Raw genomic sequence first — 72,089 nt, forward strand, 5'->3', positions numbered from 1 at the left:
CTGGAAGATCAAATGGAAAGTGCACATCTTTCATGATCACATTTTTCGCTGCCTCATCATAATGAGGACAATAAATATTGATCAAGGGATTGGGTGATTGAGGAGGGTGAACTGGCATGTTAAAGCGATGCGAAAAGTCGTTCCATTCACCTCAAGCAGCAGTTGTCTTTGCAGGGGATTCAAACTGCTGGTTGGCACCTGACTTGTGACGCCAAAAAACACTATTCATTGGCCTTGTTGGCTTTATATATAAGATAGTCCAAAAAAATTATGATCACTCACCGTTCGATGTTAATCTATCGGTAGGTGGTTGTAGAGATATAAATTAACCACATTCAATGGGAGAAAGACATGTGAGCTATATGCTTTTTATGACGTTTTTACCCTGGATGTCATGAGTAGACCACAAACCACTCCAGGTAAAGTGATGCCTGTATGTCCTCCATGAGGGACCGTGGCTAGTGTTTTCCCGATGAGTATTAGGCCTTTGGACCTCAACGTATCATGGGTGCTTCAAGCCTATGATCTGTCTTGCCACCAAGTCATACCCAGCCCAATGGTAGCAAGAAAACGACTCTTTGGAGTCTCTTTTTAGGTATCTAAAGCGCCTGCGTTCCTATCAACAGGGACCTTCAAGACTATTAGCTGGTAGGACTGCGAAGACTCTTCTATGCAATCACTAATTTTGATTGAGTTGTTCACAATTACAGGCTCAACACTAATCTAACAGTACAAATATTTCCCTGATTAACAAAATGAGCACCACAATGCCACATTTTAAGCATGTCCTTACAGTACTGAGTAATCTTTCATATGACAACGTAATATCATTTCATTGTACAAACCATCATAATCCAAATTGTTCATTCTCTTTATCATTTAAAGACCAACTTTTGGAAATTAGTTTGATTTGGAGACCGTTTCCATTAGCGATGACGTGTAAATGAATTATTTTAAGGGAACTTTAACGAAAAGCTCACAATACTGTTCACTTTAACAAAAAATCACATTTTTACACTAAAAAATCAATCATGATACTAAACACTTTACCCTTTATTTTGTCTTTATTGTTAAAACTCAAAATTTTCAAGTTTTTTTCATTAATTTTTCTTTATTTTAAAGATGATTGTTAAATGATGATAAAAATAATAAACGGCGCAGATTACAACGTTGGTACGAAAGAATGACATTATGTGGTCGTGCAGGGAGAATTGCTTCTTAAAACAGAGTCATATGTACCGAAATAAACCGTTGAAACAAGAAAAACAAAACCTCAAACTCATCCCATTTTCTTGAGTAATGGCGGCAGCTACAGGGGTCATCGTGGAGCTTCAGAGAAACTCTCCCAACTGGGCGACGATAGTGGAAGAAATAGTGAAGCTAGAGCGGAAGATCTTCCCGAAACACGAATCCCTTGCCCGAAGCTTTGACGAAGAACTGAGAAAGAAAAACAGCGGGCTTCTATATTACAGGGAACAACATATGGATGGTGAAGAAGTTGCAGGCTATGTCATGTACTCTTGGCCTTCTTCCCTGTACGCTTCCATCACAAAGCTCGCAGGTTTCAAATCCCTTCTTTTTTCTTCAACTTTTCATCCATATCAGTTCGCTTTTTTGGGAGAAACCATGAAACCAATTAGTCAAGTATCAAATTGCAAATTTGGGCCAGTTTTTTAGATCACTAGATTCAACTCCCAAGTTAGAAATGCATGGTAAGGGGATTTCAGATACTCGATATGGTTTTGGTTTGCCGGAATTGTAGACATGCTCATTAGGTGTTTGATCAAAGTACCCATTGAGACTTTAAAAATAAGCTGAATGCACAAATGCTACTATTTGGAATTTTATCTTTTTGGTTCTGGTTTTTAACGAATTTCTGGGAAATTTCGTATATGCGCCATTGTTTAAAGCATTAGAGTGCTAATTTTTTCTTTGATCTCATATTCGCCAAATAGTGATTTCTTGTATGCATGTGGATGTTTTGTTTTCATAGTGAAGGATACTTGTCGGAAGCAAGGCTACGGAGAAGCACTACTGACAGCAGCCATTCAGAAATGTAGAACAAGAAATGTCCAGCGCATAACACTTCACGTTGATCCCTCAAGAACTCCTGCTGTGAATCTTTACAAGAAATTCGGTTTCAAAGTTGACAACCTCATACAAGGTTACTACTCTTCGGATCGAAATGCCTATAGAATGTACCTAGACTTTGATGCCAGCTAGTGAAATACAGATGATAAATTAATCCCAATATTTTGTTGTGATGTGATGTAATGGCTAAAAACACTTTTGAGTTGTGTACGGGATTGAGGCCAATTCATGACCAACATGTAGTCTGTCAATCTGTTATGATATGAAAAACTGCACAATTGAAAGCATTTTCTCAATCTGTTTTCTCTTAAATTATGTTATGTTGCTTAAGTTGCCACTTGTTTGAGGAAATGAATACCACTCTTGATGAAGCAATCTAGCCTTTAGATACGCTAATCTTGCCTCACTTTGCTGAAGTAATCTTGCCTGTAGTGTCAAGGTAGTTAAGCGAATGAATTCCTTGGTTTCAAAGTTTTAAAACTTCACTATTTCTTTCTTTCGTTCTTTCTTTCTTTCTTGGAGTGTTGTGTGACTATTTGATGTGGTACAAACTAACACACAAATTAAACCCTATAATTTAGATGATTGTAGTATGAGTAAGTAGGGATCGTTCTAGGCCGGAGATTATGAGGGATGCTAATCAACTCAAATTAAACTTAAAAACTGAAAACTAAGCTAGACTAACACAAAATAAGAATTGAGGGGGGTTTTTGACGAATTTTAAGAAACAAAAGTAAATAGCAGCAATTTAATTGAGTTGTAAAGGGAATATGGGTGAAAAGCTAGCTAGATGATTCTTCTCCACACATGAAACATATGCACATAAATCGATTTCCAGTTATTCTTCTTATAAACCATGAATGACAATGCCCCAAATTAACTGTGAACAACACTAATTAATTCTCAAATTTTCCTAAGTTCATTGAATTGGACTAAGCGATACAACCAAATTATCATTCTCAAGTTCCCTACCTATGAAAAGCATGATAGAGACACATATCAAATGTCATTAAGTTTTGTGAAAATCATAAGTATTGACAAGACATTCGTAATTATGAAAAGCATGATACTCTTGCCATGGATTTAATTAACTCAACCATGACTAGTGACTTTTACTACTTATAAATATAAGTTCATAACGATTAGGTGAAATTCCCTTATATTCTAGCATCAAATTCCTGCATGCAAACTAAGTATGCATCCTTAATAAAATACAAGAATAAGTTCTCTATAAAACATATAAGTAAATCGCATTCATGTTTTACAAAACAATAACTGGCTGTAATCAATTTATATAAAACATATGATCATGGCTTCAAATTCACCCCTAGCTAAAAAGAAACTTAGTTACACATGTCCATCATAATTGAAAAAGAATCTAAAATAAGCATTGAAACTTAAAATAAAGATAAAAAGAACCTAGAAAACTCCAACGACTTCAATGGATGATTGCAGGTTACAGCACATTCCTCTCTAGATGCAGGTCGTAGCACAATATTTCTTCTTTGATCCTTGCAGGTTGCGGCACAAGCTTTGAATAAGGCATGGGGCACAAGTCTTCTCTCTCTAATTGCTGCAACAGAAATACATATATATAGGGTAGGGTTCGACAGAAACCAAGGAGAAAAAGGATTAGGGTGTTTGAACGGATTAGGACTCCTAGAATCAGATGGGAAATATTTAGAATAGGATAAGGACTCCTTTTGCATCTGGAGATAATGTGAGATAATGTTGCATAAAATGGGAAAATGTTTGGATAAGGTAAGATAAGATAAGATAAACTGGATAAGATAAGATAAGTCTGGATAAGGTTGGATAAGATTATATCTTTCCTTGTCTTCCAAACTTCCAAATTTGATTCCTCCAGATTTTAGCACATATTTAGCACATGTAAAACACCAAAAACATCCAGCCTCACTGCTCCACATGCATGCTATCTAATCCAAGTCCAAAACTGCCCCAAATTGCTCCATTTAGCCATTTATTGTCATCTTTACCAATTGGACCTACAACAATACGAAAATAACTTAAATTATGATAATAAATGGAAATTAATTAAGCAAATGCAAAGAAATAAGATAACAAAGTCGCATAAATATGCTCCTATCACTATTTCATTATTTCATTATTTCTTTGTTTCTTGGTTTATGATTAGGATTAATTAATAAGTTAATTAATCATATGAGTAAGTTCGTAACAGATCTTGAGTTAGTTTTGGACTTCAAGGTCCAATGGGCTTCGAACTGTCAAGCCCATTAAATTAAGTTGTGTGACAACTTAAATCACAAAGGACACAAAGGCCCACTAACTTAGAGGCCGGCCATAGAGACTAGAGAGAGAGCTTAGGGTTTTTATTTTTGTTGGTTCAATACAAGGGACTATAAAGGGGAGTTATAAAAGCAATTCCAGTGTAGTAAGGCCCCCTGGGCATAGGTAACTGAATCCCCTTAAATGAATAATAATTGCCTGCAACTCAATCCCCTTAAATATTAGTATTTTTTATTTTATAAAATAATAAAAAATATTTTTATTTTTAATTTTAGATTAGGATTTTTAACCGATCTCATCACGCCATGTGTAAGGTGGAACTCCATTTTTATAATCAGAACTGTTCATATTATAAATCACTCTATAAAGATCCTAAAAATCAATTAAAACTAAGGTTGTTTAGTCATCGAATTGTATAAAAACAAATGAACGGAATTGGTAAAAGCATTACAAACCGTCTATGTATTTGCTAAAATAGATTAACTAAACGACCTTAGTTTTTCTTCATTTTTTACAGAAATGATCGTTACAATGTGATTTATAATATGAACAGTTCTGATCATAAGTACAAAGCTCTGTTATTCGAATACGAAGAATTTTGAGTAGGAGTTCCTACTCATTTTTGAGTGGCCAAGCATTGTTTGGAAGACAATGGTAAGGTATTTATAGAAAAAAAAAATTGATTTTTTTTAAGATTTTTAATTAATGTTTAATATATTTTTTAAATTTTTTATTAACTTAATTAATCTGGAGCATTGGATTATAAAAAAAAAATTGAAATCCAATAGTTCAGATTGTGACACATGGCAACGTGGCCCAACGGTAACATTTATGATTTTTCTTTTAATTTTTAAAGCCGAAAACGTGGACTGTTGATATGACAATCAAACGGTCCAGATTGTGCCACATCATCTGGCCGTTGAGGGAGATTTGGAATTTTTTTTTACTTTTGGAAATCTAATGGCTCACAAAATATAGCCGTTGGAAATCCAACGACCTAAAAGCAGCTACGTCGCTCCAACGCAACGATAACTGAGTGGGCTGCTACGCGGGCCCTACCTTCTGAAACATTGTCGGAGACGTGCCCTTACGTGTGAGTTTTGTCCACGTGCATGAAGAAACAAATATTTTTTTTTATATAACGTGGCTGATGTCAGCCTTTTGTCACATTCACTTAAGCGCTCGAGCCTTGGACTTTTGCTTGACTTCTTCCTCAGGCTCGCCTTGAGCCCAATTGCCCAACTGGGCTAGAGTGTTTTTTTGGGGGAGGGAGGGAGGCAATGGATATTGCCCACAGTGGAGTTGCTCTAACTTTTCTCATTTCTGGTTTTGTAAGGGAAACTGAAACACAACTCTCTCCTCTCTAAGAGGTCGACCACCAAGGCAGAAGAACACTAGCACTTTCCCCTCCCTTGCTCACTCGTCTTCTCTTTACATCTCTTTATATGTGGAGAAATTAGAGGTACCCTCTTTTGGGAACTTTGGAGATTCTATTCCTCATCCAAGTCTAGGGTGTCAAGGGCCAAATGAATGAAGGCTCTCTCTTGGGTGATTAGCCTTCGTCTATGCAAAGATGAATAGACAAAGATATAATGAATTCTCAACGCTTTTTGTGAATATGAGTTGAGTCATGGTTCACCACACAACTAGGCTTTGAACTTATGGTTAAGATTTGTTTTGAGTGCATATGAATATGCTTCTGCCTTTCAATTGTTAATAGCTCTATGTATGTTGCTCAAATAATCTTAGTTTTGCCAAAATATTCTTTCAATTCCTCCTATGGTTCTAATAAAATTCTATCATTTCTCTTTAGAATTAAAATAGATTGTCCAAGGCCCAACACACTGAAATCACTATGAAAGCTTGATGGGTATTTAATTATAGAACAAATGAAAAGTGCAAGATCCATAATTTAAAAGTACTTTATGACGTGGAAATTGTGGGTGGCAAAAACTCTCTTTCACACATAAGGAAGATTGCTTAGTTGAATTTTAGAGGAAAAGTACTTTCTAGTGGTAAGTTCATAGTTTCAAGGGAATAAAAGCTCAATATCCAAGTAAAAACTCATCCCTTGAAGTAATCACATCAACCACTTGGATTGGGGAATGAATTGAAAGAGAAAGGTACTCTAGAAGAAAGAAGCGATTCTATAAAAGGCAGCAGAAAGGGAAACTCAACCCAACATACAAAAAGACTTCAAAGCTCTGGAAGCCTACTTTTCATATATTCATTTTGTAGTTCAAACACTCTTTATATTTATAGCTTTGCTACCTTCCTTGTAGTATCGATTTCTTGTATTGAATTTCCTTTCTCAAACACATCATGTACTTGCAAGAACTTCCCTGACTGGGGATCAGTCTTCCCTGAATAGGTTTAAATCTTACCTGATTGCTTGTATTTATCATTTATCTTCAAGTTATTAACTTTTATGCAAGTTTTTATTCTATTGATTAAATAGTTAACTTGCCTTTACATTTCATTGCTTGTAAGACTTTACTTTCCAAGCTAATTTGTCTCACTTTTTGTCTTTACATTTACATGAGAATTGCAAACTGACTTGAATACAATTTGATCAATTTGTGGTTTTCCCTTGGCATCAACATAAAGAAAATATAAACCAAGCATAAAAAGGAACTTAACATATCCTTTCGATAATGAAGTTGAATTACCAAGGTTCCAAAAGACACTAGGCGCTAGTTAGGCGGCGGATTAGGGCCTAACTCCTAGGCGGGCTAGACGGATTTAAGTAAATTATTATAAATTAATTATATATTAGAAAAATTAACATGAAAAATATGTTATTTGAAAAAAAAAAAAAGTACTTGTGATATTAGAGTTTTAAGTAGATAGTTTGGTGTAGTGACCAGGGGTGGGCGCTCGGAATCGAAAACTAAAACTGAAACAAGAATCGAACCAAACCGCACCGAACAGTTTGGTTTTGTGGTATTGAAACAGTTGCGGTTTCAAAACCAAACCGTGGCAAAGAAAACGGTTTGGTTTCAGTTTTGGGTTTTCAAAACCGCACCGAAACCGAAATCGAAACCGCACCATATATTTTGAATGTTATGTTTTAACTTTTAATTAGTTTAACTACACTATTTGAGTCACCATATTCATCTGTCTGTCTCTCTCTTTCAAAACTCATCTTCATCTTTTCCACAGTTGACATCAGTGCCCTTGGTGCTTGCATCTTTGCGACCTGGCTGCTTGCATGTCTTCGACCTTACTGCTTGCATCCCCATATCCCCTTCATCCACAAGCCAATCACCTGCTCTTCGTTCTAGCTAATATGGTAAGAACTTAGAACTTGTATTAGTTTAGTTAAGAATTTTTAATTAAATTAATTTTAGAGTTAGGGTTCATTTGAATCAAAGATTCAAAAGGGGAACTGGGTTAAGGTTTATGATTAATTTTAGGGATGAGGTTTGTGAATCAAAAGGGGACCTAGATTAGGAAACACCCAAGTATCAATTTAAGTTCTAAATTATTAATTTCTTTAGGAACCACCCTCCATTGTTTTCAATTTCACCTGCTTCTCTTTGGATGTAGAGAAATAGGAGTGTTTTTAATGGCAATTTGTAACTACTAGTTGTCATGTTGCGTTGGCTTGTATGCATGTATCCTTGCTAGTGTTCGACATTTTCAATGTGGATCCTTACTACCATTCTTTCTATCGTTTGTGTTGCTATGTGTGTGGTATACATTGTGCTATTTGAAACCCACTTTATTAGAAGTTTCTTCTTGTGGAAACTGAGGATTTAAGAACATTGAACGAAAAGGGTTTCATGATCATTTTAGGTTGGTGTTTGATGAGTGATTGAAACTTACTCGGCATGCCATTGTCACAATCTTGTTTTCCTGCGAGTGTGATTTGAGTCATGTTATTGCAGTAGCTATGAATAGTCAATGATTATAATTGATAAGTGTGTTGTAAGTGCTGACACTTGTAGGGTTCATCCTCAAGGTGGCCCGGTCGTTTGCACTGTACGGGGTCTTTAGGCCTCTTGATTGAATATGCAGTCCACATTGTCAGTCGGCTAGATGAGTTTCATATAGTAGGTTGTTTCTTCATAATATTGATGGCCATGTGGTATTGAATTATCTAGTGAAATGTTTCTCCGTGCTCATTACCAAACATGATTCATGTGCAGAAGGATTAAGTCAACTCTAATGTTCAATAGTAATCTGGAAATCCATCCTTTATTTGTTGGTATTTATCCTCGAACCAATTGTTTCAGACTAACTATGCGTGAGTAGCAAGCCCATATGTTGTTTATAAGTTCATTTTGTTAGAGCTTTTTCTGTATATTTTGTAAGGTTTAGCTGGTAATGATTTGAATCTCTTTCGTTCTCACCTGCTTCTCTCATTTTGTATGGTTTAGCTTGTAATGGTGCTAAGGTATTTCTATCTATCTCTGACATCCATTGCATATGGTCAGAGAGGCTTAATTTGGTTTTTTTGTTCAGAGGGGCTCATTTTTTAATTTGTTTTCTTCAGCAATATTTGAGATTCTGTGTATTCCATTCATTTAAGATAATGAACATTTCGTATTTTATTTCAGTCAAGATATGAAGAAACCAGCAAGCATAGTTGGATTGGTCACTCTTCTATGGGGGACTCCCCTGAGAAGCCAGAGGAAGAGGCAATAGAATTTGACTCGGAAAATGAAATAGACGTTGAGGTAACCCTGAAAATGACGGCGAAGAATATGAGGGCGAAGATGAAAAAGTAACTCTAATTCAAGAAAACGTAGCTGGGTTTGGGATCATTTTACAACATATTATGTGACGAAAAAAAAAGCTGAAAATCAATGAAAAGGGGGAGAAATATTTGGCTGAAGTAAAACTTAGGAGAGCTAAATATAATTATTGCCCAAAACAGAGCGGTGTGGGTGATTATGCAGCTGAACCAAGAGTTAATGGCACCATAAGCATGAGACACCACATTCAAAGATATTGTAAATTTTACCAAGGGAATAGAAGTAAAAAGCAAAAAGTTTTGGTTGGGGATAAAAGTAAAGGTAACGATCTGGTTGTTGTTGGATTTTCACAAGAGAGTGTTTTAGAAGCATGTGTCAAGATGGTAGTCATAGATGAGATGCCATTTAGTACCGTTGATAAGATGGGGTTTCAGCTTTGTGATGTTGGTATTCCATTGTTTAAAGTGTCTTCTAGAAGAATTCTTGCGAGAACGTTTCTCAACATGTGTAATGAATCGAAGGCTTATTTGAAGAAAACCTTAAGTGTTGATAGAATTTGTCTCACTACTGATACTTGGACAAGCACACAAAACACCAATTATATGGTTCTTACTGCACATTTTATTGATCATGAATGGAATATGCACAAGAGGATCATAAACTTTTGTGTTATTCCTAACCACTACGGAACCACAATTGCAAAGTTAACTTAAAGTTGCTTGTTGGAATGAGGGATAGACGAAGTTATGACAATTACAGTGGACAATGCTTCAGTAAATAAAGTTGCTTTGGATCAACTTATGATGAAAATGAATAAGTGGGAAAATTCACAAGCTATTCTAGGTGGCAAGTATTTACATGTGAGATACATCGCTCACATAGCCAACATAATTGTGAGTCATGGGATGAAGAAGCTAAATAATGGTCTTTTAGCTATAAGAAATTGCGTGAGGTTCGTAAGGAGCTCTCCACAAAGATTGGAGCTTTTTAGGCAAGTCGTGAATGGGGTGAAATTGACGTGCAAAGCAATGGTTTGCCTTGATTGCCCTACTCGGTGGAATTCTTCATTTGTTATGTTGGATGTAGCCTTGAAATTTAAGAAGGCCTTTGCTACAATGGCAGAGGATGAAGAAAATCCCTTATTGGCTTACTTTAAGGAAGTTGAAGATGAAAAAGATGAAGATAGTGTGATTATTGTTTGCCAAACTAAGGGGAGGAAAAGGGCTGAACTACCAACGGAAAAAGATTGGTCCAAGATGGAGGTTTTTGTCAAGCTTTTATAGGTGTTCTATGATGTGACTTTGAAGGTGAGTGCTTCCACACATCCCACGGTTCATATCGGCCTCCATGATGTTATAAAAGTGGAGACCACCATCAATAACTTGGAAACCCAAGCCAACATGCAAGTGGGTTTACCATCGGAGCAATTATTGAAGGCAATGACATCCGATATGAGATCAAAATATGAAAAATATTTTGACTCATAACATAAATTGAACCCTCTTATTGTGATTGGACTTATTTTAGATCTGAGGTTCAAGTTGAGGCATGTCACACAACTCTTTAAAAAGAAACTTTCTGACATTGAGGCATAATTGAAAAGTGAAGAAATAAAAAGTCTATTGCATGCCCTTTATGATGAATATGCTCCTAATGTTGAAGGTGGAAAATATATGAAGAAATCGGAAAATTTACAAGCATAACCTTCTTCTACCTCATCTAATGTGGCTATGACGGAAGATGATCTTATTGATGAATGTATGCATTTTGTTGAAGATAGTGATGAGAATGGTGGGAGATGAGGTGGATTCTTATTTGTTTGATCCCTTGGTACAAATTATAAAAGAGGAGTCCACAAGGTATTTTAACATTCTCCTATGATGGAAAGTGAATGGTAACAAGTATCATATCTTGGCCATAATTGCAAAAGATATTCTTGCAATTCAAGTTTCGACCGTGGCATCAGAAAATGGTTTAAGCACCGATGGTCGAGTGATTTTGGATTTTAGGACTTCTTTAACTCCTAAATCGATGGAGGCCTTGATATACATGCCAAATTGGTTGAGGGGTGATATTATTATTTGTTGATGCACAAAACCGGAGGTCTTGGTACAACGTAAATCCGACCTTGAATCTGCAAGAAATGTAAATGACACAAGATGTATCGTGGTTCACCCCAAGGTTTGGGCTACATCCACACTGGTTATGTATTTATCTGAGGGAGAGAGAGCTCTGAGAGTGAGAGCTTTGAGAGGGGGTAAGAGGGCCTAGGAATTGGCCTCCCTCAATTGTGAGGGTGAGGGGTCCTTTTATAGAATAAGGACTCCTCACTTATTACATATTTACCCCTTCCTTTATCACATAATTACATTTAAGTCCCCTAAGTATTTATACGAGATCTAAATATGGTATAAACAGTAGTCCCCCAAGTCTTCAGTCAAGAGAGTTTTTTGGCTGGAAACTTGAAATTCAGTCCATGTGTGGGCCGAAGTAACTAGATTCTATCTTGAACTGATGCTCGATATGAGGCAGTGCTCAATCTAAAATGTCGCTCAACTAGAAGTAGCACACGCTACTTAGCTGCTCGGCTCGTGGCTTATGTTACCTTGGTTGGCTCGGCTTGCGGCGTTTGAAGGTCTCTCTAATGATGGTGAGGGAGTCCCTTTTATAGAATAAGGGCTCGTTCATCAATACATAAATGATGGGCTAGATTTGATGCTCATGGCGAGGCGGTTGCTCAGTAGGCGGCGATGCTCTCTAATGGTGGTGAGGGAGTCCCTTTTATAAAATAAGGGTTCACTCCTCAATACATGAATAATGTGCTAGAGTTGATGCTCTCTAATGACGGTGAGGGAGTCCTTTTTATAAAATAAGGGCTCGCTCCTCAATACATAAGTGATGAGCTAAGTCCCCCAAGTATTTTTCATGAGGCCTAATTGAGGCCCAATATATGGTACATAATGTAGTCCCCCAAGTCTTCGGTCAATAGAGTCTGTTGGCTGGAGATTTCAAATTGAATCCATGTATGGGCCGAAGTGACGGTTGTTCGGAGGCGGTATTTGTATACCTTACACTGAAGCTTTGTAAGTGAAGCTTTGAAGCTGGAGCTCTGTAAATGAAGCTTTTGAAGCTAGAGCTTTTGTAAATGAAGCTTTTGAAGTTGTAGCTCTGTAAATGAAGCTTTTGAAGCTAGAGCTTTTGTAAATGAAGCTTTTGAAGCTGATTGACATGAGTGATGCTTATGGATGTTAACATGAGTGATGCTCATGGATGTTAACATGAGTGATGCTCATGAATGTTGACATGAGTGATGCTCATGAATGTTTATGTATGATTGATATGAGTGATGCTCATGAATGTTTATGTATGATTGATATGAGTAATGCTCATGTATAATATGAAGTACTGGGCGTACTTTTGATCACCTGGTTGGTGGCATGAATGGCTAGTTGCCAAATTAGAGTACGGGTTACACATCTCATCACCTGGTTGGTGGTAATAGCGGCGGGTTACCGAATAATTTTGGAGTACTGGGCGTACTTTTGGTCACCTGGTTAGTGGTAATAGCGGCGGGTTGCCAAATAATTGTGGAGTACTGGGCGTACTTCTGATGACCTGGTTGGTGCTATTTTGGGCTTATGGGCCTTCGCCCTCCACAACATGCCAGTCCATTTGTTTTGGGCTTTGCTTTTTTTTTTATTTTTTTTATTTTTAGTATTATTATTACCCTCTGATGGGGTTTATACAGATATCTCCGAAAGATAAGAAAAATAAATTACATCTTTAAAAATTATGGTTTCGACAGTTGCAGATCGTTGGTGCGTACTGTGCCTACTGCGTACTGGGTTGCTTCTGTTGGTAGCGTTCGTTGGCTTGGATGGTTTTTGAGAGACTGGAAGCAACAGCTGTTGTCAGATCTGAATTCGAGTGAGCTGGCTTTGTTGGCCTATCATCATCATGGTTGTGGACTGCACCACCCCACCATGCATCCTATTAATATTATCTGCTACAGCACCATGACCATGCACATGCAACTGCTGTCAAATCTGAATTCGAAGAAGCTGGTTTGTTGGCCCATCATCATCATGGTTGTGGACTGCACCACCCCACTATGTACCCCATTAATATTATCTGGTTTTGCCTTTTGTTTACTTTCTGCTTTACTATTTTCTTTTTCTCTTTTTCACTTTGTTCCCACTGACTTTTCCTGCAACTTTCAAAGCTTTGGGAAGCCAAGCAAACTCCAGCCGAGGTGATTTCGTGACTCGGACTCTGATGAGTCGGCGGATGATAAACCCAGAGTGGAGGGAGCTGTGGGGTTGATGTGTTTCACCGTAGAGTATGCAGAACCTTGATCTGCTTCTTTCGCGACGCTCGCTTCCAATGATATGAGCCTGACCGTCTCTCTAAAAAACTGTAGCAATTATGATGAACTGTATCAGTCGGGCTAGGTACTCAACAACAGTTACCTCAAAAACTACAGCGATGCTCGCTTCCGTAGAGTATTCAGAACCGGTGCCTGCAACACGAGCTTCTCAAGGGGACGCTGAAATTGCTTGCAGATTTCTGAGTCCATTGATGGGACGATATCAGGACCAAACTCAACAACAGTTACCTCAAAACCAAGTCTGCCCCACACCGAGCCCATCTCTAGGCCGATATATCTAGCTCCAACCACCACAAGCTTCTTCTCATCAATGGTAATTCCGGGTAAAAACTTGACATCAGAACCTGTGGCAATTATGATATTCTTTCCTTCACAACTGTATTTTGGCCATCAATGGTGTCCACTGAAATTTCAGACGGGGAGATGAACTTTCCATAACCTTTAACATAAGTGACCTTGTTCTTCTTGAACAGCTCTTCAATTCCTCGTGTAAGATTAGAAACAACTTTGTCTTTCTGGGACATCATGGCAGGTAAATCTATTTCGACATTGGAGAACTTCACTCCGTGGTGCGAAAATGCATGCTTAGCTTCATAGTACATGTGAGAGGAATAAAGAAGTGCCTTAGAGGGTATGCACCCAACGTTGAGGCAGGTGTCGCCGAGAGCACCTCACTTTTCGATGTAGGTGGTCTTAAGGCCGAGCTGCGTGGCCAGAGTTGCTTGAATCCTCCATGAGTCCTGAGTGGTAGCAAGATTAGTGAAAAAAGGTGGAATTGGGCTTGGTCAAAACACCTGCTTCCTTGGGCTTAGCCTTTGCGTTTGCCTTTCTTTTTTGGCTTTGGAATAGTGGCGGGCTTCGAGTAAAGGAGAGAGATGGGTGGAGAGGGATATGTGGGTTCTTGGGAGGCGAAGCAGAACCATATCTGAAGGTTTTTGTTATTTTGATTTTTGTTTATGATTTTGGAGCAACCATGGGAGCAGCCTATTAAGATCTGCTGTGTTTTGGTAGGGGTTTCTGCAGATTCACGGCGGAGGTGAAAAAATGAAAGAGAACCGACACAACTTTTCGTATCGATTCCCACAGACGGCGCCAAATGTTGATGCACAAAACCAGAGGTCTTGGTACAATGTAAATCCGACCTTGAATCTGCAAGAAATGTAAATGACACAAGATGTATCGTGGTTCACCCCAAGGTTTGGGCTACGTCCACATTGGTTATGTATTTATCTGAGGGAGAGAGAGCTCTGAGAGTGAGAGCTTTGAGAGGGGGTAAGAGGGCCTAGGAATTGGCCTCCCTCAATTGTGAGGGTGAGGGGTCCTTTTATAGAATAAGGACTCCTCACTTATTACATATTTACCCCTTCTTTTATCACATAATTACATTTAAGTCCCCCAAGTATTTATACGAGATCTAAATATGAGACCATAAATATGGTATAAACATTATTATTTTGGAGGATGATGCACATTCGATTGACCACATTGAGTTCTATGAATGTATTGAATCGGGTAAGTATATCATTTGAAGTAAAAGAATTTTCTTCGTTTTTTTTTTTTTTTTCAACTAAACATCAATTACATTTTTTATGTTTTGTATTGTGTAAAGTTGGCCAAATCGGCTTTAAGAATTTCCTCTCTTACTTTTGATCCACAACCACAATAAGCTCCAAAGCAATCTCAAGGTTCTAATTCACAAGAACCTCCCCTTTTGCGTTTACAAGGCGCAAGGTCTTCACAAGCTCAAAGGCCTCCTAAACCTTCAAAGAATAAGTGTCCAAAAGGATAAGGAAAGGCAAAGGTTTGAAACTTGAACAATGCAAAGTAAGTTGAAAACCAAGATTTTGTTGAATTCCATGAACCATTTACTTTTTTGGTTGTACTAATGCCATAAGGCATTTTGACATTGACCTTTGTTTGAAACTTTGAAGTTTAAACTTTAGTTGTATTATGGCAAACTTAACTTTTCAATTAGGTTGTAGTAAAGTATTGTGATTGGTAATCAAGTTGAATTTTAGTAGATGTGATGCGTAAGGATTTAAACCCATTAATGCATTGAATGTTGTCTTAATTTTAGTAGTTGTCATTTGCTGCAGTTTTGGTACAGGTTTTTCTATAGTTATGATGTTTTTTCGCTACTGTTTTGCTGCATTTTTTATGCTGTTTTTTGCTTCTTTTTTTTTTTTTCTTTTTTTCTTTTTTTTTTTGCAGTTTTGCTGCTGTTTTTTGCTTCTATTTTGTTTTTGCTCTGTTAATTTCCTCTTCCTTCCAATGTATTCCAGGTTTTCAATCTGAATGTTCTTTCTCCCATACTCCCTCTTCTTTCTAGATCTTCTATTTTCTGCTAAGAATACAATGATGATTGAAAATGCAACATGTGACGCCTTAACAGCAACCGAAGACCAGAGAGTCAGCATGCCGGGAAAAAAAAAAAAAAACTACCGCCTAGGCCGCCTATACCTCTTAGAGAGTGTCTAGGCAGGCGCCTAACTCCTACCCGATTTGGCCGGACAATTTGGTCTAAATTGCAGCGACACTCCATCGCCTAGCACCCATGTTGATTTTTAGAACACTGTGAATTACTCGTGGTGCAAGAAAGCAACCTGAAACAAACAAACAAACAATCAATCAATCTGTTAGTTTTGGCCAACAATGGCATGCCTATATCACTAACTCATTTAAGATATCCTAAAGACCTACTCAAGGCTTACAAAAGCAACCTTAAACTGACATAAAATTTACCACAAACACAGGGAGAGTTATGACACCAACTAATGTTTAAGGGCCAGAAGAGCATGCAAATTGTTAACCAGAATTTTCAATCAATATTACCCAAGTCTAGTTGGTTGGTGAATATCATTTTAACCTTTGAAACTAGACGGTGTGATCTCAGCAAATGCACTTTATTAAGTGTTGTGTCATTACCTGTTCAAACCTTAACGGTGTGATCTCACCATTTTTTTTTTTTGTTTACCAAAAAAAAAGCACCATTTTTTTTAATCAATTTTCGTGCCAACATTATAAAACATTGTGAAAAAAAATGAAGTGATATAAAGTTCATGGAAAATTTCAATTTTGAGAGTCCCCTTAGCATCTTTCTATAGGATTATGTGGAGAAGTTGTTTGCTAATTAACGGAAAGATGTAAATTTAATATGAAAGAACTACATTTACATCTAATTTTTCCTTTTCAAGATGTATAAAATGAGTAGGGCTGGGTTCGGTTTGAAACGGTTCGGTTTTTTGCCAAAACCGAAACCGAACCGAAATTTCGGTTCAGTTCGGTTCGGTTCAATTTTTTTTCGGTTTTTTACGGTTCGGTTTTTTTTCGGTTCTGTTTTTTTCGGTTCGGTTTCGGTCCGGTTCGGTTATTTTTTATTTTTTTTTATAAAATGTAAACTTTCATTAAACTTACATACATATCAAAAGCCCACAACTAAACACAAACAAAAAAATGGGCCAGCACAACAACCCAACCCAAGGGTTAAGCCCGAAAAAGAAAGAAAAAAACTGAAAGCCTAGCTGCTTAGTTCCCTTGCTGCCTTCGAAGCAAGCTCCGGCGACCATGAACCAACAATCCAACAAACACCAGAGGTGTAGACCATGAATCGCGATATCCAATCACGATTTCCTGCCTTTGACGACCCCTGAGCACAAACAAACATAATTTTCCTTCAGCTTATGAATTAACAATCACAAATTTTGCACCTTTATGACAATAAAAACATTATTTCCAGTGTTCATATAGACTGAAACATATAATAGAACCAACCAACAAAGCATGTAGTTCCACATGAGAGATTCATAAAGTAAATGATAAAACTAAAAACATGGGCATACCAAAATAAATTTTTATTGGGTGCTGAAAGGAAACATCACAGGAAAACCCAAATTCATCATGAGGAGTCCATGGAGTACACTTCAACTCTAAAAAGGCATAAAACCATATAGATTTGAAACTTAAAAGCAAAATAATAATAAAGACTTTGACTCCGTAACCTTTGTATAACACTTCACAAAGGTACTGCAACTATGAAACTTGAAGAAGAGAAAATATAGAAGCATCAATTAAATTACCAAAACCTAGTAGCCAATCAACACAGATATACACATGCTTTAGCAAGATTTGAACCCATGACCAACTTCACCCCCACCTACCCTTTTAGAACTTAAACAAAAGGCTAAGGACATTTGTATGTATAACTGTGTCATACAAAAATTCATCCACTGATCAACAAGATGAGGAGTCAAACTTACTGAAGTCCTCTGCTAATTTAGACCACCATTTGCCTCAATGTATATATAACCATTTGACTCAGCCAAACCTACAACGCCGGAACAAAACCAAAGTCATTCAAATCCTTGAACAAGCGAGTTTCGAAAAAATAAATGTAGATTGTATATTTTGAATACAAAACCAGGAAAGCAAATGAAATACCTCAGCCCTAGTGTCGGTATTTGCAAGTCGTTGCTTTATGTCTCTTGCTATCGAAAAGAAAACTTGCTCCACATTAAGATTCGTCTTTGCACTCTGCGTTACACAATATCTTCAGTAAACGGAAACACTTGTTATTCAACTAGTTTCCGGTAGAGTTGGAGGCTGCGGTAGACGGAGCCGGGGGCAAGACGACGTGAGATGACGGGAACGACCTCGAAAGAGGCACGTAGCAGAGATCGAATCAGTAATCCAAATAACAATTGAAACAAATATCCAAATACACAAATCCAAAAACCAAATGCAAAAAAGGGATTATAATTGTCAGATCCAAACAAAAATCAATAAATAATCGAAATCAAAAGCTAAAAAATAAAAGGAAAAACAAGGTTCAGTGAAGGGAGAAAAGATGAAATTACCCTGCTTGTGACCGGTGCCTTTCTCGACGAGTCGACGGTATGGCACTGAGCGCACTTGGTCTTGAAGATTTTCTCACAGAGAGTGATTGAAGTTGAAGACCGAGAGAGAGGGTTACTGGGTTAAAGGGTGTTGCGGCGGCTGTGGCTGCCTAGGGTTAAAGAATTTAACACGAGAGAGAGAAGAGAAGAATGAAAAAAAAATAAAAGGTGTGGCTGCTGTGGCTGGCTAGGGTTAAAAGGGTTTTGTAGATTTCTCAAAAAAAACTTAAAAAATTCTCTAAAATCCTGGAGGCATGAGGGTTCGAACCCATGCCTTGCAGTTTGAAAAGTGATGCGAAAAATAAGTTAACACACAAAATTAAACCCTCTTTTTATCAAATGTAGTAAAGTATGTAAGTAGGGATCGTTCTAGGCCGGGGATTAGGAGGGATTGTTCTTTGGCCAAGGGGTGTAAACATGTATTTATAGGCCCCAAAAACCTTAGAAAATCAGGTTAGGCTAGGGATGAAATGCATGGCAAGTTGGTGTGTGTGGTGTGCAATGGTCCAAGGGTGAAAATGAAGTGATGATGCAAAGTGTGAAGGGTAAAATGGAGTGGTGTTGTAGCTAGGGAGCATGAATGATTGTGTACATTGCATAGAGATGGAAATGGAGGTGAAAATGTGTCAATAAATGGGTCAAAGGTGCAACAACATGTGTGACACATGCCATTGGATTCCAAATGTGAATGATGGAGCATCAATTGGTGCATGTAATGGATGTAAAGATTGTCTAAAATCTAATGGGTGAAGGGAACAAGAGGTATCAAGCAATTAAGTGAAATAATTAAATGAATTAAAGCATGAAATCAGAAATTATGTAGGGGACAAGAGTGATCAAGCATGGCATGGGAATCCAAAGGGAATTCTATGTGTTTTGCATGGCAAGGAGTGTGCAACTTGGAGTGACATTTTTGGGCTGAATTCTTTATCTTTTGGACACTAATTCTTCACATTCTTGGCCTCTTTAGTTCTCAAATTCGTCCATCCACTTTGGCCCATGCATTTGCTATCCATTCCAAGCCCGAAACATGCTCCAAAGGCCTCCAAAATGCATCTTCTTGCATACTTTGTACTTAGAGTCTTTCACTTTGCATGTGGGCATCTTTGCATGTGTATGAGTTGTCATTGTTTATCCTTGCAATTACACACACACACTTGCACACACATATGCCCAAAACGTCCATCCTCATGCATGCAATCCATTTGAGCCCAATATTGATCCAACATGCACCAAAATGCACTTTTCTTGCCAAGGTTGTTATTAAGACCTATAAACAAATGAAAATGGCTTTAAACACTAAAATAACTAAAGAAACACAACGTAAACGCACAAGAACAAGCCAATTAAATCACATAAATATGCTCCTATCAAAAAGCTTCACAGAAACCAACTTCGCAACGGGTTATGTTTTGTTATGATTGTATGACTAAACTATTTATAATATTGAAAATAAATAAATAAATATTTATATCGGTTCGGTTCGGTTCAGTTCGGTTTTCGAACCTCAAAAACCGAAACCGAACTGATCAGATTCGGTTCAGTTCGGTTTGACAGTTTCGGTTCGGTTTTTTTTTCGGTTCGGTTTTTTTCGGCCTCGGTCTGGTTTGGTTTTCGGTTTTTTTCGGTTTTCGGTTTTTTGAACCCACCCCTAAAAATGAGTACTACTCTAGTTTATAGAGTGAATGTAAATTTGAAATCTAATTTACTTTTCCTTCTTAATTCGCGACCCACCACCTTAAGATATTTTCTAGCCGAAATGGTATTTACATGTTGGCCGTTGGAGAGAGATTTCAGGTAAAAAAGAAATATAAAATGCCAATCTAAAACATTGTTGCATCTCCTATTTTAGAATGAGCACAAAAGTTGGTGTGAAGTTTGGAGTGCCATGACGACTCTAAAATGGAAGACGAGAGATCCGAATAAATAGAAAGAGCAAAAAATTAAAATTAAAGATAGAATGATGCTGCCCAGGATCGAACTGGGGACCTTCAGTGTGTAAAACTGACGTGATAACCACTACACCACAGCACCTCGGGTATTGGGGATTCCATTATCGTTTTATATAAGCAAAGTATTAAGGAAAATACAAAAAACAGAAATTTTCATGGAAGCCGAGCATGTATATCCAACCGTAACACCAATCCATCCAAGTTCCAACACCAAAACCGAAAAATTCGGAAACCTTAAAATTATCAAAACTGAATCAAAACGATCCTCCTCCTCTTTGGCGTAGCTTCCAATTTCAATTTTGTTGGGTTCTCTCCAAATTTTTGTAATTTTGGTGAATTGGGTGGTGGGGGCAGCGGTTAATCAATGTTGAAGTTGGTGAATTGTATGATTGGGATGGTAGGGCTGTCCATGATTATGTACTCGTTGTGGTTGATTAGGGCGTGGCAGAGGATCATGCACCACAGCACCTCTATCACTGAAAGCTGCATCTTAGTTTCTTTTGTATAAATTCCTATGAGCCTTTTACTTTGCTTTTCGATTTATAGAGAGCAAAAAAGAAAGCTAACAAAAGGAAAGATTAAAGGAAATCACTGTGTCTGTCAATTATTTCTTTGTTACAATTAGATATTGAATATCTTTCTGATTTGGACGAATATTTGTAAGGATGATATATGAATGTAGATCTAAAACACAAACGGTGAAGGGAAAAATATTGTGGCATGGGCTCAAACTCATGGTTACTAGTTAGTGCCATACTAAGTACTTACTAGTTATCGCTTGAGCACTCCTGATGGTGGGAGGCTTGTGCATTAGAGAGGACTATTAGTTAACTGACATTCAAGTCTAAAGTCTAACAATGATGATCAGAATCCACACTAATTGGCCTAAAAACAAACATTGATCTGCGAAACCCCCTTCTGCTGAAAACTGTCATCACATTCACCTCCAGTGGACTTGTCCCCTCTTGACACCCGAAAAACCATAAACTTTGCTTCCTCACATTTGCTATGGAACAAAGCAACTCAAATTTGCTCTCCTTGACAATCTCCACTCCAACTCCAATGCATTCGTGACAAAAACAACAAAAAGCTTGTAATACTTTACTATTTGTCACCTTCTCCCTTTTTGGCAAGGAGAGGGAGAAAAGCTTTATGATACTTGCAATGGTAAATACTTGTGTTTTATAACCAATTTGTTATAAGACCAGGTTTGGGTTCGTTTGCAATGCACAAGCACAAATGGAAAAGAGGCCTGAGATATCTCTTCTCTGCTTTAATCTTATGAAGACATATGGAAAGTAAAAAATGAAGTGCTTTCAAATAAATTTGGTTCTTCCTTAGTCATTTAGTCATCTGTAGCAGTTGGTTTTGGTGTGAATTGGGTTTTATGTCAGTTAATTCTTTTTTTGTTCGAAGTAATTTTGGTCTTGTCCTCAGCATTGTATATTTTATGTAAAAATACAATCCTTTTCTCAGAACTGATTTAGAACTTCTTTTATTTTATTTTTTGGCATGAATTGCAGGTTCATACACACTTTTCTTGGCCTTGGGATCACTCTGCTTGTGACCACATGCTCAGGTCATATCGCCGCCGCCACTGCAAATGGTTGTTGCCTTTACTTGGTATCCTTTTGTTTCAAATATCTTTATTTAGCTTTTCAGTTATTTGGGGTCAATAATGCCACATTCCCCACCAAATTGCCTTATTCTTAATTAACTTTAACAGTAGCAGTTGGGTTCACTGTCAGATGTTTGTGCATATTACTATTAGTATGAGATTTGATTTTGTTTGTCTTACACTCTTATGCCTACTGCAAGGTTAAGGATTCAGTTGGCAATTTATGAAGCCTTATTATTTATTATTTTATGTTTTTCTAAGTTTTATAAGTTGGTTACTGTGGTGATTTATATTTAGATTAGGATAATTGGTTTCAATTATTTTTCTGTTTTTTTATTTCATGTAATAGACATTAGGTCTAACTGCTCAGCAAAATGAAATTGTGCTTTTTATTGCACATATGAGGTCCACACAGTATTTTTTATGGCTCAGTTTATAGTTGTCCTGTATTGATCTTAAAAAGTCAGAAGAGAAGTGGAAGGTTGCTGTATTGCATTGCTGATCTCTCTGTGGAAGTTGATGTATTTTAAACTAAATTGTCAGCTCCATATTTGCCATATCTTTTCAGATCATTTAGATTCCTTTTGTTTTAGGTGTTGATATTTATAAAACATTTATAGAAATGGGTACAGTTCAATGGGGCTTCACTTTCTTTTATTTTTTAACTCTGTTATTTTTAAGTATATTTGACAAACTTGTTTGTGTTTTACCTTAATTGCTTACAGTACATGGTGTTTGTCTTCTTACTCTTCATGCTTGAAGCTGGAGTGACTGCTGACATATTTTTAAACCGTGACTGGGAAGAGGTATATTGAAGAACAGTGTAGTTATTTTTATTTAATGGGTTAATGACTTAGAGAGAAGCATATTAACGATTTGGTTATAATGCTGATAATTTTTTACTTGTGGCCAGGACTTTCCAGTTGATCCAACTGGGAGATTTGATCAATTCAAAGAATTTGTAAGGTCGAACCTTGATATCTGCAAATGGATTGGCTTGTCAATCGCGTGTGTACAGGTCTCTCTCAACTTTCTTTTTGTGTACTGCATGTTTGTGCATGCTTGTTTGAGGAAATTAAAAGTTAAATGTTCAATGAGTCTCACTTAATGTCTAATCAGAACTAGTAGAAGCTGCAGAAACAGTCGACTGTTTTAAATATATTTCAGGGTAAATCCACACCAATGCCCCTGAAACTTCGACCCATGTCTCCAGTCAGTGGCGAAGCCAGGAATTCTCTGGAGGAGGGGCGAAATATTCAAAAGAGGATTTGGACTATTCAAAATAGTCGAAGGAGAGTTTGAACAACAATATTATTTGAAGGATGATCTAGCACCGTTTCTCGTTGTATTGTCCTATTACTTAATTGTATAATTAGCAAAGTTTTAAAAGATGCTAAGCTCTAATCAGGCGATGGACATGACTTTACACTTAGACGAGGGCGTAGGCAAATTTGAATAAATTTATTATATACCGTATAAATAATTGTCTATTTATTATATAGCTTATAATATCCAAAAAATATTTATTATAAAACATATAATATATAAAAATATTGACAAATTTTCTTTATTACTTTGTTGAATTTGATGGGAAGAGAAAGAAATAAAATAATGAGGAGTTCATAATATTTTACAAATTATTTTTTGAAGCTCGTATAAATTTATAATGAATTTTAAGATAAATAATAGTGTCAAACAAATGGCTTAAAAAATATTAAAAAAGTGGTCAAATAAAAATCTGACAATAATTAAAAAATAAAACAAAGCAGGTTAGGTGGTGCCAATTGATTGGCCAATATTTAAAAAAAAAAAACAAATTGTAATTAAGAAAGGTCACATGGGGTGGGATCTCTCTCTTCTTCCTTTCTCTTCTTCTTCGTTAGAACCAGAGTTCCATAACTTATTTTCCTTTCTCCAGAAACTGCAAAATGCAGATCTTCGTTCCTCCTTTCTTTGGCCTATGTTTTTTTTTTGTGGAAAATAAGAGAGCACGCGATCAGCCTGTGCTGGGATAGAGCAGGGACATCCAAAAGGCCGAAAACCATACGGAATTTCATCACATTCGACGAGACCGGAGGGGCGGAACCACCACTCCTGGGCTTGATTTCTGGCTAGGGGAGGGGCGGCCGCCACTCCTCGCCCTCACGTAGCTTCGCCACTGTCTCCAGTGGCAAATAACACATAGGCCTTGGGGGCGCTTGCTCCCTCTCAAAATTTCTTTTTGAGGACTGTTTATATTAATCTAGTTAAAATAGTTCCAAAATTCATTTTGAGTTGTGAGTGCATGTAATTCTTCTTTGGTTTATCACTCACTCATGTCAAAAACCCGATTTCGTTGCATATATTTTGTTAATATGAATGACTATTAGATTATTGATACAAGTAAAGAAAAATTTAGAGGAGAGTGATAAATTTAGGAATGTTGTAACAACTTGCAATAATTAGCCTAGTTTTTCCAAAAAGTACTTGGACTTTTACAGCTCCCCCTTTCTAGTTCTTGACTTTCAGTTTGTGTGTTAAAATGGCTCCTGCCGTGGGATGTGCTATATTTTCCGTCAAAACTTGTCATGTGCTCGGCACTATGTATTCAAAGGTTTGTTCGTTACTAAACCGTAAATACCAATTGAAAGTTAAAATACACATAAGACAACAGTTTCCTCACATTTCTCTCTCCTTTCCCAAAAATGGAGACCATGAATCAAGTTTTGTGCTGTGAGCTTGTTGAAGAACCAGAACCTAGTAGTTGATGTTGCCTACGGACACAGGATTGGAAATTCAACTCTACAATCCTCCATGGTGTTTGGGTTAATATTTGAACTTTGGGCTGCAAGTGTGTGGGAGCCCAAAGCCACCAATTAAAGGAAGGCTTGCTCGAAGCCCAGTATCAGGCCCAGAGACAAATTGGCCCATTCTCTTTAATGCATAGGCCATGTGCCTATGATAACTGACTACCCTTCAATTGCTTTCGGGCAAGAACAAAGCTACAGCAGTAAGGCTAATCTGCCTATAAAAGGAGGAGGATGCCCCAGAGACAAGGACACTCAACTAATCAAACAAACAAACATACAAATTCTACTCTCAAGCCAGATTTGCATCCAAAAGCTGTAATCAACCCAGATCTCAATCCTTTTCAGGATCATTCCCCACAAAAGCCATCTTTTGTCTAGTTTAGAAGCTCTGCTATCACCCCTAGTGGCGTAGTATTGATTCCCTCGTGTAAACTTGTTTACCATCCATCATTTCTTAGCATATAAACCCTGTAAATTCAAAAAAGAAGTGATTGCAAAACGTTTAACCTTGCCCGACAAGGTGAAATGTTGCTCAAAGCTCTTTGTTTGTTTTGTAAGTTAATAGATGTACTGCTTAATGTATTCTCCAGCATGTATTCAAGTCATATCCATCTGTTTTTCTACTTTAAGAGTCTCATAGCCTAGATCTGGTCACCTTAATGAACATGCCTTTATTTAAAACCAATCAAGAACTGAGTAGATGACTTAATGGGATATGGACTCCCCTCCCTCGAACATATAAGACTATGAACAGAAAGTCCTTGGTCACAAGGCAAGAAAAAGAACTAAATGTGGACTTAACCCATCCACGACAATCCTTTGATAGCAAGAAGTCCGAGTAACTTGAGGCGCAAGTAATCGACTAAAACACATTTGTTCTACATCTGCTATACTGAGATAGTAGTGGCACGCCTATCACTTGGTTAGTTTTGATTGTGAACCTTAAGGCCTACACCTAAGGCCCTACAAAGGTATCTTTCAAAACTAACTCTATCCTCTTCTTACAATACATCAGAAGCAAAAGCCCGACTACACATCCAAAGTGTCAATCCCTTGGGGAGTTGTGCTGAGAGCCAATAAGCCCTATTCAGAGAAATCTTCGCCCAAATATAGTTTTGGCACGCCCGGTGGGATCACATTAGTCTTGTATGCCAAGAAGAAAAAGGAAGGAGAAAACCTTCAGGTGGAACACAGAGTACAAGCTACCTCAATCTCTACCAAAATCAAACGTGGCAGACCGCCTAGAGAATGTTCCCTTTTTACAAGGACCAACTATTTTGAGAAGCCAGACCTCATCTGAAACGTCGGGGGGAATGGTAACCAATGAGGACGTGCAAGCCACCATGGTGTAAGTGTTAAGGAGTATGGAGAAGATTTCCTTGGAAACTAGGGGAGAAGTCAACATACTATGTTCTTTAACAGGGAGTTTACAAAGAAGACTAGATATGGAGTATTTCACTCCAAAAAATGGTCATGCCGGAGGAGTAACAAAGGGAAGCCAGTCCGAAAAAAGAACTGGTTATTCCATTCTTTCCTTTGCTTGAGGAGAAGAATGGTAAAAATAAAAACAATGACGAATCTGGCACCAGTGGGCCAGGGTTAGAGGAAATCCTAGAAGCGGAGTTGCCCGACCCCTCACTATTTCCATTTAATAGTAGAGGGTAGAGCGGGCAAGAAAGAACGAAGTATGGGATGCCCCAGTTGATCGAGGAATCCAGTGGAAAAGGCAGACCTACCACGCCATACAAGCCTCTTCCTTATAGGCCCCCACCATTGGCCAGTAAAGGAGAAGATGCCAGGTGGAGAAAGCCTGAGCCAAGAAAAGAGACGTTCTCGGGCAATAATGGTAGCCCGAAATGGGAACATTCTTATACTCTTCCTGATAATACAGCTCACCAACAGCTCAGGGATAAGTTATCCCAGTTGGGGAGGATGGTGGCCTAGAATGCTCAACCACAAGCTTGCCCGCTGTTGAAGATCACTTATCAGAAGCCTTATCCTGAGCACATGGACGAACATAACCCTTTTCCAGTCAACTTCAAGATGCTTGCATTCCCAACATTCAGTGGAGATGATGGCAATGTGTTTTCCAAAGATCACATTTTCAAGTTCTCTAATCACTGTGTAGCATTTAAAGACAATCCCAACTACAAGTTAAGATTGTTTAAGAACTCTTTGGTGGGCTTAGCATCTTAGTGATATTCCTTGTTACCCCCTAATTCCATTACCAACTGGGGGCAAACGGAGATGGCCTTCATAAGCAGTTTTATAAGGTCGAGCCTAAAATGTCTATCAATGATCTTATGGAGGTGAAGCAGTACGAGCATGATTCTACAGAATACTTCATGGTGAGGTTCAAGAGGACGAGGATGAGGTGCCAGTTCCCTATAAACCATGCACAGCTCATATCTATCACTCAGAAGGCGTTGAGATTACCTTTGAGAAAGAAGTTTTATGGCGTGCAGTTTAATGAGCTATAGGAGTTGGTAATTGCAGCCACCAAGTATGAGAAACTGTTGTTTGAGGAGCAACAAGTAAAACACTCATCTAAGGTGCCTCATTTCTATAAAAGCAAAGTTGCCTTCACCAACTGGAGTTTAAAGGAGAACCAGAAGAGAATAATGGTCATGAAGGAGAGAGAATGGACATGTGCGCGGCAGAGATGACTACCCCCTTCAAACAGTTGACTGTAAAAGGGATAGTACAGCTAGTTAAGGACCAGAAGGTGGTCACGAATGATGGTGGATTTGTCACTATAAAACCCCACCAAGTACCAGAGTTATTCCTTTGACTTAACCAAGGCCGCATAGATCTATGAGGAGCTGGTTCGGGCAAGAGTCATCATGCCCGACAGCTCCAAAAAGCTACCCAAGCCTGAAGAACTGAAAGGGAAAAAGTATTACAAGTTGCATTACATTTTCAATCACTCAATAACCAACTGTGTCCAGTTCAGGGATTGGATACAAGACCTTATAGTAAAGCGAAAGTTGTTGCTGGAGAAACCACAGGCCAACATGATGATTGACACTGACCCCTTCCCAGAAGTCCCAATAAACATGATCAACTTGATGTGGGCTGAGAAGGGGAAAGGAAAAGTTACCTAGGAGGTGAAAACAGAACGGAGGCAAATTGACAGGCCAACTAAGGAAGCCATCAAGTTGCCCGAGAAACCTAAGGCGACCATAATCAAAGGAGTAGTATTGTGTAGTAGATGCCAGTGTGAGTGTGAGCTGGAACTCCCAACGTCAGAAGCCATTATTGATCAAGAGCTGATCAAGAGAAGAGAAAAAGAAGAACAAGAGGCCAGCAAAAATGTTATACGGGCAACTGAAAGAGAGACATCTAAGAATGTTTTCCAAAGGTTGAGAGGAGATTCTCAACCAAAGGGCTTGTCAGAAGTGTTCAGCAATTATGAAGCTTCTGAAGAGGTAGAGGACATAGAGGCCAAGGTGCTAAGATGGGTGGATGTGCGGCCACCCCAACCAAGCTATGTTGGTGGATATGTCAAAGTAAAGGGGAGAACCGTGAATCCAGTTACAAAGAAGAATCATGCCCGACTCGAGCAGAAATGGTATGTGGTCAGAAAAGATGGGAAACCCGTTAAGGAAATTGGAACTTCCATGATTAGAAGAGTCCAAAGGCAACATAAAGCCCACATGAACTCATTAAAGGTCCCCACTGCCTTAAAAACCTCTGAGAATTTAAAGTTTGAGAAGGTACCCAATAAAGGAAGGAATCAACTCTATTGGAGAACCAAGAAGGAGGTGGAGAATGCTAATAGCAAGACCGAAGGGGAAGCAGACCATGTGTCGTAGAACCCTTATCCTGGGAAATATAGAATCTTGAGGAAAGCTCAAGAGGACATGGTAATGATGTCAACCCCAAGATGGAGCCCAGAACCAATATGCTTTGGAACTATCTCACTTGAAAAGGGGTTGCTCGTGCCATTATTGGCATAACCCTAGAAGAAAGGGTGTCTGAGCTAATGCTTCCATAAGAAGCGCAAGCCTGGTTAGATGAGTTCATGAACCATATTGAGGGCAAGAATGACTTATCTGGACCTAGCAACTTCCACGTAAACATGACATATGTTTTATCTGCCATAAGGTTTAGGGTTGAAGAGGCGGGAAAATATCAGTCGAGCATGATCAATCTGCCACCAAGCAAACTGACTACTTAGTAACAGAAACTATGATGCCACCAAACAAGGGTTGTTCCTTACAAGGGAAGAATGGGACCGACCCCATATTGTCCAAACTCCCCAACACCAGTAATGTCAGAACAAAGAAGGAAGGACCAGGTAGTTGCAATCAGGTCCTTAATCAAAAAATTGTTGGTGTATGTAAGAGAGAGGAAGCAAGAAAGGGAGAGCTTGGCTAAGAAGCACTAGGAGGAAGCCTCAAGCAGCCAGAGTGGAGAATTATTTTTTGGAAAATAGTTGGAAGCAGCCATACAGATGGCTGAATGTATATATGACCTAAACAGGCTAGAAGACTTGCCCGAGAGTCTAGAGTTAGTTGTATTCTTGTGTGTAAAACCTAACAAGCCACCACCAGACGTACAAAACCCCTTAGAAACCATTGATTTGGGAATTAAGGAAGATCTAAGGCCTATCCAGATCAGTGGCTTATTAGAAACTAAGGATCGGGCAAAGATAGTCAGCCTTCTGCATGAGTTTAAAGACTGTTTTGCTTGGCATTACACTGAAATGCCAAGTTTATATTCAGCCTCAGTAGAACACAGAATGCCTATTAATGAAGGGTATAAACCTGTCAAGCAAGCACCATGGAGGATGTCAAAGGAGATTGAGGAAAAGGTTAAGGAAGAAATTAAAAGGCTGGATTTATTAGGCCTGCCAAGTATATTGAGTGGTTGGCCAACATTGTACCTGTATTAAAAGCATAACTAAGGCAGTCCGATGTTGTGTTAACTATAAAAACATTAATGAAGCCACGCCTAAAGATGAGTATCCAATGCCCATGGTTGATTTATCCATAGATGCAATTTCCAAACACAAAGTCTTATTTTTCATGGATGGGACTTCCATTTATAATCAAATAAAAATGGCTAAAGAAGATATACACAAAACAGCTTTTAGATGCCCAGGTCATGTTGGAGCATATGAATACTTGGTAATGCCATTCGAACTAAAAAAATGTTGGAGCGACCTATCAAAGGTAGGGGTGGAATTTTTTCCCGAAAATCTCGAACTGTCCCGATCCCGTCCCGAAATTTTCTCGAAAAAATCCCGAACCGAATTTCCCGAAACCTTCGGTACCCGAAACCGAACCCGTCCCGAAAGTTTCGGGTTGGGATTCGGCCACAGCTTTGAAAGCTTTCGGTAATCCCGAACCGAACTGATTATTATATATATATATTTATTTATTTATTTTTAATTTTTAATTAGAAATTAATTGAACCGTTGGATTTGTTAAAATCAAATCCAACCGTCCATTGAGTTAGGTTAGGTCATTTGTTAGGTAGGTGTTCTTTCTCTCTCAGACTCACTCTTGCTCTCTCGCTCACAGTCCCTCTCTCACAGACTCACACAGTTAGTCAGAGCGAACCCTCTCGCTGTCTCCTTCCTCTCCAGACGTAGTGCCCTCTCACGCTCGGTCGTGGTCCTCTCCAAACGCTATCCTCTCGCACTTGCTCTCCCGGCTGAAGTCCAGGTTCGTCTTCGTCTTCTTCTTCGTTTGAATCCCACCAGTTATTTGTGATTGCCTGTAAGGTGTTTGTCTAATTTCCTGATCTTTGATTTGTTTATTGAGTTTTGTTTTATTTTCGTGTGGAATTATGATTGCCTGTAAGGTGTTCGATGATATTTCTGATGCCCTGCTATTATTTCTTTTGTTTTGTTAAATGTGTCAATGGAGAATTGTGATTGCTTGGAAGGTGTTTGATAAAGTTTCATAGTGTTTTGTTATAGGTGTCTATAGAGAATTGTGATTTCTTGCAAGGTGTTTGATAAATTTCCTGAGTGTATTGTTATCGTTTCGGTTGTTTGGTTTTATGTGTCCATGGAGTGTCCACATTTCCTGCGAGGTGTTTGATAAATTTCCTCAGTGTTTTCTTATCGTTTTGTTCGTTTGGTTTTCTCTGTCCATGGATTGTTGTGATTGCCTGTGAGTTGTTTGATAAATTTCCTCAGTGATATGTTACTATTCCATTTGCTTTGTTCTTAATTGCCCGCAAGGTATTTGATAAGTTTCCACAGTGACTTGTTACTTCATTTATTTTGGTTTATGGGTTCATGTAATTCAGGTTGGTTTTGTTTGGAATTGCAGGGTTTTAGCTAATGGCAGTTTGTGATACTTAATGGCAGTTTGTTTCAAGCTAATGGCAGTTTGTTTTTAGCTCAGATCTTCCCGAAAGTGTTTATAATATAAACTATGTTTTCCTTTTGGATTGTAACTTAATCTAAATTCATTTGGAGTTTGGTTTGTAAAACCTAACTTATTTCATTTTGGTTGCATGCACTTTTAATTAACTAGTTTGGTAGACAATTTGGAAGTTTGGTTTGTAAAACTTAACTTATTTCATTTTTGTTGCATGCACTTTTAATTAAATAGTTTGGTAGATAGACTTGTTAGTTGCTTCCTTTATATGAAAATTGAAACATGTGGTATTGTGATATTTGTGGTGAAATTGAAACAGGTGGGCTGGGCAGTGACTGTAACCTTAATTTTTTTTTTTTTGGGCAGTGGCTGGCTGCAATCTTAAAAGCCCAACATTTTGGGCTTCAAGGCCCAATCCCGAAGTATCCCGAAAATCCCGAAACACTTTCGGGAATCCCGAATTTCGGGAAATGCACATTTACGGTTCGGTTTCGGGATATAAAATCCCATCCCGAAATGTTTTGGTTTGGGATTTGGGAAAGGAGTTTCGGTTCGGGATCCCGACCCGAACCACCCCTAATCAAAGGGCGATGAACGCCATTTTTAATGACTTGATTGGCCATAACATGGAAGTATACATTGATGACATCATGGTAAAATCTAAGACCGAAGAGCAACACTTGGTAAATCTCAAACAAGCCTTAACAAGAATGAAGATCCATAAGCTAAAAATGAATCCAAAGAAATGTGCTTTTGGAGTAAGATCGGGCAACTTCTTGGGATTCCTTGTTCATCAAAGGGGTGTAGAGGTTGACAAGAACAAAGCTCGGGCAATCATGGAATCACCTCCTCCCACCAATAAACTACAATTACAGAGGCTACTAGGAAAGATCAACTTCTTAAGGAGATTCATCGCTAACTTGGCGGGCAAGATTCAGCTATTAACTCCTTTGCTAAAATTGAAAGACAAAGAAGAATTTGAGTGGGGCCCACCACATCAAGAGGCTTTTGACAGCATAAAGGCTTACTTGACCTCTCCACCAATGCTTATGCCATCTCAAAGAGGGAAGCCTTTAAAACTTTTTATTTCTGCCTCTGAAAAATCAATGGGAAGCTTGTTGGCTAAGAACAATGAAGGCAGGAAAGAACAAGCAATCTACTACCTCAATAGAATCCTTACTGAAGTAGAGATGAGATATACACCAGTGGAGAGGTTGTGCCTAGCTCTATACTTCACGGCATGCAAGTTAAGGCATTACATGTTAACTTGCCACATCCACATTATTGCCAGGACTGACGTAATCAAATATATGATGTCAAAACCAATGTTAACTGGAAGGATTGGAAAGTGGATTTTAGCACTTTCAGAGTTCATCTTTCAGTATGTGCCTTAAAGAACGATCAAGGGGCAAGCAATTGTAGACTTCTTGGCTGAGCACCAAGAATCCCAAGATGAGATTATCAATGTCCCGGGGACTGTGGAGGTAGCCAGTGTGTGGATCCCATTGAGCAAAACCTTCTCTGGCAAAGAAGAATGGATCCAGCAAGAGATAAGAAGAATAGCTAGTCTTTGGATCATTCCTTAGAAACTGTATTTTGATGGTTCTTGCACGCAAACTGCCACAGGAGCCAGGATTGTTATCATTGATCCTAAGGGTGCTCACCATTATTATTAATTCCTCCTACACTATCAAGAGACTACCAACAATCGAGTAGAGTATGAGGCACTGATAATTGGCCTGGAGATCTTGATAAAGTTAGGGGCAACTGAAGTTGAAGTATTTGGTGATTCAGAGTTGGTGATCAATCAACTAAATGGAAAGTACAAGTGCAGACACATCACCATGGCAGGTTACTATTTAGCATTTACACAACTATTAAGCTATTGGGGCACTGAGATATCAATCAACCATATCCCCAGAGGATTGAATGCAATCGCCAATGAGATGACACAATGGCTTCTGGAGCGCAAATCCAAGAAAGAAAGTATGAAGGAGATATAGAGGTTTAGAAAAGAAATCCCCATTCTATCTTTGAAAGGGGATACATCTTAGATGTGATGTCTGAAGAAATGAAGGTTGAAGATTGGAGGACACCTATTCTTCAGTATTTAACAGATCCTTCCTTCCCCACAAGTAAGAAGAATAGACAACAAGCAACTAAGTACGTTTTGTGGGAAGAAAATCTACTAAGAAATACTCCATATGGGTTAATGTTGAAATGCTTAGGCCAAGAGGAATCAATGAGGGTAATGGCCGAAGTACATGAAGGGATCTGTGAAGCACATCAGGCGGGAAGCAAAATGAGGTGGCTACTTAGGAGTATACCTAGCATTCGTGTCATGTTTCTCGTGTTCGTGTCGTTTTCGTGTCATACCCGATATCTTAACGGGTTGTGTCGTGTAACACCCATTAAAATAAACAGGGTAAAATAACCCGACCCGAAATTGACCTGATAATATTAACAGGTAATATGACCCGACCCGTTACCCGTTAACCGTTAAGGAAAATATATTTTAAACCAATAAATAATCAAATGAAAAACATACTAAATAAGTATATACATACCATATTATCACATTCAAAACACAAAAACGCATTTGTCTTTCAAGTATTACATATTTACATACCCAAAATAAGAGCATAATAAAAATACAAAAAATAAAAACATTAGAACATTACAAAATATCAAATGTTCAAAAGATTTGCAAAATTATGGGAGATATGTTTCAAGGTTTGGAACCTTGCACATTTTCTTACAATCAAACTCTTCAATTTTCATCAATCACCATGGGAAACGGTATTGAAACTTTGGCTTGATATATTGTCTTCAAGAGTTATATTGATGATATTTTCAGTGAGGCTTTCTACATTAGCACTCTCTTCTCATTTATCCTATGGCTATTGTTTAAGTAAAGTCTTTAATAGTTTTTTAATTAATGTAGAAGTGTGAAAAATATAGAAAAAAATATATAAACACTCGTAATGACAAGTTTTACAACTTTTGCGAAGGGCTTAACTTTGAAATATGCCACTATAATCACATAAATCATAGATCAAAATTTAACCGTCAATTGTTGTTTACATTTATGCTTCATTTTTCTCACCAAATTTTTTTTTTCAGATTTTCTTTTTTGAAAACATCATCTATTAGTGGATATAGGAAGATGAATGGTTTGGATCGTTGATATTATGTTTAGAGTGTTACTGTTAGTGAAAATATTGCTTGGTGTTTATAAAGTCTCTACAAACTATATAACATCGACTCATATTTCAATTAACCGTACATATCGGGATGTAATATCAAATATCCGAACCGTTCATCTTCCTACATCCCCCAGAAGATCATGTTTTCAAAAAAGAAAATTTTAAAAATGAAATTCAATATAAAGAATAAAGCCTAAACGACAATCGACAGTTAAATACAAATTTAAGGTTTATGGATTATATTGTCGGATTTCGAAGTTGACCTCTTCACAAAAGTTATAAAGCTTGTCACTACGAGTGATTGTATATTTCTTTTTTTTTTTTTTACATTTCTTACACTTCTACAAAAATTATTATTAATTTTATTACTTTTACACTCAAATAAAAAACACCACCATTCATGACGGTTTGGAGGGTTTTAAGAATCTAAACGATAATGTAAGTGTAACCATTGTCTACTCGTGGAGGAATGATGAATCACGAGTGTTTATATATTCTTTCAAATTTTTCATACTTGTAGGGATGTCTTATTGCCTATACTAATACTATACTAGTTAATTTTAATTTTGGACAACAACATGTTAAGTAAAATTTATCCTACTAATGATAATAAGAAACTCTCATAATAAAAATAAATAAATGAATAAAACTTATTTTTTTTAACTTATATAGGATAATAATACAAAAATATATATTTAATATAGAATATACCAATATATACAATGTTGCTATTGTATTTTATAATAAATTTTTAGTAATTAAACTTTAAACTTATAATTTAATTTTCTTAACGGGTTACCCACGTGTTACCCGCATGTATACCCGTTAAGAATCCACCCGATAATGACCCGATTAGTTATCGTGTTGACCCGAAATCCGTTATTTTTGTGTCGTGTAAGAAACTGTCGGGTATACTTAGGAGATATGGTTATTTCTGGCTCGAGATGGAGAAAAATTGCAAAGCTTATGCCCGAGGGTGTGAAGAATGCCAAAGACATGGTCTTTTCCAACACGTTCCCTTAGTACCCTTAAACCCCATGGTCAAACCTTGGCCCTTCAGAGGATGGGCGATGGACTTCAGAGGGAAAATTCATCCAACTTCTAGCAAAGGGCACAAGTTCATAATTGTGGCAACGGACTACTTCACCAAATGGGTAGAAGCTTTAGCAATGAATACTATAACCTCAACTGCGGTCAAGAAATTCATTGAAACCAAGATCTTACATAGATATAGGGTGCCCAAGACAATTGTTACAGACCGCGAACTGTCTTTTATTTCAAAAGAAGTAGAAGAATTTGTAAGTAAGTTCAAGATTAAGATGATCCAATCTAGTCCTTACTACCCTCAGTCAAATGGTCAAGCAGAAGCTAGCAACAAAGTCTTGGTGAACATTATTACGAGGATGGTGGCAGATAGTCTAGAAAAGTGGCATGAGAAGTTAGGAGACACTTTATGGGTTTACAGAACCTCCTAAAGGGCAAGAACTAGAACTACTCATTATGCCTTAACTTTCGGGCAAGATGTTGTGTTTCCCGTGGAGATAAATGTGAGTTCTATTAGGATTCAAAATCAATTTGGGTTGCATAGTGAAGATTATATTCAGGCTATGTGTCAAAGTGTTGAAGATCTGGATGTTGCCCGAATTGAAGCTCTATATATAATTCAAGAGAGAAAGAAAGTTGTTGCCCGAGCATACAAGAAGAAGGTGAAGTTGAAGAATTTCGAGAAATGAAAGTTAGTATGGAAGGCCATTCTGCCTTTGGGGGCTCAAGTTAAAGGCTTTGGGAAGTGGAGTCCAACTTGGGAGGGTCATTTCATTATCAACCAAGTACTAGACAAAGGGGGATATTATTTGGCAGATTTGGAAGGAAGTTCGCAAAAGCATCCAATTAATGCTAAGTTTTTAAAGAAGTATCACCCAACCTTATGGGATGTTAGGGATTGCTACTTGAAGAAGTGTAAACATTGCGAGAGGTTCAAAGTTGGCTTGTTTACCCTTTACCGTTAAGTTCAAGAGAAATGCATATGGATTAAAGAAATCAGTTTCATTTCATTAAATGTTAAAGTTAGATCAGAAATCAGTTCAATAGTTCTACATCTTTGACTAGGGTAGCTATCCTAGAATGTTACTATTAACTAACTATGCTTCAGCATCTTAAAATTTCAACATTTACTCTCTTGACCTCTTCAAACTTCTAATCAAGCTGATTGGCGAAAGATCATGCTAAGTGGTTACTGACGGCCATTGCCACTTGCATGTATGAGCTCGACGTTCGAATCAATAAAAAGCTTACAGCCATAAGTCCTACAGATAGGAGCACATTTATGCGACTGAGTTAGCTTGTTCGCATGCTTTTATGTTGTTATTTCTTAGTTAATTATGTATTTTAAGTTATTTTCGTATGTTTGTAGGTCCATAGGCCTTATGAAGCAATAAGATGCATTTTGGTGCATTTTGGAGTAGTTTTGGGCTTAGAATGAATAGCACATGCATGGAGCAAGGTGGATGGACGAAATTGAAGACTAAAGAGGCTAGGAATGTGTTAAAGAGAAAGAAGAATTAATGCAAAAAAGACAAAGAGCTCAGCCACAAAGGGGGGTGTCACTCCACCATTCACATTTCCATCATTGTCGTGCACCACCATTGTACTCCCTTTGGATTCCTATGCCGTGCATCATCATCCATGTTCCCTCCATTGACTCATTTGTTGCATCATTCCACCTCCCTTTCCTTTCTCTACCATGTGCACAATCATTCATGTTCCCTAGCTGCAACACCACTCCATTTTACCCCCATGCTTTGCATCATCATTTCACTTTCACTTTTGAATCATTTCAAACACCACTCATTGCACTCAATTGCTACACCATTCCTTGTTCCCTCCATCATTGCAAATTCATGCATCATTACATTGAATCATTGCACTCAATTGCAACACCACTCCATTTTACCCCCATGTTTTGCATCATCACTTCACTTTCACCTTTGAATCATTTCAAACACCACTTATTGCACTCAATTGCTACACCATTCCTTGTTCCCTCCATCATTTCAGATTTCATGCATCATTACATTGAATCATTGCACTCAATTGCTACACCACTCCATGTTCCCCTCCATTGCCATGCACTTCCTCTATAAAAGAAAGTGTGTGTAACATAAATTTAGCTCATACTGGGTTAGATCATTCACTCCAATTTCAACACAACCTTCATCCAAACACATCCATTCATCTTCACATCCATTCCTCCATACAAACAAACCTTCAAACACTCACCAACACATTGTGCCGTAGCAAAGGAAGGGAAGGAAAGTGCTTGGACGTGCTTGCTGTCCAACTTGGATCGTTGGAGCATTTTGGTGTTTTCTTTCTTTTGTTTCTAATGTTTAAATTCATTTCCTTTCGTTTTGTTGTAAATATGAATAGCTAAACCCCTCTTGGCCAGGGGTGATTTCAAAGCCATGATTATGTGTGCAATATAATTTGATAAATTCCAGTTATGAACTCTTGAATCGTGAATGCAATTGGCTTAACTATTTGATTCATAACTTATTTGTATTTGTTAATTAAGGGTCGACACTTAATTGGCATGCATAAATCCGTTGCTAGAATATAAAGAAGTTTCACATAATCGTTACAAACTTATATTCACATGTAGTGAAGGTCGCTTATAAACGATCGCGTTAAGTTCAATTCCTAGCATGAGTGACATGATGTCATAGTTGCAAGTGCTTTGTCAATGCTTATGATTTTCATTAAACGTAATGATCTTTGATTGTATCTCTATTATGATGTCATGTAGGGAACTTTAGAAGAATGTTTTGGGTTGTCGAATGATGTCATCCAATCCAATAAAACAAGGAAAATCTGAGAGTTAACTAGTGATGTCACGGTTAATTTGGAGCATTGTCGTTCATAATTCAATGAAGTAGTAACTGGAAATCAAATTATTTGCATACATGTCATGTGTGGACAAAAAGCCTCTAGCTATCCCATCCATCATCTTATTTCTCAAATTTGTTTTACAATCTGTCTAGTTTTTCATACTTGTTTGTTTGTTTCAACTTCGTCCAAAACTCAATCCCCCTTTACTTTAGTGTGTCTAATTAGTTAGAATCTGTTTTAATTTTTGTTTTTAAATGTTTTGATTCAAGTAAAAGTCAATTTTTGTCCAAAGTCATTTCTAGTGTCTAGTTTAAGTTTATTTAGTTATTCTAAGTTGGTTTGAGTATTTTAAGTTTGCTTTGAGTCTTGTGAGTCTTGTTAAGTATTTTTAAGTTTAGTTTTATGTTTTTGAGTTAGTTTAGAGGTTATTAGCAAGCCCTCCTAATCCCCGGTCCAAAACGATCCCTACTTATACTTATACTATAGTTGTCAAAAGAGGGTTAAATTTGTGTGTTAAGATAATTTTCGCATCACCTACCAAAGTCTTTGACATTGTCATGGTAGTTGATCCTGAGGCATACACCTATGATGATGAATGAATCAAGGGAGCAGAAGCTATGGGGAAGTCTAGGCTTGTGGATATTAGTATGAGGAAGGTTATCTTTGTATCCACATGTAAAATCTACCGGTGCTCGGCTCCCCCATAATGCCATAGAAGTCCTGAAACTGAAGTTGGATATAATGCATTTTTCTGAAGATGATGAAGAAGCTAATAACTGAGAAGTCCATGCATATCCTAATGAGTGCACTTATCCCTCCTTCAGGAAGGGTCAAGTGTGCAGGCCTGCCCGAGAGTGATGAAAGACGTTAAGAAAATGGTGCATGGTGGAAATCCCCTCACCAGTCTCTTAAGGAGATTGAATCCAGGTAACTGTAAGTACCATTGGATAATCTTGAGGAGAATATAGGAAGAAATTCGGAGCCAAGAAGGAAGAGTTGAAGAACAAAAAGGATTTCTGAAAAATTTGAACTCCAGGAATTCTAAGGAGTTTTGGAAATTCAAAGGGCTCAAATTGGTTAAAGGTGCTTTGCTAAAGAGATTAAGTGGGGATTATATAGAGGAGTAGGTAATTAACGGTGAAGTTCATGGGTTAGTGCAAAGGTCGTGATAACCAACAATTGCTATAAAATGGCACACATTCCAAGTAGAAGTGTGTGACGGTTGCCTAATGTGAGACAACGATTTAATCATTATTAGCGCCTAGGATTGCAGCCTCAACAATGATTAAAGGGGGCACTGTTTGGGTTAATATTTGAAATTTGGGCTGCAAGTGTTTGGGAGCCCAAAGCCACCAATTAAAGGAATGATTGACCGAAGCCCAGCATCAAGCCCAGGATAAATTGGCGCATTCTCATTAAAGCATAGGCCATGTGCCTATGATTTAAATGTCAAGTGATGGGGACTAGCCCACAATTAGCCAAAAAACACTTTTCAATGACAATACAAGTAAAAAGCTGATGACTCACTACCTTTCAATTATTTTCGGGCAAGAGCAAAGCTACAATAGTCGGGGTAATCTACCTATAAAATGAGGAGAAGGCCCCAGAGACAAGGACATTCAACCAATCAAACCAACAAACATACAAACTCTGCTCTCAAGCCAGATTTGCATCCAAAAGCTGTAATCAGCCCAGATCTCAATCCTTTTCAGGATCAATCCCCACAAAAGCCATCTTTTATCTAGTTTAGAAGCTTTGTTATCACCCATAGTGGCATAGTATCGATTCCCTCGTGAAAACTTGTTTACCATCCATCATTTCATAGCATATAAACCCTATAAACTCCAAAAAGAAGTGATTACAAGAAGTTTAACCTTGCCCGACAAGGTGAAATCTTGCTCAAAGCTCTTTGTTTGTTTTGTAAGTTAATAGATGTACTGCTTAATGTATTCTCCAGCATGTATTCAAGTCATATCCATCAGTTTTTCTACTTTAAAAGTCTCATTTGTGCCTAGATTTGGTCACCTTAATGAACATGCCTTTATTTAAAACCAATCAAGAACTAAGTAGATGACTTAAAGGGATCTGGACTCCCCTCCCACAAACATACAAAACTATGAACTAAAAGTCCTTGGTCACAAGGCAAGAAAAATAACTAAATGTGGACTTAACCCATCCACAACAATCATTTGATAACAAGAAGTCCGAGTAACTTGGGGCGCAAGTAATCGACTAAAACACACTTGTTCTACATCTGCTACACTGAGATAGCAGTGGCACGCCTAGCACTTGGTTAGTTTTGATTATAAGCCTCAAGGCCTACACTTATGGCCCTACAAAGGCACCTTTCAAAACTCACTTTATCCTCTTTCCTACAGCAGTCTAGTGTGTGATATAATCAAATCTTAAAAGGGCTACCTGGTTTGCAGATCATGGCCATTCCTTTACATCTTTTTTATGTCCTCTTTATGTTGAACGTTCGTTGTCTTCTTTTGTAGGGGTTGTCTTTGTTATTGGCAATGATACTCAAAGCTCTTTGGCCACATCCGTATTATGATAGTGATGATGAGTATGTTCCTGGAGGGTTCCACTCCTAAAGAGTGTTGTTCTTCCACCTCCTTATGTATAGGGTTCCAAAAGTGAATTATGGAACATAAGGATCAATGGCTAGGTAGAAACGTTCGATTCTTTGAATGGGCCATGTTCTATATCTGCTGCATTATATCTTACTTATTAAATCCAAGATCCTAATTTCGTTTCTCAATTAAAAAACTCTGTTAACCTCTTTTCATCTGTCTTGTTCTAATTCTTCTGCCTTAATCTTTGTTACTTCTTTTCACTGGAGTATCTATAAAAAAAGAAAAAGATCATGTCTGATTCTTTAATGATTCATTCAGATCTTGTAGGAGAGCTGAGAGTTTCATAAGTAGTTGTTCGTGGCGGGAATTTTCGTGGGGAATGCTTCCTGGCTGACGAGCACACAACTCCCCGAGAGGTTGGCGCCGGTTGATGCTTTCTGTCGGGCTTCTGCTTTGCTGGCGGGCTTGTCGGGCAAAGCCTGTCGGGCAAGGCTTGTCGGGCAAGGCTGAAAGAGAATGACAGAGTTAACTTTGAAAGGTGCCTTTATGAGGCCTTAGGTGTAGGCCTTGAGGCTCACGATCAAGATTAACTTTGAATTGCTCAGGCGTGCCACTACCATCTTCAGCATGGCAGATGTAGAACAGATGTTTGAGTTTTAATTATATATATATTCGAGAGACTATGTTAGTTATTGACAAGTGCCTTTGTGGGGCCTTAGATGTAGGCCTTGAGGCTTCCCATAAATAACTAACTTAGTACTCAAACACATAAGGTTCCTTTTGTTGGTTATATGGGTCTTATAACCATCATACTTCTTATTACCTGAGCTCAAAGAGCAGAATGAATCCAAATAGGTGCCTTTGTGGGGCCTTGAATAGGCCTTGAGGCTTCCCATCAGAATTCCTTCTGTACTCAATGTTCTTGCCCGAGAAATAGGATGAATCCAAATAGGTGCCTTTGTGGGGCCTTGAATAGGCCTTGAGGCTTCCCATCAGAATTTATCCCGTACTCGAACATTCTTGCTCGAGAAATATGATGAATCCAAATAGGTGCCTTTGTGGGGCCTTGAATAGGCCTTGAGGCTTCCCATCAGAATTCATCCCGTACTCGAACGTTATATGGTCATCATAATATAACAGAAATAAAACCAAGTGGCAGGTCGATTACTTGCGCCCCAAGTAACTACGGACTTCTTATTTATCAAAGCTTGTCGTGGATGGGTTAAGTCCACATCAGGTTCTTTTTTATGCCTTGAGGCCAAAGACTTTTTAGGGTGATCAAATCTTATATGCCCGAGGGCTTAGAACTTAGATCTGGCTTGAACTGTGAAGACATATTCAAATCGGATTCAAGTGCTGAGAGAGTCTTTTAATAGCCATATTACTAGAAATAACTTGGATACAACTTGAAGTATACAACATATTGCTAGGCTAATGAATGAAAAAGACAAAAAAAATTAAGGTCGGGTAAGGTTTAACCTTGTCGGGCAAGGCTGATCGTCTTGCAACTTCCTATCTTTGTAGGTTAACAGAAGGTTTGAAAGCTTAGAAAAGAGGTCGGGAGGTGAGTTTGCAGAAAGAAAATCGATACTACAGCAGGCGTTGAACAGGGTAGCAGAGCTATTACAAAGGGTTGTCCCGAAAGGGATGAAGGCTTGGGCTGACTACAGCTTCGTTTTGAAGGTAAATCTGGCTTTGAGCAAAGTTTGTACTTTTGTATGTTTGTTTGAGTGTCCCTGATTCTGACTTCTCTTTCTCCTTTTATAGCCACCTTGGCTTGGCCTCCTGTAGCAATAATCTTGCCCGAATGCAGTTTGAAGGATAGTGACTCATCAGCTATTTACTTGTACTGCCATCATAAAGTACTTTTGGGATGATTAGCTGGCTGGTTTATACCACTTGGCCCTTAGGTAGGTGAGCAAGTGGTGGTGCAAATGATCTACACCTAGTCGAGAAAGGTCCTTTCTGCTTTTTAGGTCTGGGCTGAGCTTCGGGCTTTTCCTTCTCTTTTTGGGCCAACTCCTGTCTAAGCCCAAAGTTTAAATTTCAACCCAAACAGTGCCCCCTTCAATCAATATTCAGACTTGGAATTCCAGGCGCCAATATTGATTGAATAGGTCTCTATTAGTACCCACGTCTTTCATCCTCGGGATTTGCACACTTTTTAAAAGCAATCACCGCCTTTCTTCGGTTAATCCCATCACTTTTGAATCTCCTACATTCTTCTTATTTCCGTAATCGAAAACTTCCTAACCCTTCAGTCGTTTCTTCCTTGTCGTTTCATTTCCAAACTTCATCAAATGGCTTCAAGATCCAGCCAAATCCACTTATCATACGAATCTGGCGAAGGTATCGCCACCTTGCGCCGTTTACTCAACGGCCTGCATCGCCCTCGAGCAGGTTTGTTTTCTGAGCTTTTCTTTGAAGTACATAGAGTACAATCGTTGGGTCCTGCATGGATTTCTCGGGTCCCTGCAGTGATAGAGGATAATATGCCCAAGGATAACTGGTTTTCTCCAAATACCTACTTTGCTAAGTTAGGCATTTCCTCATCTAAGTGATCGTCATATCGCCGAGGTTTTCTATTGATGAATGATCCGGCTTGGGCCCAATGGATTGATGAACTAGAGCCAATATTTAAGAAAAAATGGATGAATAATGGCATTTATGAGTTGATAATGCTCTCAAAAACCACCATTATTCCCAAGCCCGAATTGCTTGCTTCCTCTCTTCTTTTCTGAAATTCGAGCACCAATACTTTTGACTTTCGCATGGGTCCCATGTCTCCGACTATTCTTGATATGGCTCAAGTCTTCGGGCTAAAGCCGTCGGGCAGGATAGTAGACGTTACTCAAGACTGGGCTCTCCCCTCAATTACTGAAAGCTCAGGTTCATCCATATCTTTCCTCTCCCTGAAATATAACTCTGCAACCTTCAAGAGTTACGGGACCTCGTTTAAAGGATTCATCCCTTTTGTAAAAGAAAACTTTGGAGCAGGTTCTTCCCGTACTGATAGAGATCAAGAGCATATGTATTTCCTTTTATACTGGCTCAATAAACATATCTTCCCCAACAAATCTAAAGGGGTAAAGGTTGAATGGATCGCCTTGGTGGAAGCTCTTCATAACTTCAATGATGTGGCAACAGGTCCATTCTTTCTTTCTCATCTTTACCACCTTCTCTTCGAAATGACTCAAGGTGAGCCATTTAAGACTAACCTGAATGGACCCATATGGATGATACAAACATGGCTCTAATGGTATTTTCCAGAGTTTCGGGCTGCCAACTTAGAGTTCCCGAAAGGTGTAGCCCCTGCCCGAATCCTAGCTGAAGCTGCTCCTACTGATCACTCCACCTTTGCCTGCTTTTATTTCTTCAAGGTTTGTAGGACTCAATCAGACCTGGAATGGGGTGCATCAGTCTTGAGAAGATATCCTTGGTTCTCCGATCAGGCCTTTCAAGATGCTCCTAGGGAAGATGCCACCTCTTCTTGTAGGGAAAAATTTATTAGTTGCATCCAATCGAGAGATATGACTTGGGGAGTCCGGGGCCATCGATACGATCGAGGGTTGGAGGTGTATCACCCTAACTTTTGTAGCAGGCAATTAGGTTTCATGCAAACCATCCTCATCCCGTTTTTTGACTCTGTTCACTGTGGCACTTCTTTTCGTTTAGTATCTCCATCTGAAGTGACCTTTAGAGTTGTCCGACACAGTCTTAAAGTCATGAGTCAAGCTGCCCGAAAGTCCATCCTCCTTAATTTTGAATGCACTTCACTCTTCTCTTCTTGGTGGGAAGACAAATGGACCAAGAAATATGGAGGAGACTTGAGAGAGACTCATGATCGCCTGTTCGATCAACTTTCTCTTAAATCATACCCTAGCTCGGGCGAACTTGAAAATTGGAATGAGATGATTCAAAAGAAGAATCGGGTTCTTCTGATAGGTATCCTTTTCTTATCTTGATTCCATAATCCTTCTCTTAAACCTTTTTAACTTTTTCCTTTCTTAATCCTGCAGCCCAAGTGGATGTTGAATCAATACCTACTGAATCCGAGGATGACTCAGCTAATGCAGCAATTCTTCATGGAGCTACTGCAGAGGCTGAAAGGCGAGAAGCTGGAGAAAGTGGGGACGTTTCAAAAGATTCAGGAGCTGAAAAAGAAGCGTCTGTAGCCATCATCCAAGTGTCTAAGCGAAAGAAAGCAGTTATGATTGAAAACTCAGATTCTGATCCTGCATCCCCACCCAAGACTAAACGACGAATTCCTACCCCTACTAGAAAGAGTAAGAGAACCAGAACCGTCCAAACTATCAAGTCTTCAGACCCACCTGCTCCAGTTGTTGAGGCGGGCAGAAAGAAGCAAAAATCTTCAAGTGAGTCGTGTTCCTTCTTGTTAGGCCGCTACCTTTCTTCTTTATCTAGTTACCTATGTTTGAACACAGGACCTCAAGCATCAAAGAAACCAACCATCGCCTCCAAGGATGAACCCTTAGGAGCTGCAATGTATAAAAAGGCTGAAGAATTGAGAAACCTAACCCTTAAAGAACTTGAGGTATAATCTACTTGTATGTCTGCATAATCTTTCCTGTTTTCACAAAAACCCTGAGCACGGTTTACTTGAGTCAGGCTGCAAGAAACAAAAAGCTTCATCCGCCCGAGGTCTCTTCACCACTTGCTCAAGAGACAAACCTCTCCCCCCCTTGGGTTGATCCTTCGAAGGTATACTCTATTTCTCAAACCTTAGGTAACTTTATGATTTCTAAGGGTAATGCTTGATCTTTTCTTTCTTCTGACTTCAACCAGGTCAGGGTATCTGCCCCCTTGCCTAGTCAAGATTCTCCTTTGATTTCTCCTTCTGTCCTGGAGGCAACTTCATCTTCTCAATTTGATCCATCCACGGGGGTAATGTTGCACTTCGTGGATGAGGACAGTAATTTGGTGAGTAACCATCCTCACAGTGATTTCCCGTACATTGTTTTGATATTAACTTCTATTTACCTCTTCCTCAGCCTTCTTCAATACAAAATCCATCAATGTCAACAAGAACAAGTGATGAACCCATAGTTCCTGAGATTCCTGTGACTTCAGAAGCAACTACTTTGCAGGTGTTTGCCTGCCCGACAGTTACTCTTGATGAACTTCCTTCATCTCCTCAGGGTCGAACTCTGGTAAGGAGATATTTCCTTCTTGTTCTTCTCTTACCATCTGCTTACTAACCATTGCTGCCCTTCCTGGACACTTCCAGGGTATTGGTGAAGGTTCAGGTGCAGTTTCTTCTTCCCCTGTCAGTGGTAGGGAGTCTTCTCCTCAACCAGGAATTGGTACTCTTCCTTGTGAGACTCCAAGGCTTAGTCAGGTATATTTCTTCCTCCCCAAACTTCCCTTCATTTTAAACTGTATATTTAACAATCTGATCTTCTTTTGATCTTTACAGCTAGTTCTTGAAGAAACTTCTCCTCCTCGCTTGGTTCGTAAACCAAAGCTCCCCCGACCTCATTTAACTATTGGGAATGCCAAGATTGTTCATCTTGGAATGGAGAAGGCCAGAGAGCTAAAAACTACCTCATCAGTAGGCGCTACTTCATTAGAGGAAAGTGGAGTACGAAGTCCCCCTCCTGCTTCTCTAGCTTCAAAAACTGCTAAGTTGCCCGAACTATTTGAAAAATTCGAGCAGCTCGAGACAAGGCTGAAATCTTAAAAGCATTCTTCACCTTCAGGTTTTCCAGAGCAGAAGCGAGTTTTCCAAGAATAGGCAAGGAAGGATTTCTCCGCTTCATTTAGCCTTAAGGCCCTTTATGATCTGGAAACGGTTACGAGTGAGCTTTTCAAAGTCGGCCAACTGTAAAAAACCCAACATGATTCATTCCTCTCTTTCTTTGAAAATCTGAGGGTTCTTCGGGACCAACATAAGAGAGCAGAAAGACAAGCCAATCATGTAAGATGTTTCCAGGAGAAGGAATCAAGTACATCTGCTCAGGTAGACAAGTTGATGAATGATGGTTCATTAACAAAAGAAAGAATTATAGTGGTGACCGCTGAAATCCAAAACCTAGAGGAACAATTGGTTGTTCTCAAGGCTGAGCAAGCAACTCTTCTTGACACCCTCGAAAATCAAATTGAAGAAGTGAAGAAGACAAACTCGGAATTGGAGCATTCTAGATCTCAGCTAGCAAACAGCCACACTGTCCTGGCCGAACCTAGTAGGATTTTTACAATCATGCAGACATATCACTCCCGAATAATCACCTGAGTGAAGACGTAAAATTATTAGACTAGGATCACTTGTAACCCCTCTCTTAGTGGAATGAACATGTATTTGTCTCTTGCTTGCTTTGCTTCTGGTCCTTGTCTAAACTTCTTTTTTTTCTTCGGGCAACTCTTTGCCCCCTTTTCTACCTTTTCCTTTATTTGAGCGAGGGTGTGGTGACGACCTGAGATCCATCTTTTCCTTTTATCGTACCAACTGATGACACTGGCTCCTCCATCTAAACCAGATGAATCGCATTGATAGGAGCTTCCGGGAAAGGATTAGTATCCACCATCATACTAGCTTGTGGCTTGTCAAGTAACAAATTTCCCTTCACTATAAGGTCTTGTACCCAGTCTCTGAACTGGACACAATTGGTTATAGAATGGTTGAAGGTATAGTGTAACTTGCAATACTTCTTTCCCCTCAGCTCTTCTGATTTGGGCATCTTTTTTCGTACTGTCGGGCACAATTACCCTTGCCCGCACCAGTTCTTCATAAATCTCAGGTGCTTTTGCCAGATCGAACGAATAGCTCTGGTATTTGGGAGGCTTCATCGGGACAAAGCCTCCATCGTTCATCACAATCTTCTGGTCATTGATGGGCTGAACTAATCATTTTACCGTCAATGGTTTGAAAGGTGTAGTCATCTCAGCAGCACACACCTCGATTTCCTCTCTATCATGATCGTCCTCCTGCTCTGGCCCAATTTCTCCTACCTCCACATGATGAATTGTAGCTTTGTTTTTGTAGAATGGAGGAGTTTTGGACGTATGCTTCACTTGTTGTTCTTCTAGCAATAACTTCTCATATCTTGTGGCAGCAATGACTAATTCCTGTAGCTCATTAAATTGTGTATCATAAAATCTTTTCCTCAAAGGTAATTTCAGAGCCCTTTGAGCAATTGATATGAGTTGAGCTTGGTTAACAGGGAATTGGCACCTCATCCTTGTCTTCTTGAACCTCATCATGAAGTTTTCTGTGGACTCATGCTCGTATTGTTTGACTTCAACCAGATCATTAATAGTCATTTCTGGTTCTATTCTGTAAAATTGTTCATAGAAAGCCATCTCCATTTGCCCCCAGTTGGCAATAGAGTTAAGGGGTAATAGAGAATACCACTAGGATGCAAGCCCTGCCAACGAATTTCCAAACAACCTTAACTTGTAGTTCGGGTTGTCCTCATATGCCACACAATGGTTAAAGAACTTGAAAATGTGATCTCTTTAGGACACACTGATGTCTTCACCCGTGAATGTTGGGAATGCAGGCATCTTGAAGTTGAGAGGAAATGGATTCTTTTCATCAATGTATTCAGGATAAGGCTTTTGATAAGTAATCTTGAATACTGGGCGAGCTCGTGGTTGAGCATTTTGAACCACTACCCTCCTCAATTCGGCCAACTCATCCCTTAGTTGTTGAGTAGTTGTATTATTCTGGAAGAGAAGGGCGGACTCGTCCTTCGGGCTTCGGTCATTGCCTATGAATGATTCTTTCTTTGATTCAGGCTTCCTCCAGTTGGTTCCCCCTCCCTTATGAGCCAATGGGGGAGGCCTATAAGGAAGAGGTTTGTCTGGAACCGCGGAGCTTTCTTTTTGGCTGGACTCTCCCGTTGTTATGGGCATCCCATACTTTGTCCTTTCCTGCTCGCTTTGCTTCCTATTATTAAATGTTAACAACGGGAAGGTAGGAAACTCTTTCCCTAGGACCGGCTCTATCACGGGTTGAGTTCCTTCAGGAACTGCTTTCTTCTTTCCCATATCCGTTTCTTCTTCTAATAGTGGAAATAGGGGAATAACTGGCTCACTTCTGATGGTAACCTGGTTCATCCCACTCCCTTGAACGCCTTTTGAAGTGGAAAACTCCAGATCCAGCCTTCTCTGTAAATTTCCTATTAAGGTACACAGTCTACTGACTTCCCCCTTGTTCTCCAAAGAGATTTTTTCCATACTTCTCAGTACTTGTATCATAGTAGCCTGTAATTCCTCATTCGTTCCTTTTCCTTCCGACTTCCCAGATGAAGATGGGCTTTCTAGGACCACCTGTCCTGATGGGGAAGAAGGATTTCCCGATTACTCTGTCATTGGTAGTAAATGTTGAGAAGAACCGTTCTTCGTACTCTTTTTGCAAATCTTATGGCCTTTTTTCTTTTCTTGGACATACAAGATCCACACAAATGCGATCCCACCGGGCGTGCCAAAACTATGTTCATGGCGGGAATTTCCCTGGGGAATGCTTCCTGGCCGACGAGCACACAGCTCCCCAAGAGGTTGGCACCGGTTGATGCTTTCTGTCGGGCTTCTGCTTTGCTGGCGGGCTTGTCGGGCAAAGCCTGTCGGGCAAGGCTTGTCGGGCAAGGTTGAAAGAGAATGACAGAGTTAACTTTTAAATGTGCCTTTGTGATTAGGTGTAGGCCTTGAGGCTCACGATCAAGATTAACTTTGAATTGCTCAGGCGTGCCACTACCATCTTCAGCATAGTAGATGTAGAACGGATGTTTGAGTTTTAATTATATATATATTCGAGAGACTATGTTAGTTATTGATAGGTGCCTTTGTGGGGCCTTAGATGTAGGCCTTGAGACTTCCCATAAATAACTAACTTAGTACTCAAACACATAAGGTTCCTTTTGTTGGTTATATGGGTCTTATAACCATCATACTTCTTATTACCTGAGCTCAAAGAGCAGAATGAATCCAAATAGGTGCCTTTGTAGGGCCTTGAATAGGCCTTGAGGCTTCCCATCAGAATTCCTTTTGTACTCAATGTTCTTGCCCGAGAAATAGGATGAATCCAAATAGGTGCCTTTGTGGGGCCTTGAATAGGCCTTGAGGCTTCCCATCAGAATTTATCCCGTACTCGAACGTTCTTGCTCGAGAAATATGATGAATCCAAATAGGTGCCTTGTGGGGCCTTGAATAGGCCTTGATGCTTCCCATCAGAATTCATCCCGTACTCGAACGTTATATGGTCATCATAATATAACAGAAATAAAACCAAGTGGCAGGTCGATTACTTGCGCCCCAAGTAACTTCGGACTTCTTGTTTATCAAAGCTTGTCGTGGATGGGTTAAGTCCACATCAGGTTCTTTTTTATGCCTTGAGGCCAAGGACATTTTAGGGTGATCAAATCTTATATGCCCGAGGGCTTAGAACTTAGATCTGGCTTGAACTGTGAAGACATATTCAAATCGGATTCAAGTGCTGAGAGAGTCTTTTAATAGCCATATTACTAGAAATAACTTGGATACAACTTGAAGTATACAACATATTGCTAGCCTAATGAATGAAAAAGACAAAAACAAAGAAGGTCGGGCAAGGCTGATCGTCTTGCAACTTCCTATCTTTGTGGGTTAACAGAAGGTTTGAAAGCTTAGAAAAGGGGTCGGGAGGTGAGTTTACAGAAAGAAAATCGATACTACAGCAGGCGTTGAACAGGGTAGCAGAGCTATTACAAAGGGTTTGTCCCGAAAAGGATGAAGACTTGGGCTGACTACAGCTTCGTTTTGAAGGCAAATCTGGCTTTGAGCAGAGTTTGTGCTTTTGTTTGTTTGTTTGAGTGTCCCTGATTCTAACTTCTCTTTCTCCTTTTATAGCCACCTTGGCTTGGCCTCCTGTAGCAATAATCTTGCCCGAATGCAGTTTGAAGGATAGTGACTCATCAGCTATGTACTTGTACTGCCATCATAAAGTACTTTTGGGCTGATTAGCTGGCTGGTCTATACCACTTGGCCCTTGGGTAGGTGAGCAAGTGGTGCAAATGATCTGCACCTAGTCGGGAAATGCCCTTTCTGCTTTCTAGGTCTGGGCTGAGCTTCGGGCTTTTCCTTCTCTTTTTGGGCCAACTCCCTTCTAAGCCCAAAGTTTAAGTTTCAACCCAAACAGTAGTGCCACTTTTATTGAAAGAGCACACACACATGGACATGTATACATATATATTGTTAGTATAAATGTTATATTTTGATTAGTAATACCCTTTTCAAACTGTGAAAAAGCCCGTTGATTAAGTGAAATCATGTCTTGTAACATAACATGCCCTATAATTATCAGAATTTGTTTCGTAATTATATGTAGTATATAATATAATGTATAAAGTATATTTAAAAGTTTTTATCAATAATAGCCAAAATTTATGGCTCAATTTCATAAATGTCACTTTTTATAAAAAAAAATAAAAAATAACAGAAAGTCCACTTAAATAGACTTAAATACCATCAAAATTAAAATCAAATAGACATAAGGATGCAGTTGGTAGTATACTGGAAAAAATTCTCAGTTGTGGGATTTTCGAAATGATGTGGGAGAATTTATTGCTGCTCGAACTCAGAAGGTGGAGGGTGTGACTACGCCACTGCTCGCGGAGATGCTTGCTGCACGTACAGCGGCGAAATTGGCCAGGGAACTGGGAGTTGAGGTGATTGAATTTGAAGGGGACTCTTCCATTGTACTTGTTGCCATAAACCAGAAGGACAGTGATGATAACTCCCATTTTGGTACGGTAATTAACGAGGTGCGTCATTATCTACGGTCACTCCCAATTTTGAAGATTTTGCATACACGGAGAGGAGCAAATAGGGTGGCTATCGATTAGCACGGTTTGGATTGCTTTTGGAGACGGAACGAACATGGTTTGAAAAACCACCCGATATAATTTGTGGCATTCTTTTTTAGGATAGAATTCATATTTAATTTTGGTGCGAGACGCTCTTTTTTCCTTTGTCCAGGTTGAAATCCCTAACAAGGTTTTTATCAAGGCCCATGTAATTGCATCCTATCCTCATGTTTACGTACATATTCCTATTATCTATGAATGAATATGGTACTTTACCTTAACAAAAAGTCAATGAAATGGAGATCAATGAGAATTTGCAGACGCTTGTCTATGATTGATCAATTGCCTAGCTATATAGGAAAACACAAATAATTCAACAAAAAAAGATCATCTGATAGGCTTTGATATGTGAGTTTTTGATTGGGAATAATATTGTTGAATGTGACTTGTTCCTAAAAAAAATGAGAAATTAGGTTCTCATCCTTCCTTTTCCTACTCCTTTGATTAAAACCTTATTCCTTTTTCATTTTTTGATCAAGGTCCTTGGTATTAATAACATCATTAATTATTTCAATAATAAATATTTTTTATTTCTAAATATATTCACTTAATATTAAAAATATTACAATTAGTATATTTATATTTATGGCTAAATTTTTTATAATATATTGTTATACTTAGTTTGTACCATTTTTTAATTTCCAACCTTTTTTTAATTTGTACCAATTTTCTTTTCAGTTTTAATTTGTACCCATATATTAATTTTTCTTGTGCCCATATTTTATATAGTTTTATTTGTATTTGTACCCATATTTTTTTATTTATTTGTACCCATTTTTAATTTTGGTAAATGTACGCATGCTAATTATATGTACCATTCATGTAATTTTTTTCAAAATTTTAATCTTAAAATGTACTCATTCTTAAATATACCAATTTGTTATATGTATAATGTACCATTTTTTTATATAAAATATATTTATTTTTTTCTAATCTATTTTTAAACTTATATGGGTATAATCTTTTTTCTTTGATTTGAGAATGTATCCATGTTAAGTTTAATCGAAGAAATTTACTAATTTTATTAAGCCTAATATTTTTTTTTTTTTTTTGTGATTTTGAAGAATGTACCCATGTTTTGATACACTAATTTGTTGGTTAATTTTTTATGAATGTAGCCATGTTTACATACACACACACACACACACAATAGTATGTTTATATTTTAATATTTTTAATCCCACAAATTATGGTTTTTTATTTAAAATCTTATTAATATAAACAACTATAAATTTCAATTGTTAATTCAAACAAAATATAATAACATACATAGAAATAAATTATCACATTAATTTCAGGGACTTGGATCAAAAATTGAAAACCAACAAGGTTTTAGTCAAAGAATATTCATAGTTAGGGACCGCATCCAAAGTCTCTCTAAAAAAAATAATAAATCATCTAGTCACTTGCATTATATTATCAAATAGGCAATTTTTCCCTTCTGAATGTAATTTGCTGCCTATATGGATGGATGACCATCGATTCTATATTCTGACAAGTCAATTATGTTCAAGAATTTTACAGGAGTTTTCAACCATCCTTTTTTAAGGTCCTCATTGAATGATGATCCTTACAAAAGAATGGCTATAATCTTACAAGTGACCTACAACTGCAAGTGGAGAGAAGGGCATGGAGGTTGTGAACTGTAGTAGGGTTTTTGCTGCTAAGTTGGGTTGTCACTACAATAATAAGAAACATAAAGAAATCAAACGTTTACATAACGAATCATTTCACATTATTATGTGTCCACATGTCATAATTTTATGGACGATTATAAGTGACACGTAAGAATTGATGGTAAAAAAAAACCAATTTGCCCTTGAATTTGACAGAATAATGGACGAAATCTAACGACAAGGGATTAATTGGCATATTTCAAATAGTTCATAGGGTTCAAAAAGATAATTCAGAGAGTCAATTTCAACTGAAGTAATAGTTTAAGGAGTCAAACGACAATTTACCCTGAAGGCACTACTGTATGACTTTTACACAACCTTCTATGAAACCACATCTTTTTTGTTTTTTTTCTTTCTCTTTTTCTAAAGTTTGATTTACTTTTCGTCCTCTCTTACAAAGGGGCGATCTCTTCTCAATCATTTGACATGTATTGTTTCTTTTTGATACATGGGATCGACGGATTCGAACTTGATACTTCTTATTATGTTGGTGTTGACCCTAGAAACTACAAAGCCTACGTGGCGCGCAGGCCGAGTAATTAATGAGCTAACTACGTCCTTCGGTGAATGCGGGGCGTGCCAACTCGTCGGCCAAGCTCGGCCGAGGAGTAAATTTGTTGATGTTGCGTTGGGTCGCGCTACTGACTTCTGCGTCTTGCGATTGCGGCCGAGAAAGGAACACGTCTCGGCCTCTTGGGTTCTCGAACCTGAAGACAAGGTTACTATTCTTACGAAGTTCAGAATCAAATTCGGCTTTCAATGTGCCGAATGTAATAATTGTAACACCTCACTTCGCCGATAAGGCTAATGAGATAACCTCGACCAATAAGGATTTAGAAACCCTTCTCGACCGAGACTTGGATAGGTAATCAATCGTTCTCGCCGCAGTGCTGTTGATGCCAACGGAAGATACTGCGAGACCGACTGACTCTACGGTGATAGAGCTATCTATGCCGACTTAAGATATCACCGGTTGCTTCCACAGTGCTGTTGATGCCAACGGAAGATGTGTCAGCGAAAAAGGAAAAAGAAAAATCACAAGTTGTGAGAGTTTGCGCAGGGCAATTTTGTATTGATTTGTGGGGGATTTTTCCGTTGCTGAATGTCTTGTATTTATAGTAGCAGAACACCGAGTCCGAATTCCAATCCTATTCGAACTAGGTTCCCTTCTCCGGATTAACATTACCTCGATCAGCCCTATCTCTGCTAGGACTACGAATCTAGTCCTTAACCGAGCCGGATTCGCCTTCTAGTTTACTGATCTCGTCGAGAGTCCCTATTGTATTCGGACTCGACTTGCATTCTGATTTAACCGACCTAGGCTTAGAAGCCCATGAGCTGAACGCTTCATGACCCTTTCGCTGTACGGCTTCCCGGGCCGAGAGTGATTCCTCCCTCGGCCCAAACTGTTATTTTGGGCCCAAACATTGCCCCCTCGCTTCTGAGGTCCTCGGCCTGAAACCTTCGGCCGAGTTTCGGCCTTGAAGAAGCGAATCTATCACTCAGAATCCTAATACCCGAGTTCCGAGGTGCATTTATTGAACACGATCGCACGATCTTGATCCTGCTAAACCACTCACCACGTGGCATCCTCTAACATGGCCAATCCCCAATAATAACGTCTGAAGCATGCGCCTGCCCGAACCGTCTTGCCATTATGACCACTATCTCAATCCGCGAGCCACTACCTCAGTCCGTGAGCCCACCTGTCATCGTGCAGGCGTCGAACCGTCTTTCGTCATTAACTTCGCCGTCACACGCGATCGTGCGCCCCCAAAACCTAAAACCGTCGGTCTTCTCAACCGCATTTCCCAAATGTTCATCATGATCAACGATTCCTCCGGTCGATTTTGTCCTTTGTTTTGAATTTCAAACGATTGCTCTTCCCTCCACAACTCTATAAATACCGAAATTCTCTCATTTGTACTTTACGCTTCCAAAATTTTCTGAAATCCCTTGCCATTGCTCTCTAGTGCACTCCTTTATTCCAAGTCGTCGTCTTCAAACCCCCAACCCAGAAAATCCTTTTACGCCGTGATTCTTTCTCATAATGGCGTCCTTCATCTCCAAGCTTTCCAAGGAATGTGACCAGCATCAGAAGATTCTTGATCGGAGCTCGATCAAGACTATACGGTTTGAAAACGACATGAGCACTCAGCACCAGATCCTGGGTCCTCTCTTCAAGGCTGCAATACCGCCGACCATCACCGGCCTTCTCCAGGAGCACTGCCTAACACCCTTGTTTCAAGGGTTTGAATGGTCGCGATGGGACGCGGCGAAACCCCAGGGCTCCTGGCCTTCAACGACCACAACCTGGGCAGCCTGGGTCGTTCGAATGGAACGGCTCTTCGACGATCAATGGAAGGCCCTCGGCATCTATGACACCATCCTCCTCTCGTCCATGGATGTCGTTCTTGACAAGGAGCTTCTCTTAGCCGCTCTGTGCTTCTGGTGTTCGGCCACCAACACAATGGCTCTTCCCCTTGGTCCCATTGGTCCCACCGTCCTGGATATCACCGCCATTCTGGGGACTTCGGCAACCGGGATCCCCGTCGACGCGACTCTCTCTAGGCACCCGTCGAATATCGATCTGAAGACGCTTTTCGACCGTCGAGCCTTCGAGACCCTGAACCGTGACGGTCACATCCCGTCGAAGGAAGACATTCAGAAGCTCCACAAGAACTTCTGTAATTACAACACCCTCTACCTTCACTTCGCTGGCCGAGGAGAAGAGGACCTGCGAGAAGGAGAGCATGAAGCCTTCCTCTTTTATTGGTACAACAAATATATTTGTTGTACCAAGTCCAACAAGTGTTTGGTCGAGAACATGACGGTAGCCGAAGCCCTGGCTAGTGGTCACGTCCTGGCACTGAGTTCCAACATTCTCGCCCAACTCTTCCGCTACCTAGCCGAAACAACCCTCCACAAGGTCGACCCACACCAGAATGGTCCCCTCTGGGTCTTCCAGCTCTGGTTACAAGTGTACTTCGTCTCTCTTCGGCCGGCCATAGCTGACTTCTCATCAACGGAGGTGCTTGGACCTCAGTTGGCCTCTCGACCGATACCCCCCATCAAGCCGAAGAGGTATTTCGGTACCTCTTCGCTCTCGACGACTTCTCCAACGACGAGTTCCTGATATGTCGTCGTCGAGACTATCCTTCCTCCATCAAGCTGCCTACCTCTACATGGGGCGCAGAGGAAGAAGCCGATCTTCGTCAGACCTGGGGGTCGTTTGTGCTTGTTCGTGACCTCCCTCTCGACTGTGATGGGAAACGGTCGGGTTGGGAAGTATATCATCCGAACTTCCTTGCCCGAGAACTCTGCTATCTTCAGGGCTGCCCCGTCCCCCTTCTCTCCTCCCGAACACTCCTAAGCCGAGGACGTGAGCCCCGGTCCTCGGAGACGGAATGTAACACGGCTGTGAGGGAGTTTCAAGAGCGTTGTCAAAAATTCCATCTTCGACTGACCACCCCCGAAACCTATTGCACTAACACCTTCGGTGAATGGTGGGAAAATTACACTCAAGAGTTCTTTGGTGCTCCGGTCAAAGAGGTGCTAAACAAACTCTTTGGTGACCGTCCTAAGAGGGCCTCGGCTCCCCAAACTCAAGGTAATTTTCATTTATCGCCGGTTCCTTCCAACCTTGCATATTGATTTGCCTTACTGAATTGTTCTTATCTTCTCAGGGAATCGGCCTTCAAGAAAGACGGAAGCTGTTGCCGCGGCCACGGTCGAGAAAAAATCGGCCCTGGTTAAAAGGGTTAAAACTGCTGTTCGAGCCTCCGCCGCCTGCCAAGCGGGTAAAACAACTGGCAAAGAAGGGCGCACGGGAGATCCATGTCATCTCCAGTCAAACTACAGGGGTGACAACTCCCAGTGTTTCCCCTTCTCCCACCGTGGTTCAACCCTTGGTCGAGAAACAGCCCGCCCCGGCCGCAGAGACAGTTCGACCGCGACCTGTCTCTGGGGCTGGTACACCAGTTGTGCCTCCCCCCATCGAGGAGGCACCTATTCCGAAAAAGGTGGTCTCTTCGACCAAGGGAGCAGCCCCTGAAAATCCAAAACCCTCAGTCTTTATCCTGGAAGAGAGTGAGGGGAGCGACGAGGTCCCGCTGGCAGATCGCCCTCACTCTCGTCGGCAACCTCCCCCAAGGTCAGAGATGGTGGTTCAAGCCGGTCCCTCCACGGCTGATCGTGGCAAACCCCCAGTCGAGGAGCCGACGGCGACGGCCGAACCCCTCACTCCTTCCCAGGATCAGGATGTCCCTGCCCTCTTCGAAACGGCTGTTCCGGTCGGCCCATCTGCAGCCGACCGTGGCAAACGTCCACTCGAGGAACCCGAGGCGACGGCGGAATCGCCGTTCATCCTCAAGACCAGGGCTTCCATATCCCTCCACAGGAGGTTACCTCGGCCTTCGTAAGTATCTTCTACCGTCTTTCCTTGATTGTTTTTCTGCTCTAGAATTCTAAACGAAGACAATACTAAATGTCAGGTGCCGTTACATTCTTTTCACCGTCAATTCTGCGCGCCGAAGGGCGTTATTTATATTTCTTGGCCCCCTCCTCTCCAGCACAACTGCAGAGTCCGGCCCTTCGGCCGCTCCAACTGAAGCTGCCGATCCAAACGCTTTAACCCAGCTGCGGGAAGTTCTGTCGCTCTCCGCGTCTCAAGTGCTAGAGCGCAATGGTCTTGATCAGCTTGGCGTATGTCTGAACGATCTTGGGGCCGACGGTCGCTTAAGTGGAGATGCCATCGTTCAGGCGTCGTCTGCCTTGGAGCGGGTTCGGGAGACATTTAGTGTCTTCCAGACTGCTCTAAAGGCCGAACAGGATCTACAGACTGCCACGGCCGTTCAAGACACTCTTCGCCCGAAAATCGATGATCTGAGGGCAAAAGGAGAAGTACTAGCCGAGCTCGATCGTCAGATGGCCGAACTAGCAAAACGTCGGTCGGCCATTGCTTCCGAGCTTGCTAGAGACTTTGAATCGGGCGGAAAGGATCGCCTTACTGAATACGTGGCTGCAACAAAGCGGGTCGAGCGGTTAAAGCTGGACAAGAATAACCGGCAAGCTGAAGTTATCATGGCCGACGTGCGGTGGTTGGAGTTGAAGGCCCTGCTCAGCACTCTTCTTCCCTCTTCTCCTTAAATGTATTTGAATGTAAACCAACCGACCTACTTATTTTGTAAATACTTTATCAATTTTAATGGACTGGTTTACTATTCCCGCATTTCCCATGTGACCGGATAATATTTCTTCAAAAACTTCCCATTAATCGGTAATCTGTGTACCGCACCGGTTCGGTCTTTAAGATGATACGCCCCTTTTCCGTATACTTTATGCACAATAAACGGCCCTTCCCAATTCGGCGACCACTTGCCGAACCTAGGATCTTTGATTCCTACGGGCAACACTGTTTGCCACACTAACTCACCCTCGCCGAATGTTTTCTGTCGCACCTTTTGATTATAGGCTCGCTCGGCAATCTGTTTTTTCGCCACTAGTAAGTTATAAGCGTCAAGTCGCGCTTCTTCCAAATCTTCTAATTCCTGTCTCATGGACTGACTATATTCAGCGCTAAACAAACTACTTTGTTCAATTAATCGCAACGAATTTATACTCAACTCGACTGGTAGCATTGCATCGTGTCCGTAAGTTAATGCGTATGGGGTTGTCACAGTCGCCGACCGGGGCGACGTCCGGTATGCCCATAATGCCTCGTTCAACTTCAAATGCCACATTCCAGGCCTTTCTTTTATTATTTTTTCGAGGATACCGATCAACACTTTATTACTTGCCTCGGCCTGCCCATTCGCCTGTGGATAATACGGTGTGGACTGTTCCAACCGAATTTTCAAATTGGTCGTGTAGTCCTTAAACCTTTCGGCTGTGAAGATTGTTCCATTATCGGTTATGATCGTTTCTGGCACACCGAACCGGGTCACAATATGTTCCTCCACGAAATCGCAAACTTCCTTAGATGTTAACTCGGCATATGATTTTGCTTCGACCCACTTAGTAAAGTAATCAGTGGCGACTATTATCCATGCATGCTTAGCAGCTCCAGAAGTCGGCGTGATTTTGCCGATTACGTCCATGGCCCATCCTCTAAACGGCCACGGCTTAATGACCGAATGTAATGATTCGGCCGGGGCCCTTTGTATAGGCCCATGGATTTGGCACTGCACACATCCTCGTGCAAACTCGATACAATCTTTCAGTATTCTCGGCCAAAAATAGCCGTGTCGTCGGAGTAGCCATCGCATTTTCCGTCCAGACTGGTGAGCTCCGCATACCCCTTCATGAACTTCTGATATCGCCCGAGCACTCTCTTGGGGGCCGAGGCATAACAATAACAAACCATCTTCACCTTTTCGGTACAACTCGCTCTGGTACGTGACATAGTTCGTGGCGTGAACCCGTGTCCTACGACTATGTTTTCCGTTGGGGTTGTCAAGGTACTGCATAATGGGTTTTCTCCAATCATCTGGTACTGCCTCGACCGCGCAAATTTCTATAGAGTCCTGCCGATCTAACAACGAAGGCAGGGACATGACCCTGGTGCGTATCACATTATCTCGACGGAGGATTTGCTGATTAACCAAGGCCGGGTATAGTTGTCGTAATATTGGTATCTCCCGGCCTAACTTGCCCCCCCCATGAGTTGTGCACCGGAGGCGATTTGAGCCAACTCGTCTGCGTCGGTATTATGAACCCGAGAAACATGCTCGAATGTAATACCGTCAAAGGACTCGGCCAAATAACTGGCGACCATGTGGTAAGGCGCCAGAGTACAACTCATGCAGCGAAAAGACCCATTAATTTGGTTAATCACGAGTTCAGAATCCCCGAGGACGAGAACACGAGTGACGCGTAGGTCAAGAAGGAGGCCCAGACCAATGACCAAAGCCTCGTATTCGGCATGGTTATTGGTGCAGTCAAAATCCAATTTGAGCGAAAATAACCAACGATCGTTGTGAGGAGATTGAATGACGATGCCTGCGCCGGCCGAGGACGAAGTACTGGAACCATCGAAATACATCGTCCAATAGTTGTCGCAGGTCACCACCATGCCAATCTCAACGTCAGCACCCCCGAAATCGTAAGGCGAAGGGTGCTGGGCAAGAAAATCGGCCAACGCCTGTCCTTTCACAGCTTTTTGCGGCACGTATTGCAAACTGAACTCGGACAACGCCATCGTCCATTTCCCAATTCGGCCCTTCACAATTGGCCGGGTAAGCATGTACCGGATAACGTCGGTCTGGGCAATGACTTGGGTGACCGACGGGAGCATGTAATGCCGAAGCTTGGATGCAGCGAAGAACACGGCGAGACAGAGCTTCTCAACGGCGGAATAATTGATCTCCGGAGGACTCAGATTACGGCTGAGGTAGAAGATAGCCTGTTCCCGTCCGGCATCGTTGTCTTGCGCGAGGAGGCAACCGATGGACTCGTCGGCCGCCGAAATGTATAGCTTGAGAGGCTTACCGCGCTGAGGAGGGACCAGGACAGGTGGGTTTGTAAGGGAAACCTTGATCTGCGTGAACGCCGCCTGGTGCTCCTCATTCCACATGAACTTATCTGAGTCCTTGAGCTTCAAAAGTGTGGAAAATGCTTTCAATTTACCTGCCGAATTAGCAATAAATCGGCGTAAAAAATTGATCTGGCCGAGTAAGGACTGTAATTGTTTCTTCGTTGTTGGGGGTGGGGCGGTGATGATTGCGCGTGCCTTATTCTCATCGACTTCAATCCCACGATGATGTTCGAGGAAACCAAGAAAATTCCCGGCCGATACACCGAAGGCACACTTGGCAGGATTCATCTTGAGGTTGTGCTGACGCATACGGAGGAAAGCCTGTTGGAGATCGTCCAGATGTGTCTGTCGGCGTTTAGATTTGACGACAACATCGTCGATATAAACTTTGACGATGGTGCCAATTAAATCATGGAAGATGGTGTTCATCGCCCGTTGGTACGTGGCGCCGGCATTCTTGAGGCCGAATGGCATGACAACCCATTCGTAAGTGTCGAGTGCCCCCGGGCAACGGAAAGCAGTTTTGTGCACATCGGCTTTGGCAATAAATATTTGGTTGTATCCGGCATGTCCATCCATAAAGGATAAGATCGCATGATTCGCCGCGGCATCGATTAACAGATCTGAAATCGGCATTGTATACTCATCTTTGGGCGTTGCCAGATTCAGATTTCGAAAATCGGTGCAGATGCGCAGTGCACCACTTTTCTTTAATACAGGAACAATATTCGCCAACCATTCGACATATCGAGCTGTCCGAATGAACCCGGCTTTCAAAAGCCGAACTAGTTCGTCCTTGACACTGAGTTGTACTTCGGTCGAGAATCGACGAGGTGGCTGACGGAAAGGCTTGAATCCGGGCTTAATACGTAATTCATGCTCGACTAAAGCACGATCTAAGCCGGGCATTTCATGATAACTCCAAGCAAAACAATCTTTGAATTCCGTAAGCAAGGCCCGCAACTCGTCCTTCATTTGTTGAGGAAGTAACGTACTAATAAACAAAAGCCGTGGGTCATCGGCCGTCCCAACATTAATCTTTTCCAAAGGGTCCTTAACAAGGGGCCGATGATCTTCGAGCTCGACCGGGGCGGCTCGAATTTTATCAAAAGATAATACAGGCCCATTATCTCCCTCAGCAAGGAACTCGACGAGGTTGACGCCCGAATTTGGTTGTTTAGATATCGTATACCAATGGGCCAGCAGTCGTTCCATAGTAGATGAAACCGCGGCCCTACGTGCTTCCCGATCGGTGTCAAACATTGGCTTCGGGGATAAAGTTAGCTAATCCGAGTCTCGCCGAATCCTGCTGGACAGTCTCGGCGCCAACCTCGATAGCTTTCTGAACGGAAATCCGAGTCGACCGTCCCTCTTCATTGAAGCCTTGCAACGTAATGTAGCCGACGTGATCGTCATAATACCGTGCTTGTATCATGTTAGCTTCGAATGGCTGGCTATCGACCGGATGAACAGTGACCGATTTGCCGTCCCAAAAGACAAGCACTTGGTACAATGATGAAGGAATACAACTGGTTTGATGAATCCAATCTCGGCCGAGCAATGCATTATACTCGGTTTTGGAATCAACCACGAAAAAAGCGGTCATATGGGTGCGACCGGCAATATTTACAGTCAACGGTAGTACACCCTTGGTGTGGGATTTGTCACTGACAAAACTACTCATTGTGATTCCTGACGGAATAAGCTCGTCATTTGAACGGCGCAAGGCCTTCATGATGTTCAGAGGCATAACATTAACGGTAGCTCCACAGTCGACAAAAACTTTAGAAACTGGATATCCCTCGATGTGGGCTGTCACATACAGTGGCTTTAAATGGTGAAGCTTAGCCGACGATGAACGAGGGAACAATTCTGCCAAAGCGGCCTTTAGACTATCATCTTTTGCTGTTGACTCGCCTTCAGCAATCGATACAAAATCGACATGGCCGGGTTCCTCGGCAACCACATCTCCATCAAGGAAATTTGGTTGAGCCGTGCTTGATTGAAAATCGGCAGGTAACACATGGACCATACTGATTTCCATATTATCCAGGACTGAATGGCCCATTTGGCCAAGACCCTCCTCGTTCGGTTGGTCGGCGACTACGGACTCAGTTGTCGTCAGAGTCGGACAACGAGACTCTTCTGTCCCTTCTTCAATGACGTCACTCGACGGAGCTGCTTCGAAGATTTGTTGGTTCTGCATGACCGCCTCAGGTAAGGTTGAGATTGACAATGAACTTGGGGTCAGAACCTGAACCTGCTCCTGGTAGTGTAGCCGAGCATCCCTAGTGTCGAGATAAGCATCCAGACGGGCAATACGTGCGATTTCATCGGTCGTAAGGCCGAAGAGAGAAACCGCCGAAAATACTTCAAAGTGATATCGTAAATACTGAAGGTCCTCCAGCGAGAAAGGAAGGTCGGCTGCATTGATATCGATGTACGGGTCGACTTCAAACCCAAAAACACGAGCTTCTCGTATGTGCTGGAACCTTGCTTTTAATCCTGGATCTGAGGTCTTCTGGATGATCCGCTCGGCATCCGGACAAGTCAGGATCAGATCAATGGTGTCCTGGCATGCCTTCGGCAAACCATACAGATCGTTGGCCGAATGATTCTTATGAAATTCTCGCATATACTCTAAAGACTCCCCAAGGAACGGGGGATGCAAATTCCGTCGAATTTTTACCAAAGGCTCTTGTATAGCTAGTGGGGATAATTTGCTTTCGGCCTCTTGCCTGAAATGTTCATGACGTGCCTTCATTTCCCCTGGTCGAATGAGAAGTTTGATCCGTTTATCAGCTTCTTCAAACATGGTCTCGACATCTTGATCGACCAGCCGTTTCCCTTGAACCAACTCTGTCATAATTGTTGGAGGTGGTCGCTCCTCATCAGTGGCAACTGTATCCTTCGGCCGCCACTTAGGGGCCGAAGTTTCTTGGGCTACTTGTCGGCGAGCCATGCAATCTATCCGTTGATGCCGACGTTTCTGAGATTTGGACAACGCGGTGTAAACGCCCCTCGAAGAATGGTATGTATACCAACGTTGATCTCTAGGCTCGGGAGGCTTGAAGGTCTTTTGACTCCGCGATGATCCTGAACTGCTAGAATTACGCTTATAGTAATCATCGTCATAAAATGAAGCATCAAAATCGAGGCACCGCCTGACCGAGGGTGTCTCTTCCATCCGTACTTTAGGACCGAGCCTCCCAAAAACCCCATGATGTTGGCCTTCATTGGCTATCTTTTGCCGAGTTACGGCCATGGGTTACGAAGAAGGCTTCTCCTCTGGTTCACTATCGACCTTCGCTTTACATTTCCCGCACAAAACCGTCGTCCCACTATCTTCATTGGCGCTACAATCCATCATAGGTTTGACAATAGCGAGCCCCGTTAAGGCCGCAGATGGTTTATTTGAACGTAAATCGGCCATGAACCGTGGCCGAACATTCTGATTCCGCGGGCGTTGTGTCTCAACCACGTCAGCCTTGCCTTTCCCTTTGTCCTTGGGTAGGTACGCGTCGACCATGTTTAATGTTGCCGTGGGGAACGGATCAGTATCAACACTCATCCTCTTCTCGGGAAACTTCAGTTTGCCATTATCAATCCAGCTTTGGACGTTGTCGCGAAATACGACGCAATTGTTTGTTGTGTGTTTACTCGAATTGTGGTATTTGCAATACACCTTTCCTTTAAGCTCTTCGGCCTTAGGAATGTTATGACCAGGCCGAAGTTTAATGATTCTTGCTGATAACAGTTGGTCAAAAATTGCGTCAGCCTTGGTAATATCAAAAGTATAAACCTTTGACGGTTTCGATGTTCCTTCAGTGGCCGAGCGACTTTTGGCTTCTCTAGAATCAACCTGAGTCAATGCCTTGCAAATGTATGGCTTATCCATTACTATCTCAGCCGCATCCACACTAACACATTCATCCTCGGTCGATGCATAATTGACAGTAGGGTTTTTGTATATCGTTCCCTGAACTGGAGTCTTCGAAGTCTTTTCCTCGCGGAGTAAATAATCATACTGCTCGACATGTTGGGCCAATTCGTACATATCCCGAAAATTTGCCCCCAAGAATTTCTTTTTGTATTCGACGTCAAGGCCGTTCAAAGCAAGCCTGACAAATTCGACTTCAGGTAAAGGCACTCGGCACCAATTCCTAGCCGATTTGAACCTAGTAAGATAATCCATTGGTGACTCATCAGATGCCTGAGCCATCCGTGCTAATGAAGAGACTGACATCTCCATCCCCGGCCGATAAAACTGCTCGTGGAACTTCTCGACCAACTCCTCCCAGTTTTGGACGGAATTAGGCGGGAGATTGATGTACCAGGCAAATGCCGAGCCGGTCAATGAAAAATTGAACAGCCGTAACTTGTGGAAATCACTATTAACATCTCCACATTGCGCGGTGAAACGAGCCACGTGCTCCAACGACGACAGGGACGATTCACCGTCAAAAAGACTAAAATCTGGGATCTTGAAACCCTTCGGGTATCCAAACGTTTCCACATACGCTGGGTATGGATGAATAAACTTGGGAACTTCGGCCCTTTCTTCATGGCCGAGTCGATCATCCGCTAAACTTCGGTCATATCAACAGGTGTTGCTTCGACCCTCTGGTCGGTCCCGTCTGACCTACTATTCAACCCTCCTCCTTTCTCCAAATTAATTGGTTTGAGCGGGGCAGGAATAGGCTCGGCCGGTACAATCGGTACCGGGTTGTTTCCTGGTAAACAATGTTGGCGAAGATCGAAAGGCCTGCTGCCACCAACTTGACTAACCAGCATTTCAAGCAGCCTGGTTTGTCGATCATTGGAACTGAGTATCGCGTCATGCAGCTTGTCAATGCCTCGACTAAACGTCTGCTCGACTGACTGAGACTACTTGTCCAGTCGCTTTCGAAGAAACGACCTTGTTGGTAGATCAGATCCTTCACCACCATCCTCGTCACACTCTTCTACTATCCCTTCAGTGAGAATGCAGGTGTTCGTGTTAGGGATTTCTGGACCGCGGAGTTGACTGCCGAGATTAACTTCTCTCTCTCGGCGGGTCGCACTCGTGGACTCAGGTGTCACGGCGCTAAGGGGATTCTGCGCTTGTGGCACACTTTGTCCCGTGCTTTGATTCGGCAAATCAGCTATCGACTTTCCCATAGTGGTTTTCTTTTTTACCGATCGTGTTTCAATTGGCATGAACTTCGTAGTTTAGCACTGAGTCCCACTAGGCGTGCCAAAATGTTGACCCTAGAAACTACAAAGCCTACGTGGCGCGCAGGCCGAGTAATTAATGAGCTAACTACGTCCTTCGGTGAATGCGGGGCGTGCCAACTCGTCGGCCAAGCTTGGCCGAGGAGTAAATTTGTTGATGTTGCGTTGGGTCGCGCTACTGACTTCTGCGTCTTGCGATTACGGCCGAGAAAGGAACACGTCTCGGCCTCTTGGGTTCTCGAACCTGAAGACAAGGTTACTATTCTTACGAAGTTCAGAATCAAATTTGGCTTTCAATGTGCCGAATGTAATAATTGTAACACCTCACTTCGCCGATAAGGCTAATGAGATGACCTCGACCAATAAGGATTTAGAAACCCTTCTCGACCGAGACTTGGATAGGTAATCAATCGTTCTCGCCACAGTGCTGTTGATGCCAATGGAAGATACTGCGAGACCGACTGACTCTACGGTGACAGAGCTATCTATGCCGACTTAAGATATCACCGGTTGCTTCCACAGTGCTGTTGATGCCAACGAAAGATGTGTCAGCGAAAAAGGAAAAAGAAAAATCACAAGTTGTGAGAGTTTGCGCAGGGCAATTTTGTATTGATTTGTGGGGGCTTTTTCCGTTGCTGAATGTCTTGTATTTATAGTAGCAGAACACCGAGTCCGAATTCCAATCCTATTCGAACTAGGTTCCCTTCTCCGGATTAACATTACCTCGATCAGCCCTATCTCTGCTAGGACTACGAATCTAGTCCTTAACCGAGCTGGATTCGCCTTCTAGTTTACTGATCTCGTCGAGAGTCCCTATTGTATTAAGACTCGACTTGCATTCTGATTTAACCGACCTAGGCTTAGAAGCCCATGAGCTGAACGCTTCATGACCCTTTCGCCGTACGGCTTCCCGGGCCGAGAGTGATTCCTCCCTCGGCCCAAACTGTTATTTTGGGCCCAAACAGTTGGAAAGAGAAATACCGTTGGACATGTTATATTGTTAGACTTGTAAATCGTAACCGCAATAATGTACATGATACAATCTAATTGATGGGAATTATTTACAGATTGACAACTTAACATGTTAAAATCTTTGTTAAGAAAAAAGATCAACTACAATTTACACTCTCCAGATTTGAGGTACTCAACCAAAAAAAAAAGTGGGAGACACAGTTTTAATTTTCTTACAATGCAATACGATATTTTGAAATGATATCAATTAATTATGCCATATGTTTGTTTGAAAGTCTAAGCCTCTGTTAAATAGATGACAAGCCATATGAAAGACCCATTTTGGGAGTGGCATGTAAGCAATACGCATTGTTTGGATCAAATTATGTGATTGATTATCGTTTTGGATACACATAATTAATTTAAAAGAACCGAAGCTCATAATTAGGTTTTTTTGTGTGTGAATGTGGTACAAACAAGTCCCACGCTCACAATAACGTCAATTTGATGAAGGATCAAATGATCAACCAATGCAAAGAACAATTTTTCACATTTCTTAAAAGTGTTATGAACTTTCCTAGTTTAAGTGTGATTGTGTAAATTTTAGATTAGATTTTATTCTAGTTATTCTTTCTAGTATGAACTTGTATTCCTTGGGGATGAAGGATTTTATCTCCCTCTTATTACTATAAATAAAGGCATTACGTATGAGGGAATAATACACACGCATTCCTCTACGATTCTACAAACACATATCTCCTTTCTCTCTCTTCCCTTGTTGCCGGCCCCTTCCCCTTAGTCAGATAAAATAGGCTACAACACGTTATCAGCATGTTCCTACCACTGCCCTTAGGATTCTGACGAGGAAGTTTTTCTGCATCAAACCAGTTCATCCATATCATCACGCAATCAGGTTCTTCCAAAACAACGATTTTTATCTCGATATTTTGTAGCTCTGATAACATGAACATTCACCATAATGCATAACCCAACTTTACGTTATTTCGAATTTTAGATTCTACATAAATTATGTATGCATTATATTCATAATTGTTGAATTATGTGAATTTGATATTTGCCGTGAATTGCATCAAATATATGTACATGCATTAAACTATTGAATTGAATATGCATTGAATTGAATTGAAAAGAAAAAAAAAGCTAAAATCGAAAACCCTAGGGGTTCGAACCCGTGACCTCTAACACTACTGGGCTCACACGAGCCCACCTTAGGCTGCAAAGCACCGAAGCAAAACCCTTGCTCCATCTGAAAAGATGCCTTTTGGCATCGAACCCTAACACCCGGCACCGCCCGTAGTCGGCCATAGCCTCACTGCCGTCGTTCCTAGGAAATCACGACCTACAGTCGTGTTTGGGACCTCACCATCATCGGAGACGATGAAATTTTCTTAGAAATCCAATGAATATAGAAGAAATTCTTCGACGGATTCTTCGAATTCTCGGATCTCCCCTACATCGAAACCTAGGCTTTCGTCCTTAATTTGGGTTCCCAGTTGAACCCATAAGCTTTGTCGTTCCGTGACCCCCAAGGAAAATCGCCTGAAGCGACGCTGGTATTTCTCCCAGTTTAGTTCCGACACCCAGCGCCGTTGGGGTGTCTCAAATATCTTCAACCCAAGCCCAAGTGAGCCTCAGATCCTCGGCTCACAACAGCGCTCGTTAGGCTTATTGCTACCATTTGTTGTCCCAATCCAGATCCAACCACCCATTGGATTTCTGTTGGACCCAGTCCAATGCCGGCACACGGTATCCCCCGGTGTCGTGTCACACTTGATCACATCCCCATTTGGGCCATCTCTTTGGGCCCGGCTTCCTTTCCAACCAATTCTGTTGTTATTGGGCCTGCAATCCACCAGCTCTTTGGGCCTGATCCACCCGAGCTTATCCCAGCCCATTCTTGGGCTTGGGCTGCACGACTCCTGTTTACTCAACCCACATGTGGGCTTTGGTCCAATTTTTGGGCCCCGAGTTTAATTGCCTAATTATTTTAAGCCCAATAGGTTTTATATTTTTTCACCCACACTTTAATTTTGGCCTGAAGTCCAAATAATTAATTCAATTATAATTCTAGACCTGAAGTTCTATTTGCATATTTTCTTGTTGCATATTTCTGTGTGTATATTTGCGCATATTTACGTTTGTCTGCAGGAACATATAAACTTGAAGTTCATAATTACTTCGAAACTTGAAGTATCTAGAAACTTGCCTTGTTTGAAAACCTAACGTTTTCATTAAAAACATCACCCATGAAAACCCGAAGCTTTTTCATGCGAATTTTAACCAATACATGTCTATTATAACCTAAATGTTCCACTCCTATGTGAATGGATTGATATTTTTTCTCCATTGCACTAATCACATCTTGTCCTTTATTTTGTGATAGGAACATGTCGAATTTGAACAAACTCGACTTCACCACTTTAGAGGTCTCTGGAAGGAACCACCTCAAGTAGGTCCAAGATGTGAAGCTCTACCTCACTGCAAAAAAAATTGCATCCCGCCATTGAAGATGAGATAGACAACCCTGTTGGCGAAGCAGAGAAAGCTACTGCTATGATCTTCATCCGAAGACATATTCATGACGCACTGCAAACTGAACATATTGTTGAGGAGGATCTATGAGCATTATAAGTTACTTTGGCTGATCGTTTTGATCACCAAAATGATATCTTCTTACCTGAAGTAAGACATGACTGGCAGCATTTGTGCTTCCAAAACTTTAAGTCTATGAATGAATATAATTCTGAAGTTTGTCGAATCCAATCATTTCTCAAGTTTTGTAACGAAACTTTGATCGAAGAGGATCTCCTAGAGTACATCTATTCGACCTTTTCTGCTACTAATATTTTCATGCAGCAACAATATAGAGCTCAGAAGTTCACTAAGTTCTCAAATTTGATCTCTGTTTTACCTCTCACTGAAAAGCAGAATCAGCTGTTGATCAAGATTCATCAAGCTTGACCTACTGGGGCGATTGTTGTGCCTGAAGCACACTATAGCATGAACTAATGCCCAAAACACTAAAATAGGCATGGTAGGGGTAGCCAGAAGCCACCTGTCAAGGTCAACAAGGCAAGGCCCATCTAAAATAGGAAACAAAGCCCCGAAGCGCCCAAACCTCACTCCAATGGCCCCAAACTTCAAGAATAAGGGCAAAACACCGGAAACCATGGATGCGGACATTGCTATCGCTGTGGTTCAAATGACCATTGGTCCTGTGTTTGCCGAGCTCCCTAGAAGGTTGTAGCTAAATATCATTCTCTTCGAAAGAAATTTGAATCAAACTTTGTGCAAGTGGACGAACCAGAGAGTACTTAGATTGAGGTTTCTGACTTTCCAGAGGCTATCACACCTATGGAAGATTAGAATCTTAGACATAAACTTTTTTTTTTGGTTGAAAATAAGACCATGGGGCCGAATTCCATAGTAGTGGCCGAACCCCCTCTTGTTTTTTGGTTAATTTTGAAATTTTCCTTTATGTTTGGATTATTTGTTGGTGATTTGTTTTTTGATGTTAAGTTTTTAATTAAATTCTGTCCTTGAATACTTAAAACTATTTTGAATGGATATTTGTTTTTTAGAACTTTTATGCATGTGACCGATTCTAATTAATATTTCATTCTAGGTACGACTAGTGGGAAAGTTAGTTGTCTGGCAGATAGTGCAACCACGCACACCGTTTTACGTGAACACATCTATTTCACTAACTTCATACCTAATAATGCATATCTCACAACCCTCTCAGGCCCATCCAACCTGATCGAAAGATACGGTAAGGCACATATAATGTTGTCCAATGGTACAATTCTAACAATTGATGAGGCACTTTATTGTCCACGTTCCGGAAGAAGGTTATTAAGCTTTAAGGACATTAGAGATAACAATTACCACGCTGAAACCCACGTAAAAAACGAAGTTGAATTTCTGTGCATAACTTTCTACAAATATGGCCAGAAGCGTATTCTAAAGAAGATGGAGCGTATCTCAAGTGGTCTGTATACTAAGGCCATACACCCTATAGAGAGCCACTATGTAGCCGGCCCTACCTCTGGGACCTCGTATGAAATTACACTTTGGCATGATTGTTTGGGACATCCTGGACGAATAGCGACGCGCCGTATCCTCAAATCATCACACAGGCATCCACTAACCTGAAATTTAGGTTCGATTCAAGGAATCGCATGTCAAACATGTTATATGGGAAAGCTTATTACTATGGCTTCTTATGACAAGATTCATTTGAATCCTCCCCTTTTTTCTACAAATGATTCAGGGGGACATTTGTGGATCGATTCACCTTCCTTGTGGACCATTTAGATATTTTATGGTTTTGGTTGACGCTTCCACAAGTTGGTTATACATGTGCTTGTTGTCCACAAGGAACGCTGCATTCTCCAAACTATTAGCTCGGGTTATCAAGCTCAGGGCTCACCACCCTGATTATCTGATCAAATCTATTCAATTGGATAATGCTGGAGAATTCACATCTAAAACTTTTGATGACAATTGCATGTCGGTTGGGGTTGAAGTTGAACATCTTGTGCCCCATGTTCACACCCAGAACGGTCTGGTAGAATCATTCATTAAGCGCGTATAAATGATTGCTCGATCATTGGTCATACGTACCAAACTCCTAATCACTGATTGGGACCATGCAATATTGCACGCAGCCAAGTTGGCCCATTTGAGGCATGTTGTGACCCATCCATATAGCGCCCTTCAATTAGTTACTGGATACAAACCAAACATATAGCATCTACGCGTTTTTTGTTGTGCGGTCTATGTGTCGATTTCACCACCCATACGTACAAAAATGGGGCCTCAACGAAGAATGGGAATCTATGTCGAATATGATTTTTTTTTTAATATTCGTTACCTAAAACCTTTGATAGGCGATCTGTTTACCGCTCGTTTTACGGATTGTCACTTCTATGAGACAGTTTTCCCATCGTTAGGGAGAGATAAGAACGTTAACGTTCCTGAAGAATGATGTGAATTATTGTGGACGACTCCCACTTTGTCTCATTTAGATCCCCGCAACGCTCAGTCTGAAACTAAAGTGCAGCGCATATTAGATCTTCACAGCCTAGGTCAGAGCATGCCAGATGCTTTCATTGATCTAG

The 72,089-nt window shown here is 40.5% G+C and overlaps 3 protein-coding genes, 1 long non-coding RNA gene, 1 other non-coding gene and 1 pseudogene across 5 annotated transcripts in view; 5 read left to right on the forward strand and 1 right to left on the reverse strand.

Annotated features, from left to right (window-relative positions):
* LOC126583875 (kinesin-like protein KIN-5D) overlaps window positions 1-1,279 on the forward strand; it is a 2,715-nt gene extending 1,436 nt beyond the window's left edge. The window contains exon 4 of the mRNA XM_050248411.1: window positions 1,206-1,279. Within this exon, the coding sequence (XP_050104368.1) occupies window positions 1,206-1,247 (42 nt within the window). The 3' untranslated portion in view covers window positions 1,248-1,279. The remainder of the gene's footprint in view (window positions 1-1,205) is intronic.
* On the forward strand, window positions 1,193-2,378 carry LOC126583874 (uncharacterized). The gene is made up of 2 exons (XM_050248409.1): window positions 1,193-1,561; window positions 1,994-2,378. Exons 1-2 carry the CDS (start codon window positions 1,300-1,302, stop codon window positions 2,221-2,223), a joined length of 492 nt encoding a protein of 163 aa, XP_050104366.1. The 5' UTR covers window positions 1,193-1,299; the 3' UTR covers window positions 2,224-2,378.
* A 7,427-nt stretch (window positions 2,379-9,805) lies between these two features.
* LOC126633950 (zinc finger BED domain-containing protein RICESLEEPER 2-like) lies at window positions 9,806-10,342 on the forward strand. Its single transcript, XM_050304465.1, has one exon. The coding sequence runs from the start codon at window positions 9,806-9,808 to the stop codon at window positions 10,340-10,342; it is 537 nt and encodes a 178-aa protein (XP_050160422.1).
* Window positions 10,343-13,261: 2,919 nt separating this feature from the next.
* Window positions 13,262-14,992, forward strand: LOC126583876 (uncharacterized). Its single transcript, XR_007609875.1, has 2 exons — window positions 13,262-13,769; window positions 13,920-14,992. It is a non-coding gene; the product is annotated as an uncharacterized LOC126583876 (long non-coding RNA).
* Window positions 14,993-20,299: 5,307 nt separating this feature from the next.
* On the reverse strand, window positions 20,300-20,372 carry TRNAV-UAC (transfer RNA valine (anticodon UAC)). Its single transcript has one exon. It is a non-coding gene; the product is annotated as a tRNA-Val (tRNA).
* A 1,414-nt stretch (window positions 20,373-21,786) lies between these two features.
* LOC126633951 (tetraspanin-19-like) lies at window positions 21,787-40,758 on the forward strand (annotated as a pseudogene).
* The last annotated feature ends 31,331 nt before the right edge of the window (window positions 40,759-72,089 follow it).

The sequence above is a fragment of the Malus sylvestris genome, chromosome 9 (assembly GCF_916048215.2).
Source record: "Malus sylvestris chromosome 9, drMalSylv7.2, whole genome shotgun sequence".
In the NCBI taxonomy this organism is placed as follows: Eukaryota; Viridiplantae; Streptophyta; class Magnoliopsida; order Rosales; family Rosaceae; genus Malus; species Malus sylvestris.

What these genes read in the sequence shown, in the direction of transcription:
- LOC126583874 (XM_050248409.1), top strand. Translation starts at nt 1,300, where the DNA reads ATGGCGGCAGCTACAGGGGTCATCGTGGAGCTTCAGAGAAACTCTCCC. An exon ending in TTCCATCACAAAGCTCGCAG is followed by an intron (nt 1,562 to 1,993) that starts GTTTCAAATCCC and finishes TTGTTTTCATAG; the next exon opens with TGAAGGATACTTGTCGGAAG.
- LOC126633950 (XM_050304465.1), top strand. Translation starts at nt 9,806, where the DNA reads ATGACAATTACAGTGGACAATGCTTCAGTAAATAAAGTTGCTTTGGAT.